The sequence below is a fragment of the Cydia strobilella genome, chromosome 3 (assembly GCF_947568885.1).
Source record: "Cydia strobilella chromosome 3, ilCydStro3.1, whole genome shotgun sequence".
In the NCBI taxonomy this organism is placed as follows: Eukaryota; Metazoa; Arthropoda; class Insecta; order Lepidoptera; family Tortricidae; genus Cydia; species Cydia strobilella.
Window position 1 is genome coordinate 15,027,180 of NC_086043.1, and position 60,948 is coordinate 15,088,127.

Sequence of the window (60,948 nt, forward strand, 5' to 3'; positions counted from 1 at the left end):
GAACCGTGATAGCTAGACAGTTGAAATTTTCACAGCTGATGTATGCATGTTGCCGCTAAAACAACATATACTAAAAAGTACGGAACCCTCGGTGGGCGAGTCCGTCTCGCACTAATTGACATTATCTTTTATTAGGCTTTCCTCTTGGTTATTTCTGTTACGGCGTCCACCTTGTCATAATCTTTACAACTCTCATAATCAGACATTCTTACAAGGTGGCCCGCCCAATTTAGCCGTTGGGACTTGCTAAACCTTTATACTAACTAATGTTCTCATGTTTGAAAAGCTGCTTCCTTAGAGATGGAAAATTACAGGCAACTCCAAAAAATTAATTATCTGCCATTGCTTGCTGTTGAGTTTAATCGTCGTTTAACTTTTGGTAATAAGAATTCAAAGTATTCCAACTATGGTATCTAGACACGCGGCAGCGTGTCCAGCCAAGTTCAAAAAAAAAGGAACTGGCGACGCAGCAACCGTGTGTAATATTACACGAACCATTTCGAGCTACTTTTGACCCCTTCACAACTTGAAACCTGTTTAACCGGCACATATGAAATTTGGCATATTTATTCAAGCCCCTTAGCTTGTCCAGAATACAAAATTTCATCAACGTAGCTCAAACAGTTATTGAAAAATTCACGTTAAAAAACCGGCATTTTTGTGACTGACTTATAGATCAAAAATCTAAAAAAAACCTAACCCACTTCCAGATGACCTAGAAACTTCAAATTTGGCATCAAGGTAGATTATTATGTGTGTATACAGGGAAAAATCTGAAAATTGAAAATTGATCGATAATTCGATGGAAAAGACCATATATTGATAATTTAGGACTTAATCGGTCAAAAACATAACCCACTTCCAGATGACCTAGAAACTTGATATTTGGCAACAAGGTCACGCCTAGTCAGGCGTGTATACAGGGGAAAATCTCAAAATTAAAAATTGATCGATAATTCGATGGAAAAAACCATATATTGATAAAATAAAACTATAAAAACGGATTATATCGCGTATATTGAATTTATAATACATCCCGACGTTTCGAACCTTTTACAGCGTTCGTGGTCAACGGGTGGTTACGTATAAATAGGCAATAACAAACAAATATAGTATAAATATTATATTTGTTTGTTACATTTCTAAAATTTGGTTTGTTGGTAAAAACTAGCCAAGTCAAATCCTTTATAATTTCTGGATTTTCTACACAGCACAGAACTTGGCACCCATATAGATCTCAATTCTTTTATCGCCGGAGTCAACGACACAACTTGGCTCCCATTTCACATTTAAGTTTTTGTTGGGATTAAATATTACAACAGTGTATTAGGTTATATATTTATTAAAACATAACCTATTAACCGTGTTCTCAGGGATTACCTAATACCTAATGATCATTTGATATACCATGGACAATATTGGTGTGCTTATTTTTCTACTAATAATACTAATTCATTGCCGACTGTATTGTATATAATCATATAATCGAGTATTCAGCAGCACTCATTAGCATGTGTAAGCTAACTGGCATTAATGCATGGCTAGCGCGGCGCCGCCAATAAACTACCTTATTTAGCTTCTACCGTCATCATAGCAACTGGCTTATTTTCTACCAACTCATCATTATTCGCAGTAACTACTGTAAACTCAGGTAACTATCTATAGCCCTTAAGTACAACTATGGTCCAGTTTTTAACGTGGATTCTTAACGAGCCTTTGATTTGTACTCGTTACATTTATTTTGGAGCTTATATACACTAATGCTCTAGATTATACAATACTCAACATAATTTAAAAATTACTTATACATATTTAATTGGAACTTGAATTTGGACCATAATTGTAAGTTGTGGACTAAAGTTACCTGATTTTACGGTACGGACAAAGGTACACCACATACTTACCTACTCGGTTAAGGAACAAAAAATTAAACAATACCATCGCTTAGGTATACCTAGGTCTGGTAACAATTTATTTAACGAACCATAATGCATGTACAATAGAGTAGTAATATCCTTTAATGTTCTTTTATATATGTGCCAAGTGACCATCAAGAGGTTTTTGGTTGTCTTTATGAATACTTGACCTTGACCAAATATTTGACTCTTCAAGAGATTGGTGAGGTCGATATTTTAAAATACTTAACTCACCTAATTAAACTTTCTGGCCAAAAACAAAAACACATAGTTTAGTTATACACACTAGCACTACTTTTTTTTAAAGTACAATAAATAATATTTTTATATGGTAAGTGAAGGGACTAGCATTCGAGTAAAAATATTAACTTATCTAAAAAATTATATTGGAAATAGAAAATACGTTAATTTCCCTACTATATAATACTGCACAATGTAAAACTAATAAATGCAAACACAATTGATTGCTAATAAAAACTAATAAAAATGTATAGTAAATTATGATAAATACACTAATTATCTAAATGAGGTACTTAACCCAGCGCAATCGAAAACTAACTTATTCTTACTTGGGCAAGATATCGGGTCTTATCAATGCAAAATAACGGGCAGGCCAATTAGTTATATTATCGGGATCCTTTCAGGCGTGCGAGGCGGTGTCATGATCATGAGTATCATGACTTTAGCGTGTCATTGTTTGTTGGCAGGTCCACGTAGTCCGTCACTTCCCAGTGGTACTCGGGCTCGTCTGGAAGCTGCGGGGGGAAGGCGGAGCGGGTGAGGGGCACGCCGTCCCCGTTCAGGGATAAGTAGCTCTCCAGCGCCGGGTCCTCAGGGGTGCTGCGCGCCCGCGCGTTAAATGCCCCGCCGACGTCTTCGCTTGGAAGCTCCCAAATGTGAAACTGGGCATTCATCTTGAAGTTCTGTTGACATCGAAAGGAATTGTTTGTCATTAGTTGAATCTGAAACAATAGGTGTCTAACAAAATCGTAAACATTTACGTATATGCATACATATGTAATAATATGTATATTGCATAAGTACGAAAGAAAAATGTCGCCCTAATAGGAGTTGTGTGGAAGGGATTGGATCAACTATATCAAAGATGCCAAACACTCGGGAAAGTATGTAGTATATCCTGGCCTATTTGAATCAACAGCACTATTGCGGGTTTAGACCATATCTTAATTTTTAAACAAGCATTTTTCGATAAAAGAACTAATATTATTTCCAAAGTAGAGATTGCTTGCCTCGTATTACCAAACGGCTTAACTCTTATTAGCACACAATCGCTATATTTTCCTGTATTAGTGCAAAGGTAATAAATAAAACATTGCCAAGCCAAGCAATAACCGCGGCATTGATGGCTATTATAAGAGCGTCATTATGAGAAGTTAATCTGAAAATATACATCCATATAATTGAACTGTAATTAAGAGGCCGGTGTCGATTTTAGTCGCAAAAATGTAAAATTGATAGATTTCGTCGGTGAAATTGTACACCTTTTGTTACCTAATTGAAATAACAAGTACTGGTTTCTATTAGCACGTCTTCTTATCTTACCTTTTATCAGATCAATTTTTTGAAAACAGACTCACTAAATTAGTTATGTTTGCTTTTCTGATGGACGTTTAGGTAAACGCGCGTAAAACACTGATTTTGTCGCTCTTATTTGTAAATTTCGTAAAGTTTGGACGGCTAAACATGGTAAATCCTGTACTTGACGTTTATCAGACTACATTTTTATTATTATGACTTTGAAGTAGTGTAAATAAAAGTTAGACGAAATCAATTTTCTCCAGAAATTACTTCAAAACAAGTGACAATTTCTCTGAAAATCGACTTAATTTCAACGTAATTTTGATACTTAAACAATCTACAACATTTGCTGAAACAATTCTTATACATGAATTTGTATAATTTACCACCATAAATTTTTGATGATTTTTTTAAAACTGCCCCTTCTTTTCATATATTACCGGTGACGCACGCTCGCGACCTCATTATTAAAAGGCAAGATGAGAAGACGTGCTAATAGAAACCAATACTTGTTATTAAGATATTACGTAACAAACGACTAAATCTATCAATTTTACATTTTTGCTCCAAAATCGACTACGGCCTCTTAAGGAATCCTTTTAAACTCTTACAACTCTTACAAGATTACTAATAATTGTCACTTTAAGACAGTCCACAGTCCGCATTATCTTACCTATAACAATCTCTACCCTACAAAAACATTAATAAAACCTTTCTAAGCTAAAAAAATACTGATAACAGTGAAAGTGTTATGAGTTTTTTAATCGTAAGTAAGTAAAAAGTAAGTCTAGGCCCTAGACTCTAGGTACAGTCACTCACAAAACTCAAACTTACCGAAAAACTCAGCGGTAATGTGATGGTGTGATCCCTTCCACGCAAGTTTACAAGGCAAGGCAGATCTGGGGGCACGGTAGTTCCCCCGCCAAGACGAGCAAAGCGAAGCGCAAGGGCACTACCTACCTGCTGTCCAAGCGCTTCGTTCGTCGTTTTTTTGAACCCTCATAACTTGGGTTTGGATTATGCCAGATAAACAAAATTCTCGGGATTGTGGATTTCTTAAGCATAAGTTTTTTCAATTACATAGCTCTTATACTTTAGATTTTATTCATTCATATCTTCTAATAAACCCCGATTTCGTCACTCACTCTCTCACTCACTAAACCTTTAGGATACTACCTGAAATCCTAGGAAGCTGAAAATTAGTATGTAAGATAGTCTTAGTACACAAACAACAGAAAAATTCAAAAGCTTGAAATTTTTAGAATTGATTCACTATTCATTTTTTTTAATTAAGAACTATCTTGTAGTAACTAAACGGCCAAGCCACATATTTTGGCTAAGGTGTAGAGTTTGTGAAGTTAGGGCTTGTAGAGTTAGAAACTGGGCTCTTCAAGAGATCTGATAACTTTTTGACAGTGCGAGCCAAACCGTCTTGGCAACATTTTACATGAAAAAGTTTTTGGTGGGATATTATATTACTTTAGATTTCATACAGTAAAGTTTATCAATATACAACCACAATAATTATGTACTAATGGTGTTATTCATAAACTCATTACAAGCCTGAATTAGCTATGAATCCTTTGTCTTTATCTGTCATTTTGAATTATGTATTTGTAAGAAAGGGATAAAACATAATTTAACAAATTCAGTCCGGTAAAGTTTTATGAATAAGGGGGTAAGTAGATACTTTATGTCGAGAATAGTTTGTATCGACTTCTACGATTGCCGCCACATTCACCGGCCGCAGTAATCTGCGACGAGCCTTGATGAAACCACAATAAACATGATCCTGAGATGCCCTTGCACACTTCCGCTTTTAATCGTAACTACTACCTGCAGTCCTACATATGAACCTTTTACACATGCACATATAAATCATGCAACGTTTTTATATTTAAGTAGGTACTTACAAGGAATTAGAGACGAACGAATGATATAAACTGCAATCTTCGTACAAAGTTGTCTTTATTCTCATTGCTGTAGATGTAGATGACTTAGCTAAGCAAACCCATATTTCAATTTTTATGGTTCTCTGACTTCCACATTTTATATACTTATACTCTCTATTACATATTAAGCTAACTGAAAGAGTTTAAAAAATGATCTTGTGTTGTGACGTAAGACGTAAGGTCAATATGCCATATCAACATACCTATGCTACTAAGACATTAGTCACATTAGTCCGTAGCCATGTTTTTAGGGGGCAAAAACATACCAGTGCTAGTGTTTAAATAAATATCGAATCAAGTGTGAAGGGATATCGATAGCAAGCAATTCCTAATAATAAATTTTACTCATACTTGGTATATATTACTATTAACAAAGATAGATATAACTTCGTAATAGATGGATACAGTCTAAGGAAAAAACGTGCCTCGAAAATCAAGAAAATTTGATTCTCGATCAGAGGGCGCTACTAGCTTTGGCCTACTGTCGTATAGATGGCGTTGACGGTTTCGTTTGTTATTTAACAATTTTAACGCATATCAGTGAAAGAACATGGGTCAAAAACATAAAAATAATTAATGCAAATAAAAAAAATTATTTATCCATATTTATATACATTTTATCGTATTTTTATAAATCTTCATTTTTAGTTTTAAAGTGTGTCGACAGATGGCAGTGAATTTACTGGGGTTACAAAATTTACTACGACAGTACCGCTCTATAGGTAGTATAAGTTACTCTATGCTATTAATTAAGAGTGTTAGTTCCTATTTATTACCTATTTGCAATCCTCTTAGATTTATGGGAGTTTTCAGAAAATAGTGTACCTAATTAGTGTGAGTATAGTTAAGAAAAGTTATTCGCTGTCAGTTTTGTGACGAGAATTATCAAGCATGACATCTTTATGGGAATTAACTTTTTGCCTTTTTTAGGGTTCTGTAACTCAAAAGAGAAAAAGGGAACCCTTATAGGATCACTTGGTTGTCTGCCCGTCTGTCCTTCCGTCCGTCATTCCTTCCGTCCGTCAGTCCTTCCGTCCTTCCGTCCGTCCGTCCGTCTGTCTGTTAAGACCCTTAATCTCGGGACCGCGTAAAGGTAGCAAGTTGAAATTAAAACCATATACTCAAGTCTACAGTCCCTTGAAACTGTGAAAAAATCAAACTTCTATAACGTTAAAAAAAGATACGGCTCTCTCAAGGGAATCAAAATTTATAGGGTTGACCTAGAACTATGAAATTTGGCAAATAATATCGTCTTATCCTACAAGTATAGGAAAAAGTCTGAAAGCTATTTTAAGAAATATGTACGGAACCCTCGGTGGGCGAGTCCGACTCGCACTTGTCCGGTTTTTTCACTATATAATATCGCTTATAGTTTATGAACACTATACTTAACCAAGTTTTTATTGAAATTAGATGCTTATTATCGTCACAAAACTGACAGTGATTAGTTAACAACTCACGCTAATTGGGTAAACTATTTTCTGAAAAATCCCTTAAAAATTCTTATTGCAACTGTAAATATCTGACATCTGACATTAACTCTTTTCATTTTGACAACAGGTATAATTAAAATTATATAGAGAGCGTGCACGTACTGTAGACGGCAGCACAGAAGCAAAAGCTCTCTATTCATTGACACGAAGCATTATGTCAAGTTTCCATGTTTAGATTTAAGCCACTAGATGGCATACCCTACTAGGCCAAATAGAGCCAGCGTGACGTGTAGGGAACAGCACCTGCTTAGAAGCGTGAATTGCTTTTGATTCAGGTCAGGTCACGAGATGTGCAGACCCTCCAACACGCACGGTCTCTATAATAATTCAAAATCGAATAATAATTAAGAGCCAACAGGAGTGGTCATTTCTCCATACAAACGTACTCGACTGTTTCCTCCGTGGTTTTTGAAGCTAGAGCAATGATTTTTTCAACACAGATTAATATTGTCAATATCTGTGTCGGTGTGTTTTGCTTTTTTTGATATTTTTGTTTTTTAAGGCGCTAGAGCCCTTCACACATGGCCAAAAATGGCCTCACTGACTATGCCGCAATGAGAGGCGTGGTATTCAAAACTGGTATCAATTAGCCAAAAAATCAAAACAGTCCGACACAGACAATTTCATAATCATTTAGATTTCCAAATTTGGTTACGATTGGTTAAGTTTTGGAGGAGGAAACAGTCGAGTACAAAACCTCGATTTTTGAGATTTTTACGCAGGATTTTTCGCCTAAGCTGCAGTTGTTCTTATCGCACTAATTTTAGGGGCGGGGTCAAGTTTCTAAATATGTACACAGACAGAAAAGTGATGGGCAATAGTCGACATTAAATGTCGATAATCTAGTGATGTGATAAGATCGATAAACCTTTTCAAAGTCGCGATTTGCCTCTTAGTAGGCGAAGTAAGTAAAGTGAGTATGCACTTTGGCCTCAGGGGATATCGTTTAACACTATTTATTATTCCTTGGTTCATACAAAGCTGAGCTGACGCACTAGCTACGAGATTAAGTCCTGGTAACCCGCGAAAAAGGGAGGGGAAAAGTCGGCTTCTGCGGTCCAGTTTGCCTCTATTTCTACATATCTGTTGCTATGAGATCAAATTTGGTATAATTATTGTGTAAATTAGGGACGAATAATTTATTTTAGAAATAATAGTTTCACATTTTCATACACAAATCTGAATATATGAACGAAACATTAGAATCATATATAATTTTTGGTCACTGATTTGCTCTTTAGAAGCAAATTGTGGTGATTTGCACTAAAAATTAATTACACAATTTAGTCCATTTATTCGTTATTTAGAAAAGTATCAGTTCTAAGTACGTATTCATACATTTGATTGTAAAAAGAATTAGTAATACTTTGGTTAAAATATTGTTTTATATTTTATTTTAAATAAAGTATTACTTTTATTAAATCGTTTATGACGTGATCTTATTAAGTATGTATATGAAAAGGGCTCCACGAGGCGAAATACTTTTTAGTCCAATTATTTTCTTTTTTTTTATTTACAACAAAGACGAAAGTTCGAGAAAAATGTGGTTACTTAATAATTGCCTAACTTGTTGAAAAAATAACTTTACATACTATCAACTTATAACCGTAGTATATTCGATGATATGTTTTAAATGCACCATATTTTTTTCTAATTTTTAAAAGAATATTTAATACCTTTAAAATAATGTCTGTCTGTCTGACTGTCTGTCAATCTATCTGTCAGTCTGTCACCAGGCTGTATCTCATGAACCGTGATAGCTAGACAGTTGCAATTTTTACAGATGATGTATTTCTGTTGCCGCTATAACAAGAAATACTAAAAACAGAATAAAATAAATATTTAAGTGGGGCTCCCCAAACAACAAACGTGATTTTTTGCTGTTTTTTGCGTAATGGTACGTTTTTTGAACTTTTTTTATGTGGGAATGCTTCGAATACATTTTTCTAGACATCATTCCGAATCTAATGAGGTATCATACGTATTTTTAGGAGTTAGTATCTCTATTAGTGGCAGCCGTACAAGCCCAATTTCAAAGAAAAACCGCAAATGGATGTACAAGTTAGCCGTTTGGCACACGCATACTGAGGTCAAAATAAAATTTTTGACCCGCAGTTCCTAAAAAAATCCCTTAGGAAGGGTGTGCTACAACATTTTTTTTTTGTATGGAAAAAAACATTTTTTTTTTTCAAAAACCTATCGTGTGTGGTATCATACGAAAGGGCTTTTTGAGGCGATTCTAAAAGTATACCAAATCATTACATTTTAGCCATTTTTTTTTGTAAATTAAAACAAATAGAATTTTCAAAACATACCAAGTTTGGGGTCAAGTTAAAGGGTTAAAGAGGTATTTCCCGTTGGATATATGGATATTACGTATCCTTGTATGATTAATATGTACCGTATCTGCAGTACAGTTCCATAAGTCTCGTAAAATAGGTATTGAAGTAGAACGGCCGGTCCGGGCCGTAGCAACTACGCTCGCATTCCATTGCTAATTGTTCTGTTTATAAGTTATTGATGTACCCGACAAAAAAAAACAAAAAAAAGTGTTTTTTGTTTAATTTAGTTTAATTTGTATACTTTTAGTTTAAGTCATATATGTTAATACCTACAGTATTAAGTTATTTGTTATAGGTTAAGTGTGCGCTCACCGATAAAATGTATTTTGCGTGAAAAAACAATTAATTCTCGTGTAAGTGAATATTATGTATTCTTATGAGAAAATAAAGATCTTTAAACCTAACTGTGTCACTTTGTATTTAAAAAAAAAAACTAAATAAAATTATTTTTAAAATTCCTTTTTTTGGGTTAGATATGAGGAAATCACGTATCATTTTTGGTATATTGTACAAAAAAAATCAGCCATATCGTATCTGGAGGAGCCCAAACTTGGTATATTTTGAAAATTCTTTTTGTTTCAATTTAAGAAAAATGGCTAAAATGTAATGATGTGATATATTTTCAGAATCGCTACAAAAAGCCCTTTCGTATGATAGATAAGAGAAGAATACGATAGGTTTAAAAAAAAAGTTTTTTTATACAAAAAAAAAGATTTTTTATACAAAAAAAAGTTTCAGCACTCCCCTCCCAAGGGATTTTTTTTTAGGAACTGCGGGTCGATAATTTTGTTTTGACCTCTAGTATACGTGTACCAAACGGCTAACCTGTACATCGATTTGCGGTTTTTTAATGCGAACAGCTTACACTATATTTTTAACCACCTTGAACGTTTTGTAGACTAGACTATTGTCCCAAATTGGGGTTTCTTATTCATTCCGACCAGGATTAGGAGCTCTTCAAACATACCTATTTTAATCAAAATCTGACTCATAAATAAAAAACGGACCATTAATAAAACTGTATAATTACATCAACGTAAGAAATATCTCATGTCACATGTTTCTTTGTTATGATAATTTTATCTAACCTGAGGCTTTCTTTTTTTCTAATCAACGAAGCCGGAGAGCGACAAATTTGTTTTTCATCACACTTGCTCGAAAAGATCTTATTTCATGCAGGTGTACTGAAGGGAAAACAAAAGGCCTATATTGTTCCCGCGGGAGTTATAGCTTTCTTTTTTTAATTAGATATGTCACTAATTCATACGAAGTACGAACCAAGTAAGTTATAAGTAAAATACTTTGTTTAAAGTATAAGGGTGTGTAAGGGAGTTTTACTTCTAAAATACTGACAATTATAATTTAGTATTTTTGTTTATAATATTTAATTGGATTAGTTTAATAGCCGTTTAAAATATTTTTACACAAAATTTTCAATCGTGGCTGAATGCCGAAGGTCTATGCCTTAGATGCCTAACCTGTCAAGAAATGACAATATGGCGGACGAATATTTGAAATGTCACCGTATTTTATAATTATTTCCCTGAAAATTTAGTTTTTCATCACAAGTGTAACGAAAACCATTGTGTGTAACTCCGGGGGTAAGAATATTGTAAACTCCTCCTTTACAAAATCTCACTTACCCCCCTCGTTGCACAATGTAGGTACTAATAGCACAGCGTGTCGAAAGTTGATACTTTCCGCACGGAAACGAGAAAAGAAATGATTGTTTTTTTACTCTCCTGTAAAAGTCAAAATGTTATTTGGATTGCAGGTTGTAGAAGGATATTGAATTCAGCTACCTAAAATCAAGAAGTTAAATCACAATAACAGGAAATAAGTAAACGCTCAGTGGTGGTAGCGAGCTAAGCTAACAGAAAAAGTTTGTAAGAACTAGCTATAGCCTATGATATGCCTATATAGCGGGCCGCGACCGCGACGCGACTTGCAGGCATAAGGTCCATGAGCGCAAATGACGTGCGCGTCTGTGTGCGTGCACCACACACACGGGGATATGGCGGCGCCGCCTCCGTCAGCGCGACGGAGATAATCAGTTTGAAATCTCAAAATTGAGAATTCGCTCAGCTCCTGTTGGCTCTTAAGTTCATTTTGTTGTAAAAGCGATAATAAGATTTAAAAATTATACATAAGCGTATTCTGACTTACGTCATAATTTTATCGACATCGATTTATAGTAAGTTTCATTTGTCCTCACACTTTTAAAACGTCAAACCATGGTTTGGACATTACTATAAATCATACAAGTACAATAGTAATAAAAAAGCCATTATGTATAAAGATTATCAGTGTTTATTATTTGCTTGTCTTTAGCCAGTAGATATGATCTCACTGCAACGTAGGAAGCCGCAAGTAGGTACCTTAGAAACACCTCTTAGGATAATATTGTGATTGTTGAATCGGATTATAAATCGCATTATCAAAGTAAACAGCCACGTCCTACATCAGGATAATTGACGGCTGAAAAAATACGGCAAATTTTGAAACGTCCAAGATAAGTCATGACAAATTAGTGCACAATTTTGTAAGCTCACGTCAAATATCATAAAGGATGACGCACGGCAGCCTGACAGACAAACAACGAGGAGACTGATGATGGTGCTCGATGTTGGTTTGGTTTTGTTACTGATAAGCCTCTAACGCCTATATTTTCAACATAATAAAACACAAAAACGTTCATAAACGGAAAGTGGAAAAGAAAATGGGTTCTCCAACAATTATGTCTTTAATTTTGTTTACCCTTTCGACGTATTCATAGATATCAAACCATCCTTAATCTTAGTGAGAACCTCGGGAAAATAAAATTAAAGGGCACACATAGGGCAGCCAAAACTCGCTCAAAACACTATTAACATGAACGTTGCCTAGGCGATACATGCTACCGTATTCTGAAATATAGGTACCTACATGTTAAGAGAAGTTGTTATCATTATCACTGATAGATCTGATGGCTGACCCATTGCTCCTCTTTGTCATGTGTCATGACATTTTTTGTAACATTTAAATGCGTATACTCTTGGCTAGGGAGCGAGATAGATCTTTTACATATTTTAATCTGTTGATTCTTCATACTTTTCCTAATTTTGAACATTAAACTACTACATCTTTACTCTTATTTATAATTCTGTAGCATGGAGGTTTACGAATTCGTCTGTAGCTATATGCATTTTGCTATTGAGAATACAATAAAGCGATCGTAGCCGGTCGTAGAAAACTGCAGAGCTGATAATGCATATAAGTAATTTTTTAATACAGTTGCTCAAAAAGTGCTACTTTTCGTGGCTGTTTAGCGTGCGGAAAGTTGGTTTTGTTGGTTTTTTTCGCGAACTAGTGCTTTTTACTTTTCCAATTTTTTTAAATTTTTACTTGTTCCAATTCATGACTACTTATTGATGAGTGTTAATATTAGTTTCCTTTAAACGTCGTAATCTACATAAAAACCTACTGTTAATGTAAGAATACGAAAAATATGCATATTTCATATTTTATTACTTACCTCTTCATCATTATAAGTATTATAACACGTTTATTTTTTAATTAAAAAACCGTTCTTAATAAGTTGTCTGAATGGAACGGAACGCCTGTCAAAGAAGAGGCGTATTTTCTTACTGCAAGAATGTTTTAAGTTTGCAAAGGCAACATTCGATATTGTTTTTATAAATATACGATACACAATTAATCGTAAATAATGATATTTAGGTAATAATAGTACAATGTTTTAATATTTACAATTGTTTCTGTCTTATAGAACATGCATTTGAAAAAAAAAACTTTCATTGAAGTGGGTTCAATAAAAATTTATTCTAGTCGAATAAAGCTAGAAAAACACCTGTTCATAATGTCAATGTCAATGATGTCACAGGTCACAGAATTAATAATATAAAAGTTTCGAATTCCATTCCTTACTTGTTGCTTTTCTTATTTTTTCGCAACTGTATTAAAAAACGTCGTTCGATACACGTGCGGAAATGTCATTCTTTACTCGTCCCGAGTCTTGCCACTCGCCTACGGCTCGTGGCAAGATATCTCGGTACTCGTGAAGTAATGACATACTTTCCGCACTAGCCTCGAAATGTACTATTACTATCACCTCGCTAACACAATAGTGGTTTTTATCTCGGGCAGTAAATTCTGTTCAATGGCCCGGCTTGATTGAAGAGAGCACGTGAGGTGACGCTGACGCATACGGTGTTTGCCGCAAGTACAACATAATAGTGCGATGACAAAAGACTGTTTCTTTTTTCAAGGTTTCACCAGTATCTGTGTGATGTCGATGTCAGATCATATAGTTACTAATTCGAGGCCTAGTTATACTGGAAGTGAGTTCAAAGTTAGGGCAAACTGTTTAGGGAATTAGGTAACAGCTTAGCAGGTATTCGCTACAAAACTAGAGATTTACTATGACTAACAAGTACTTGAAGCTAAAGATAAATCTTAAAAAGGTTGCATGGTTTTTGGGCTGTTGTTTTATGTAAGTACAAATATTAACTAGAACGTTAATCCTTTGTACAGCAAAGTTTAGAAAAGAAGTGGTAATAGTGGTATAAATACTATATGTATTTTAGTTTCAAGTAAATTAGATAAAGACAAGCAAGTTGATGAATAAGGGAATACCTACCATTGGTGGTAGGCTACCAATCATATCTATAAAAGTTGGCTTTGACCTTCGTTTGATACTATACCTACACTGCGTACGTCATGCTCACGTGGTTTGGGAAGACAGTCATGTTATTTCTATAGAATGTCACAGTCACACTTACACACACAAAGCAGTTTGTATTGTTAATCTTACCTCTGGCAGGCAGTGATGCTGCAGACAGTAATAGTTCTGCGAGCCGTCGTGGTGGCACCACGTGCCGTCGGGGAAGTACGGGTCCAGGCCCTTGTCGTTGAGCTCCACCCGCGGCGCGTAGAAGCCGCCCCCCGCCGCCCGCCGGCAGAACACCGCGCACCCCATCCACATCCGAGCTGCGATTATTTTCGCAGGGCTTGTTAACGTTACCATATTCACATTATAAGTAAATGCCCATTTAGATGGTGCGAATTTCTTCATTATCGTAACACGAGAAAAAAATATAGTATCATATAAACTAAACGTACGATATCCTATATAATCGCCTCGCCTTTGCTGATTGGGTGTCTCCGTGTAAACAAAATTTGTTTCGTGGAATCGTATTTCGAGATTTTGGAGTTTGTTTTTGCCCAATGCCCCAAATTTATACGTTTTTTGGCGCATTTTAAAATGCGAACATTCCTTATTTGTCACGAAAGTTCTTACTCGTATAATCTCTTTTTTTATTTTAAGAAATTGTTTTCTTTTACTTATTAATTTTGTATTTTCACTTCCATCTCCAAGTTGGAGAAGTTGAAGGTTAAGAAGCTGGAGAAGTTGAAGATATTGGACAAATTGAAGTTGAAGAATTTGGAGAAATTAAAGTTGAAGAAATTGTAGAACTTGAAGAAGTTGGAGAACTAGTAGTAGTAGAAGTTAGAGAAGTTAAAGTTCAAGAAATGGAGGAAGTTAAAGTTAAATTAGTTGAGAATTTGAAGTTTGAGAGGTTGATGTTGAAAATTTTGGAGAAATTGAAGTTGGAGAAGTTAAAGTTAAAGTTGTAGAACTTGAAGAAGTTAAAAAAGTTGGAGTAGAAGTTGAAGTTAAACAAGTTAAAGTTGAAAAAAAATAAGAAGTTAAAGTAAAAGAAGTGGAGAAGTTGAAGTTGGAAAGGTTGACGTTGAAGAAGTTGGAGAAGTTGAACTTGAAGAACTTGTAGAAGTTCGAGAAATTGAAGAAGTAGGAGAAGTTGAAGACGTTGAATAAATTGAAGAAGTTGAAGTCGATGAAGTTGGAGAAATAGATTGAAGTTGAATAAGATAAAGAAGTTGAAGAAGTTTAGGACGATAAAGAATCTGGAGAATTTGAAAAAAGTTGGAGTTGAAGAAGTAAGTTGGAGAAATTGAAGGGGCCCACGGACTATCAGTCCGCCGGACGATATCGGCCTGTCAGTTGTTCGGAACTATCAAATTTTTGTTCTAACTAACAGGCCGATGTCGTCCGGCGGACTGATAGTCAGTGGGCCCCTTTAACTTTGTTAGCATTCGACCACCCAATGTACATATGTCCTCTTATATTTAATACAATCAGAGCTGTCATTAATTCTGCGGACAAGCTTGAGGTCATCAGCAAAGAGAAGACAAATGGACGAAACACTAATAACGTCAGGAAGGTCATTTACCATTAAAATGAACTCTTAAGTGACCCAAATTGCTCCCCTGGCTTACCTCGTGAGGCAAGACCTCGTGAAATATGGTTTTGACACGTGACCAGCACAGTCCACATACTGGCGCCTGTTACTCATACAGCTGGCAAAGAAAGTAAGAGTACGTGGTGTAAAACCCGCGTTTGCCAATTTCACGAGTAAGACATCGAGGTCGACGGTATCGAATGCCTTCCGGAAGTCGAACTTTACACCTAAGCTGCACGACACTTGTACCCTTTTTCACTAGGGCCACAGGTTTAAACTTTAACACATACTGTCCAGGCGCAAATTCCGTGCATTCGGAGGTCGAGGAAGTGGGAGGGTGTGCGCCGCGCCCGTACGTCGCATCACACCCCGCACTCGCCCGGAACCAGTGTTGGCAACGATAAGAATGCAAGTTTATCGAGTCTTGTCAATTCAGTCTATTTGCTTGTAGCTTGAATAATAATGTGTGTTGTTAGTTTTTAAGTTATTTTTAATACGTATTCTAGTTTTAATGTATTTGTCTACAGGGCAATAATTGCCTGACAATCAATATATTTCATTTATATTTCACTTCATTATACAATTTATATAGAATTTGGTAGTGTATTTATTTTTATTTTATCAAAAACATACTAAGTAATTAATCTTTATTTTCATAATTATGTACCTATTTAACTTGCGCGCGGCGGCAATACAAGTTGCATATTATCGATATCGTAATATCGACAAAATCACATCACTCGGTCATGACGCTCAACCTTCCTAACATTCCTCATCCGTGTACGGAATTCGAGCGAGGACAGTAGATATACCTAGACTAGAGTTGAATATAGGTTAGAAGGTTTTTCAGTATATAAAGATATAAGTAGGCTAGGTAAGATAGGGTAAGAGAAAGATTGAGACAAGAGAAACACTTGTAGGGAATTAGCATGTGTTCCTCCTGCCCCGAGCAAAATAAACTATCCCTCCAGGCCTCCAGGCCTCCACCCTCTTACCCAACGTGACTTTATTTAAGTGCCATCACACCTAGAAAAGTGAATCTTACTGGGGTCGTGGGGCGCCTGAAGGCCGCCGCCGCGCGCATCCAGGCTGTGCAGCACCGCCGCGTACTCCGCGCACTTGCGGGCAGCCAGCTCGCTTGCCGTCACCCGCGTCTTCTTACCGCACACCTGCACATACCACACAACTAATTACCGAATAGAATATGGCTGTTTAGATAGGTCTTTAGGAATTAGGTATTATTAGCGTAATATATTGGCCAGTGTCTGTATTGGACAAAGATTATATTTTTTTATGGCTGTTGTACAAAATGTAAGTAAATATATCTAATAAAATGTTAGGCACATATAATTAATAGTGGGTTGGCCTTTTCTCGAAAAGTCTTCTAGAAATCGATTTTCGCTCATGTCGTCTCAGATATGGGTATATTTGGTATCAGCGCATTCAGTATGATGTTCTGAACACAAATATATGACATGACAAGCGCGAAAGTGGTGGGGGTAGTTGCAGTGACGTCATAAAGTAGGCAGTATAAACTTTTTTGTTTCTTTCTTTTAAATATACCATGTGGGGTACCAAATGAAAGGGCTTTCTGAGTAGATCACAAATATATAACATTGTAACATTTGCACTACGTGGTCTAACAAATTATTAAAAAACTTTCAAAAATTTCACAATCGAGTTGACTGAACTGCTCTAAATTAAATAGGCTGTTTCGCTACCGTCACATGGGCGTAAGGTGAAAAATTAATTCACTGCTAATTTTTCATCAACTTTTCTGTTATAATAGTTCTTGTAGTAACCAAACGGCCAAGCCAAGTATTTTTAATAACGTGTAGAGTTAGAAGCTTGGCTACGTAAGATCTGATAACTTTTTGACAGTGCGATAGGGAATGCAAAAACCGGACAAAATTCAAAACCGGTTATTAATCGAAAAAAGTTGACACAAAACCGGTTATCGGTTAAAACCGGTTTTACGAAAAACATCGTAAAGCATCATTTCTGAATTTATTTTTCAGCGTTTTAGGGTTCTAACTAGATGCCCTGCTTTACTTTATGGCTCCTCTACACTATCGGCGATGATAGACGATGACTGACGGGCACGATAGTGTAGAGGAGGATTGTAGTATTCAATTTCCATATTTGCACATAATGATATCATAAAATGAATAAAAAAAAATGGTGGTAAGTAAACTGGGTAGTTGACTAGGTAACAGTTTGGTAGTTTTTTTTTTGTGTTGGTTTAGTTATTCATTTCCCTCACTACTTTCACGGTCGTATCATAATCACAAACGAACGATACTGCTGCACATGCGTGAGTCTTACATCACATTAACAAGAAAAGTACGCCAATGGCAATTTATTTAACCCTTAAATGCATATTGTTGCCAAATGTAAATGTATACAAAGCATTGGACAGCTCACAGATTCAACAGAAAAAAAATGGGTTCCAAAAATAAAAAATCATGCATTTAAGGGTTAAGCATTTGCTTGAGGGAAATCTGGCCTGCTCTTAATAATGGCTCCTCTACACGATGGACGATCATGTGGCCCACTAAGATGGGCCAGCGTGTAGAGAGGGTAGTGGTGTCGGATGGCTTATTATAGCCCATCCCGCCGCGCCATAAGCCATCCGAAACCACTACCACCACTAAGTTAGTATCCATCTCAGTCTTTTTAAAATATGGGTAAGGGACAAGTCTGTCGTAAAAAGGAAAACTTTTAGTACTTTGGATAAATACTATGAATTTGACGATATATATCACCAGGTCCAGCGCGGATTAATTGAACGACGGAAGGCTACAAAAGTTATTTGCATTCAATTTTTGGATTTTTTCACTTAACATCAATGCACTGTGTTTACTGAATTTTTTTAACTCTGCACGAGGCGATTGGCATGCTTATAAGTACATCTATGTTATCATTATCCACTATGAACTTAAGTTAACTTGTTATAAATGTGTAACTAATTTAGTTATGCTGGGCATACTCTAACCACCCCAGCTCCTCCACGAAGCCTAGCAAAGTCTTCAGGTTGCTAGTTGCCTCTTTTAGTGGGCATGGATTACCTAGGTATTTGCTCCTATACACTTCTACCTGTTTACAGTCTAGGAGAATATGTTTTGTTGTTGTTAACTAATTTAATTCTCATCGATAAATTACGGTTTCGCTCATTATTCCGTTCTTGAGTGAAAATAAATGCTGTTTGTTTCATCACGGATATTACGTTTACTTTACAAGTATTCTAACTACTGTCAGGATTTATCAGTATACTTCCATAAAAAAATTAAAATATGGTTTTCACATTGAAAAATAATAAATAATACCTATATAACGATTACATTAAATTAAAATGTCTCGGTTAGCCGGTTTGCAAACCCTAGTGCGAGCCTTATGGTTTCGTCTTGGCAACATTTAACATGAAAATGTTTTCGGTGGGATAAGTATTTCCTTGGGTCCATCAATTTCCCGATATCCGTTAAACACGAAATTAAATATCCAAATAATGACTACAACAGGCAGGTACCTATTAGGTACCTTCATGAAGTTTATGAAGTGTAGCAAAATTGGATACAATCAAAAAACGGACTCATCAACTCTGGTCAATATGGGTTCCACCCCTACCATCTGCGTCATTAGTTCTTCACCTTCGAGTTATACAATATACAGATAACGTATCCGAAGCCACCGCAACTGCCGCAGGAGCGTGCAGCCCGAGCGACATGCGGTATCCTGCCACGCGCTCCGCCTGCACCACATGTTTCTCTACTCTATAGGTACTCACCTTAGAGTCGTCACAGATAACGACGTCATACCCGACGCCGTCGCAGCTCCCGGAGGCGCAGCCGCGGCGGCGCTCGCGGAAGCCGCGTGAGCGCAGCGAGCACCCCGAGCGGCACGCGCCTTCCTGCCACGCGCCCCAACCGCCTACGTAACGTGTAAACGTATTTGTAATTACAGAAAAACCTAGATAATTGAAATCGCAAGGGACCGCAATTTTGTGTCAATTAAACAGGTATTCCAATTAATCAAGCATACCAAATATCCAGATTCAAAAAAATATTGTCAATTATTCGTAAAGAGGCTCTCGCTAACAGCTGCAGAGGTTATGTTCTCACAAATTTCTTTTATACAACTGCTGGCTTTCAATGGTTGGTACAACTAGCCATTGAAAGCATCTTCAAAAAAATTAATTTGATTCTTGTTACTTTGAATAGTTTTGTAATAGAGAAAGTTATTTATTGCTACAAAAAAATCCTACTAGCTACATAATTCTAATAACTGCATGAGGTAATAAATACGACCCGTTTATAACAGAGGTAAAAAAAATACTACTAGAACGGAACTTTTAGCATTGTTTCATTTATAGAGGTTTTGGATGCGATGTGTTCAATTACAGAGACAAACTTAAGAAAAAAATCTTAGTTCAGCTAGGATACGGTTTACTTGGAATCTCATGTTTCTAACAAAGTCTCTTACGAGAATCTGATTTCGTACGTTTACGTAGTAATATAAACATTACACACGTTACGCCTTCAAAAACGCACTTGTAGTCGCAGTAGTCGGTCCATTAGCGTTGCTTTCGTTGTAGCGTGGGGTACTGGATGTCACTGTTGGGACTTTCGTTGTGATATCTGCACCGCCTGACGATACACATTCACCTCCCTGACACCACTGGAAGGAAACGGAGCTTATATATCACTTAAGTTAGCTTAAAGGATGACTCACACTAGAACGGTCCGAGTCCGGGCCGAGGCATCCGACACTTCTTCAATTCAGATAGAAAGCATCACGTGATCACGATCACCCGTCATAGAAAACGAAGGCCCTGGACCCTGACCATGTGAAGTCATCCTACGCTTTTTAATGATTAAGTTATGTATGGACCTAATATACGACACTGTCCGCCACCGCAGCACCCCAGATATTACAGATATTCAGCAGTATAGGTTTTTTGAAAGTCCTTGAATATGTGAAATCCGTGCTAAGTAACGCGTGGTTCTTAATCCTTCGAATATGCCTTGTCCCGTATACGTCACAGACAATTTGAACATTAATTTACAACTATAAGGTTACATCAGTAGCAAATTTTTGACACGGGCGTTCGAGGGGTTAAGAAAAACCTTTAGCTGTCAGTGTCACCTATAAGTGATGTAGTTTGTAATTTTCCTTAAATTCCCCAATCGGATTTATACCATGGTAGAGCGTACCATACGATGTCCGCAGGGAGTCCCGGGCAGCGCAGGGCCGGCGTAGTAGAAGCCGGCGCGGTGCGGCGTTCGGCACGCCAGCTGCGCGCACAGCGACGCGGCGGGCGCCGTCGCCGGCGCTGCGTCTGCGTCGCGGAGTAACACCTGGAAATAAAACAATACATTTGTACGGTATCGTAGATGGTAATACGAGAGAAAAACGGAATGTCTCTTTGTTGCGGGCTAATACCACGAACATGGACAGTGTCGCTGCGGCTTTGATGATGCGACGCTTTTATCGTTAATTAATCAAGTACCCGTCTCTTTCGTGCGAATATGCGCAAGTGCCTTGTGTCAACACAATAACACGCCGCAATGGCTGTAGCAAAGAGAAGTAAACGTTAGTATAGTTACAGTTGAACTGTCCAAACCACGGCCATCATACCTCGCACTGCTTCTTCGCGCCCCACACTTGCCCGGGTGCGCCGCCGAAGCGCTCGTGCCGCAGCTCGTCCTCCGCGTCCTCCGCGTCGGGCTCCTGACCGTCCAGCAAACACGTGGCCCACCTGCCCGATCAAACACTTTGTCCACATTAATTCAACTTAAGCCCCATTGCACAGGGTATTTTCTTCACGTTTAACGATAATCTGCAAGCTGAAAATGTAGCTGAACGAGTTTTGCAATGGAATCAACCCTGAAACTTCAAACAAATATTGGTTGTGAATATTTCATACATTTTCGTTGACCGCGTATGTCGATGTTTCATCAGCCAATTTTTTATCGCGATTTCGAAGTTGGTTTCAGTGTAAAACTTGTTTAGTATAACCTACATAATTTGCTTTGAGGAGTATGTATGTTAAACATTAAAATAAATAACCCGTAAGTTCTTGAACACACAAAGATCACTCGTTTAAAAAATGGGGACTTGGGAGCTTTCTCATAAGATTATTGAAAGACAGGAAAATATCAATAATTGCTGACAAACTACAGTCAAACTACTTACGGATAGTTGAGCTTGTGTAGATATGCCTACGTGTTTTTTTTTATATGGAATAAAGTGATACAATAAGTTGTAGTCAGATAATACAATTAACTGGATAATCATCACAAACAGGAGCAGCTATATCAACTAACTTTTGTGCTAACCAAAATTATCTGCGTCATGTTGCCAATACTTTTTGTAAGGCGTTTAAAAAATGAGGATGGAGAACTTCTTTGCATCTGTAAAGTACCTTGACTATTTTATACTACTACCTTGACTATTTTGACGACCGGTCTGGCCTAGTGGGTAGTGACCCTGCCTCACCTGCCTGTGAAGCCGATGGTCCTGGGTTCGAATCCCGGTAAGGGCATCTATTTTTGTGATGAGTACAGATATTTGTTCCTGAGTCATGGGTGTTTTCTATGTATTTAAGTATTTATATATTATACATATATACCGTTGTCTGAGTACCCATAACACAAGCCTCCTTGGGCTTACCGTGGGACTTAGACAATTTGTGTAAGAATTGTCCTGTAATATTTATTTATTTATACGAGTCAAACAGGAGGAGAAGACCAAAATATAATTCGTCATTTATGTCTTAAAATTGAATTTCAACCTATTTCTATTTATACGTGCCTTTTTTGACCCTGGTTGCCTGGTAGACATTGTCATTGGGCCATTGTATTATGAGTAATAAAGTTTGAATAAATAAATATTAAAGAGCCCTACATTTTTCTTTCCAACAATGATAGTGTTGATAAATTGGTAATGAAATCATTTGATTTTTACCAATCGCTTTTCGGTGAAGGAAAACATCGTGAAAAAACCGGACTATTCCCAATAAATCCAAGTTTACTCCTTTGGGATGGAATGTCAAATGAGAGTCGCTTTCCTACTAACGGTGCCAGTCTGGGGATAAATTGCTCTCATGGAGCGTCTCGAAGTAACCCCAGGCTCCCCAAGTCTGTTGTAGCAAAATGCCAGGGCTACGCTAAGAAGATGATGGTTATAGCTTTGATAATGAGAGCCATAGCCTACTGTAGATCGGCGACTACACGCGCGCTGCACGGCGACGACGTGGCCTATTATTGTCATGCGTGCCGCGCGACGACGACATGTCTGTAGACGTCGCGCGCACACGAGTTGCCCGCGCCGTCGTGGCACATACATGTCCAGTATGGAATACGCTAAGATGGTGATGAAGATAATGTTGAGAATGAGAGTCATACTGTAGATCAGCGACCACCCTTGCACTGCACGGGGACCACGTGGCCTCGCCGTGCGTGCCGCGCGACGGCGACATGATGTAGCCGTCGCGCGCGCACGAGTTGCCCGCCCCGTCGTGGTGCATGCCCAGGCTGGAAAACAAAACACCTGTTGTACAAGCAATCGTAAGCTTCTTTCATATATAGGGAATGGAAAGTGCAATTTCACTCAATAGTTCAGGGGCCCACGACTGCTCCGAGCAGTCATTTAAGGCACAGTCTTGGGAGCGAACACATCATGCGTTCTGGTGGGTGTTATTAGTGCGGGCTACATTACACACAATTGACAGTTGACTAAGAGCATTTAATAACCGGAGTCGCCTTTAACCCCTCAGCTGTGGGAGCGCCTCTCAGGCGGTCATAAAAATGAACTGAATGAATGTTAATCTGTGGCTCGACCTGCCAGGTTTGCTTCATTCGCGTTTATACTTAATGTTGTAAAATATCAGTGAAACGTATGTTTATCCCGCTCGAACTTATTTCGTCGTGGAGTGAATGAAGCAAGACAGCTATATAGCAAGCGAACATTTAAATGTTCAACGGTAGAAAGAGTATGGAAAAAGTCGTTAAATTAATCAGCCACTGCTGTACTGACGCGAGTGAGATGATATGTGTCATTACACTGATTACGTTAAAAATGTGAATTTTATGGTGAAACCTTAGTAAACCTGGAGAAATGTTAGTAAACTTTTGTTATTATTTGTGTTTAGAAATAGCCCTCATTATAGATCTGTGATAATTTATAATCAATTACCAAAAAGCGTAACTAATGAACAAAAAACGCAATCATTTATTAACAAACTGAAATCAATTTTAATACGAAAGGCAAGACAGTCGAGGAATTTTTATCAGATAATGCAATAGATTAATTATCAGTCCAAAGAATTAATTATTTTTATTTTTATTTCATGTTATTATTTATTATTGTTGGGCTTTTATGATGAATTAAATATACAATTATAAATGAGTAATTATGCAATATGAATGACATTTAACCAAAGTTTTGTTTATTATCATAATTTATTTAGCAATTTCCTAGTTCAATAATGTATTATTTGTAAATAGTTCAGTACCTAGTATTAAGATTGTTGCAGTGCCCTAACGGGGTATCATGTACCTACTTCAAAATGTTTTGTACCATCCTCTGTAATGAACATGATCGCAATAAAGATATATATGAAATATATATTATGTTTGAGTGTAGTTTTCGACTAATATCGGTGTTAAACCTGTGAAGAAAACAACATGCCAAGTCATTGCCGGAACTTTAACGCTCGATTTCTTGTAATTTTCTTATGTTTTACTATATCTCAAAACAGTCATTATATGTCGTAGATCAAATATGTTTTATTATTTAAAATACAATGAAATCTGATTAAAGTGATAAATAGCTCACAAACTAAATAACGGTCGGCACATGACCTCTCGGCTTCGCCACAGACCGGACGAGAACCTTTTTAAACGATTTTATTCCTTAATATTGTCTTCGGTTACCGCGATAGTTACTCATGAAATAAAACTATGAAAACGGATTATATGTCCCGCCGAGTTTGTTGCCGGTCCCATATTGGGATACCCTCCTACAATTTAGGAGGGAATTAAATCTTCTCGGGTCCGTGGTGTAGGGTTGGAGCCGGCATAGTTTTTTTTTTTTTTTTTATCGCGTATATATATATATCTTTACTTGAAAAATAATTATAGTGTATAACTAGCCTTATGAACCGATTTTGCATGTACAACCAGCCTTAAAGTTTGTAGTCTATGATTGTTCATTATTTTAGTATGTGGGTATTTTTGCATTTTGTAATTTTTCCTCAGTCACCCGTTGACCACGAACGCTGTAAAGAGTTCGAAACGTCGGGATGTATTATAAATTCAATATACGCGATATAATCCGTTTTCATAGTTTTATTTCATGATTTTATTCCTTTTTTAGAGGTACGGAACCCTAAAAATTCATTTATTTATGCATGCAAAATGATTGCCCACGAAATGTTGAAAAATCACAGCAGCCAGCAGCCTTGATCCAAAGAACTTGATAGTTGACGATCATAATATAAATTCGTATAGATTAGCTTAAAATAATTTATAATGTAATTTAATAATTATGAAATAAATAAATCTAAATCTATTAATAAAACAAACTTAAAAACAAAATAACTGCACTTGCTCCTATTAAATAAAAAAACAAACTAAAAACTTAACCCTCTTTAAAACGGAACCCTCATAGGATCACTCGTGCGTCTGTCTGTATGTCTGTTGTCTATCTGTCTGTCTGTCCGTCTGTCACAGCCCATTTTCTCCAAAAACTACTGGACCAATTAAGTTAAAATTTGGTACACATATTTAAGTTTCTGACCCAAAAACGGACATGTAACGTAAAAAAATAATTTTAAATGAGGGAAATGAGAAAATTAAAAAATAAAGTTTTTAAACTATTTATATCGTGTTACATATCAAAATTAAGAGCTCATTTTGAGAATCTCAAATATATTTTTTGTAACGTTAAAATAAATAGTTTAAAGGTTATTTAAAAAATAGCCACAAAATTACTATCCCCCCCCCCTTTTCTCCGAAAGTACTGTCTCTAAAGTTAAAAAAATACACAAAATAGTTCTTTAATTATAGATGACAGACAGGAAAACTTATTAGAAATGTGCAGTCAAGCGTGAGTCGGACTTAATTACTTAGTTTTTTTCACGTTTGACATTTCACTCACGTTTCACATAAAAACATAGGTACATTGTTAAAAAATGTGTAATGTACGAAACCCTTTGAACGCGAGTCGGACTCGCACTTGGCCGGTTTTTAATTTTAAACATCTACCTTGTAACTACTGCACCTGAAATAGTATTACTTTGGCCACAGATAGTTCACAACATACATTTGACGTGCCCCTCCAACGCAAAAATCGGCAGACTGTTTTGTACAGAAAATGACAGACAAAGGCGTCTCCAGTTACTAAATGCTCGAATACAGCTGACTAATGCAACTCAGCAGAGTATTATTAAATTTCCAATATAACTACATTTTAGTGAACGTTTTTACGATAACAGACGACGGTTTAATGCAACTGGTCCTCAGACAGCAATAATTCTGTGCGTACGTAGTAAGTATTAGAGCGTTTTTACATTGTCTGATCCTATATCGGATGTCGGCAGGAAGTAAAATGTAAGATATATGTGTTTCTCTGTATTTATTTATGTATTTAATAAATCATTATTACTAAAAAAACCGGCCAAGTGCGAGTCGGACTCGCGCACCGAGGGTTCCGTACTTTTTAGTATTTGTTGTTATAGCGGCAACAGAAATACATCATCTGTGAAAATTTCAACTGTTTAGCTATCATGGTTCATGAGTTACAGCCTGGTGACAGACAGACAGACGGACAGCGGAGTCTTAGTAATAGGGTCCCGTTTTTACCCTTTGGGTACGGAACCCTAAAAAACGATAAATAATGCAAAAAAGGCGGACTTAATGCCAATGGCACTCTCCTGCAGGTGTTTTTGTCATAGGCGCCTTCCGACATCCGATAACGGAAAGGCAAAAATTTATTAAGTAAATTCAGCCATGTCGGAGCCCCTCGTCAGTATTTGTTTGTGTACGTTTGTGTAGGGTAGGCATAATGCTTGTTGTAGTGTGCGTGACCGCTATAGATGGCGGCCGAGCGCGCCCCCGCGGCCTGACTACGCGGATGTAGGATCCTACATCCGATATCGGATCGAACAATGTATAAACGCTCTTATTATCAGTAGATAATACTGGTAACTGTGGCATGGAATAAGACATGAACATTAATAGGTAAGTATTATCGTGAAAGCAGACTACTTAAATAATGATCCCTTAGGTCCATCTTGTAACTCCTTAAAATACAACTTGTTAGTCGGTTTCCAAAGGTAAAATGTTGTTTTCCATTCGATATAAGAAGTAGCCGCCTATCAGAAGGAACATCCTAATCAAGTATCAAGATGGTCCTTAAGGAAAGCGACAGACTTATGTCCAATCTCATGCGCGAGGATGTAGACCGAGGTGAAGCCGGCGGAGGGGTAGGGCCGGCCCAGCATGTCCGCCGCACCGAACTCGGCCACGACGCAGGCGTGCGCGGGCAGGCACACGCCGCCGACCGGCGCCAGGCCCATCGTGACGCCGTTGCGCCGTCCGCCTTCTTCGGAGAACAGGTCCAAGCTGGAAATTGTTTAGAGCGTGTGTAAGTTTCTTACCTATGTAGCTTTGAGAAATATGGCAAAATCCATCCAATTTAGATTAATTTCAATGTACCTAGTGCCAGTGTTGGCCGAACGTTAATTGCAATTAACCATTAACCAGTACAAATTGAACCGTAAACCGTAGCGGACGGTTACAGTTTACGGTTCAATTTGTACTGGTTAATGGTTAATTGCATTAAAGATTCGGCCAACACTGCCTAGTGCAAAATACATATTGTAGTTGTAAGTAATGGCGCTGTGCGCTCTGTAACTTGTTCAAACGTCAGTCAACAGTCAATAAGGTACCTATAATTAGTATGCTTCTTTGCTCAATTATCATGGTATCCAGTATCAAGTAGATACAGCTAATACACACATGGTCTCTATAGAGTAGATGGACACTAGGGAATGCAAACCGGTTAACCGGTTAACCGAGACGTTTTATGCTCGGTTAAAAACCAGTTTTTGGAGCCAAAAACCGATTAATAACCGAAATGATATTTATCGTATAAAACGACCTAAAACGGTATAAAATAGCATTAAAGTTAAGTTATTTAAAATGTAATCGTTATGTATTATTTATTATTTTTATATTATTATTATTTATTATTAAATACGTCATAACGAAGGTGTATACGAGTTTCCAGCATCTCTCATTCCGAGGTAAAACCATTAATTAGGATTGTTAATTTTTTTTTAATGTTCTATTTCGAAAACCATTTCGAGATATGAGGTTTTTAAACAGTTTCCGACATTTGCTGCGATATAATAATCGAGGATTGAAGATATTTCAACAAATATACTGATGACCTTAGTTTGACCTTCTCGCGAGGCTGAATATAATAATGACATCGTATAATAAAAGTTATCGAACCATAGTAAATAAATCCGTCACTCACGTAATTGTCAAAGAAGTCATTGTCATCAATTGTCATAATTAAAATTTTCAGTTATACCGCTAGTTTCTTACGATTTGATTTATAAATTTTAATACCTAAACAGTAGATTTTGATTGCTTAATATATCAAAAACCTTGTTCCCACTTGTGGGAATGATTCACAAAAATTATAGTCCGCGAAGACCTACACGTTACATATTTTGAGATTATTGATTTAGGGATTCAAATAATACGACGATATTATTTATATTTTATAGAAACGCGTTATACTAACATTAATGACATTAATGACATGACAATTACAATCAATTGACTACGTAGAAGTTAGGATCCTGTAAAAGTGACAATAATAACGCTTTCTCTGCTACTCCTTCTGAAAGATACATAAGACTATCCCGTTCTGACAGTTCCCCCCACCACTCATGCCTTTTCCAGATCTATACTAGATTCATGATTGACAATGCCAACTACATATTTTTTAATGCTTGTTGTTGCTTGTGCTTTATGAACAGCCACGACATGTAATTTACGAGAAATCGTATCTCATATTTTCAATAAATTATAAATATTCAACCGAGCCATGAATTACTAAATCATTCAAATTGGTATCTTAAATGAACCTATATTTTCAGAAAAAAAAAATGGGGGGTTAAAAAAATGAACAATGCTAATTTAACTGGGCCATAAAGTAAACGTAATATCCGCATAGAAACAATAGTTATTTGTTATACAAGGGTGCAAAGTTGTATTTTACCCGCGAGTGTGGAATTGAAACACGAGCAAGCGAAAGGATTCTATAGTTGAACCACGAGCGAAGCGAGTGGTTCTAAAATAGAACCCTGAGCGTAGCAAGTGTTTCAACACACGAGAAGTAAAATACATTTGCACCCGTGTGTAACACAAAACTTTTCCTCTCACTATAGCGAGGAAAGTGCAACATCCACAGGCGTTAGATCATCTTCATCACTGAAATCACTTATTTTGTACGATATTATAACAGAAAACACTGGAAATTCTGATTTTTACGTGAGAAGTTTTTAAGTAAAAATTTTGTTGACAATGTTGACATTTCTGTTCTGACCTGACGTATGAAATGTCAACGATGCGTTTTGAAATTGCATCGACTCAACTTGTGCGTTCAGAATTATATTTAACATCATTATAAAAAATCTAACGTTTCTTATGGAATTTTAAGGTTTATGACTTAAAATTATTAAATAAAGCTAAATTTGGTATTTTTTATTAGATTCTCAAACCATTTATTTAATGATAATTAATATCGAACGAACCATTATTATTAGCGTTTTACGTTTTGTTATCTGTCAAGCTACTTAAACACGCTCCATTCAAGGTCAAATTACTTTCCCCACTAGTGGATAAAATGCGTTTTTCCTCGCTTGTTTTAAAGGATAAAAGACGGCTTTCCGAGCTAGTGAGGGGAAAAGAGCATTTGTTTTCATGCACATATCGCAATTGAATACTTAATTCCTCCTCTACACTATCGTGCCCGCCAGTCATCGTCTATCATCGCCGATAGTGTAGAGGAGCCATAAAGTAAAGCAGAACATCTAGTTAGAACCCTAAAGCGCTGAAAAAATATTCAGAAATCATTTTTTACAATGTTTTTCGTAAAACCGATTTTTAACCGGTTAACCGGTTTTGTGTCATGTTTTTCGGTTAATAACCGGTTTTGAATTTTGTCCGGTTTTTACATTCCCTAATGGACACTGATACCTAAGGGGCAGACCCAGTTGTACCAACCACATTTGATAGACCGATCAACGTCACTCAACAGTCTACTGTGAAACTTTAGGTACATACATAATATACCTATATATACAATTAAATTTAGTGAACGCTTTACCGTCTTATCCCCTTAGGTCAACTTTCATAGTACATTTTGTAGTCACAGTAAATTTGCTGCCACCTAACGACACACGATTAAAACTGAAAATAAAAATATCAAAATAATTATATATACATGGATAATTTTTTTTATTTTTTTTATATGACCCATACCCATACCCATGTTATGTTATTTCACTGATATGTGTTAAAATTGTTAAATAACAAACTAAACCGTCAACGCCATCTAGCCGAGAATAAGCCAAAGGTTGGTATTGGTGGTAGCACTGGTAGCGCCATCTGTGCGAGAATCAAATTTTCTTGATTTCCGAGGCACGTTTTTTCCTTAGACTGTTGGACAAACGGTTTGGTGTTTGGTGACAACTCAACCCTGGCTCCACGTTAGTTGAGAAAGTAGATATGGCCATCTAAACAGAACTTGTAACACAGTTTTACGATATTAAATCATGATTTGATTGTTTTTTTCCGACAGTTGACACAGGCCCATTTTTCCCTTTGATAGGCAATTGATGGATGGAGACATTTACCCTTCAAGACAAAGATGTACGGTTTGACCGTAGTGCTGACAAAACCAACAAATATTGTGAAATATTGCCAAAACGTTTGTTTACCCTGACAGAAGTAAAGCCATGTCCCAATGATCCGGGTCATGGTCATCCTCAACGTTGAGGGTCCGTTGATACGCGCAGAAGGAGTCCAACAGGCGGCCGCGCTCCGCGTGCCGCGACAGCGCCGCTGGTTGCACTCTGAGCAGCGTCAGCCGCACCAGGGACAACTGGATGTGTATACCGAGGGACCAGTGTTGGTAGAGCGCTTGAACCTAAAATGTGGAAGGATTGTGGCGTTGGTTTCAACCCTTAATAACAATAGATAAGTTGATCTTCATGGCGTGGTAACATTGAGTCGTACCGTATTGTCGAATGCAAAGTGTGTATGAGGTTGCCACTTGCCAGGCAAGGCAGGAGGTGTACGTACCATGTGTAATTGTGTATGTGTTAAATGAAGAGGTAGTCCTCGTTGCATGTTGCATACGTTTAGTTTACCGCAGCTTGCAGACCTTCTGGATGCCCATTGAACTCTCATGACTTCTCCTAACATGGTATGGGTGATACAGAAATTGCACCTATATTGAATCGATTATTTATTCGAAATATAAACAAAAACCTTCGCAACGCCTGTATCTCAGACAGATTTTAGGAAACAGGTCGATTTTGATCAAGTAAAAAAATCCATATCCATACTAAGTGTGTCTGTCTGTCTGTCTGTTACCTCTTCACGCTTAAACCGCTGAACCGATTTATTTGAAATTTGGTATAGAGATAGTTTGAGTCCCGGGGAAGGACATAGGGTAGTTTTTATCCCAGAAATCATCATTTAAGGGGGTGAAAAGGGGGGTGAAAGTTTGTATGGGAAAGCGATAAAAAGCAGATTGGATAAAAAATAAGCTACCCAAATTACTCCACGCAGACGAAGTCGCGGGCTAAAGCTAGTACTACCTAATGAGTGTTATGTTCTCTTACGTACTCTATTAGGGTACACTACATAATTCCGAAAAATGTTATGCCGAATTTCAGAATACCGAATTTTATTATTCCGATTTTTAAAAGCTCGACCTATCAAAATTCCGACTGTCGTAATTACGAATGATGAAAATCACGAAGATTTATATTTCCGAAAAGCCGAATTTTGTAAATTCCGAACCACATAATTCCGGTTATAACAATTCCGATGGTGACAAACACCGAATTTAACAATTACGATTTTAAATCACGAATTCCGAATTGCCATTATTCCGAAATTTTAAATTCCGAACCACATAATTCCGATTATAACATTTCCGACAGTGAAAAACGCCGAATTTTACATTTACGATTTTTGAAATCACGAATTCCGAATTGCCATTATTCCGAATTTTTTAATTCCGAATTGACGTTATTCCTTCTACTTCTCTAAAAACAATTCTTTTCAGTGGGGTCGCCGTTCTATCCTAGCCTAACCCACTTTTCTGGCGACAGTTTGTTTTCTTGAGGGTCGCAATTCCAATCTAACGCACTTCTGGCAAGAGTTCGTTTATTTCAAGGTCGCAGTTATAACCTAACCTAACCCACATATGTGGCAACAGTTCGTTTTCTTGGAGGTCGAATTTCCTAATCCAAATTTATTTATGCCGAATTTTTATGCCAAAAATATTTTATACCGAATTTAAGAATGCAGAATTTAACGTGATGCGGCACGACAGGCACCCGTAATAATTACTAAAACGTGAGTCTTCATTTGAATATCACGAATTTCATTTTTCCCACCTTACAAAAGACCGAATTTCTGAATACCGAATTACTCAAACGAAACGTGTCTTCATTTGAATATCACGAATTTCATATTTCCGACCTTACAAAAGACCGAATTTCTGAATTCCGAATTATTTTATTTCCGATCGGACAATGGTTTATCGGAATTTAAGAATTCGGAAAAACATTTTTTCGGAAAAGTGTTAAATCGGAACTTTAAGCTTTCGGTAAAATGACAATCGGATTTTAAATTTTCGGAAATAGCACATTCGTGATTTTCTTCCATCGTGTTTTTAAAAATCGTAATTTTGATATTTCGGACTTATAAAAAATCGGGATTATGAAAATCGTGCTTATGAAATTCGGAAAAACATATTTCGGAATTATTGGGTGTTCCCACTCTATTATTGATACGGTCACATTGAAGCGAATTACCAAACAACCAATCAACGCAAGCATAGGCAGGTCACAATACCTAAGCGATATCTGATCTGATGTCTCTATTGATCCGTGAATGGCGTGAATTGTCCATGAATTGAATAGAAAGAAACAACAGGTAGCGATTTCTATTACATCTCTGAATGCTCGCTGTAAGCCGAGATTACATTGTGCTAATTATATTATTTTATTATGGAAGGCTACGGTCCGAAGTGGGGACTTGGCCTAGTTTAATTTAGTGTTTAAGATTGACGAAGCCTGTAGCTGATTTATTGTTGTAAGCACTTGACGAAGCCTGCGTTGCTGATCATGAACTATGTGTTGTTTATATAAATAAAGATCTGTATATCTGTATTCGGAATAAAACGGATATATATATATTATGGAAGTATCTAAGGTGTAAATGTTAATAATAAATAAGGTATAGGAATTGCTACACTTGATAGACTAGGTTATCTAGGTGGTATTAGAAAAGGTAGTAGGTACCTACATATTAAAATTGGGATGAGCATTAAACTTTAAATGTAGTAGTAGTAAAGTAGTAAATCACTTTATTGTACAAAACAAAAATTGTTAACATGAAATTCATATAAATTTAGGTACAAAGGCGAGCTTATCCCTATAAGGGATTTCTTCCAGCTAACCTTAGAGTAAATGAGTGGAAAATTCGAATTAGATAGATAGACAAATGTCACTCAGAAATAAGGCAGAACCAAACATGTTATTCTAGTCGAACGAGCGAGCGAAGCGAAGTGAAGTTCTTACATTCAACTTGGAACACACCGCCGGCTAGGGGCACGTCCCGGCTTTTCGATGTTTTTAACCGCCTTCAAAAAAAAGGAGGTTCTCAGTTTGACCCGTATGTTTGTATGTATGTATGTTTGTATGTATGTATGTATGTTTGTTTGCGATTATCTCGCGTTTGGCTGAACCGATTTTGATGCGGTTTTCAGAAAAGTTCAGACTGTAACAAACAAAATTATCGAGGTTGACCATCGCCTACACTAGAGTACCTACTAGCCCAAAACTAAATGGGGAACCTAACTGTAAACAAACTAATATTTTAGTCCAAAATCTAAAATAAATCGCTAATAAAAAGTAAAATAAAATAAATAAATAATAAAAGATGATAAAAAATTGAAATAAAAAAACAACTATCACTAAAAAGTAAAAAATAAAATTTTATAAATAAAAAAAATAAAAAAAAAAATTAATAAAAGAAAAACCAAAATAAAAACCAAAAAATAAGTAAAAACTGTAATAATTTAATTTCAAATCTTTTTTAAAAAAAGGGAACCGCCTTCAAAAAACCAACCCACTGAAAAGCACAAAATAATTGGGTAGGTAAAGTTTTTTGAAGATAGGCAAATTATATTTTTATCCGATAATATAACGATCACGGAAATGCCTCTCTTTTATTTTTATTTCGTATTATTTATCAAATATATTTTTTTAAGTGACCGAGATGACGTTTGTGAAATTTAATAGCACATCAGGCACTAATGCCTGTGCACGTGATTTGATGGATGAGATAGAAAAAAAAGACGATGTCAACTGTCAGTGTCACTTAGCTGAAATTGAATTATTACGGGCTTAAAAGGCCCTCCACACTCATGCGCGAATCACGGCGCGAAGCCGCGAACGCGAGTCTGGAGCCTAGTTCGCTAATCATTGACATTGACAACGTGCGCGTCTGAATCAGTGAAAATACAAACAAACAAGGGATTAGCTACTCAATTTAGATATAAAATTATAATTAACTGTATATATTTCTGTTTTGTGTTACTAAAATTGTAAATCTTTATTCAGGAATAAACTGTAATAATTTTATTATTATATCGTATATAATAATAAAATTATTACAGTTTTTACTTATTTTTTGGTTTTTATTTTGTTTTTTCTTTTATTTATTTAAGCTGAACTATCAGAGGATAGTTTGATGGACAATAACTTTAAGTAAATTTGTTCTAATTTAAATGAAATTGGGCAAACGTGTAGATGAAGGCATTATATTTTAGTCATTAAATTATGAGCAGGCTCGATCAAGGGGTTATGAAGCTAGAAGAGCGTAGAAGACCAAAACGCTATTAATTTGTCTTGCTATTCTGGTCATCTTATTTGCAAGAATAGTTATTTGTTATACAAGGGTGCAAAGTTTTATTTTACCCGCGAGTGTGGAATTGAAACACAAGCAAGCGAAAGGATTCTATAGTTGAACCATGAGCGAAGCGAGTGGTTCTAAAATATAATCCTGAGCGTAGCAAGTGTTTCAACACACGAAAAGTAAAATACATTTGCACCCGCGTGTAACACAAAACTTTTCACCTCACTATAGCGAGGAAAGTGCAACATCCACAGGCGTTAGATCATCTTCATCACTGAAATCACTCATTTTTTTACGATATTATAACAGAAAACTCTGAAAATTCTGTATTTTTACGTGAGAAGTTTTTAAGTAAAAATTTTGTTGACAATGTTGACATTTCTGACGTAAGAAATGTCAATGATGCGTTTTGAAATTGCATCGACTCAACTTGTGCGTTCAGAATTATATTTAACATCATTATTAAAAAACAAACGTTTCTTATGGAACTTTAAGGTTTATGACATAAAATCATTAAATGAAGCTAAATTTGGTATTTTTTATTAGATTCTCAAACCATTTGTTTAATGATAATTAATATCAAACGAATCATTATTATGAGCGTTTTACGTTTTGTTATCTGTCAAGCTACTTAAACATGCTCCATCCAAGGTCAAATTACTTTCCCCACTAGTGGATAAAATGCGTTTTTCCCCGCTTGTTTTAAAGGATAAAAGACAACTTTCCGAGCTAGTGAGGGGAAAAGTACTTTTATGGTCGAGTTTCGTGTCGAGTTTGGTATCAAATGAAAGTGCTCGGTTTACACATTTATAATATTTTTAAGTAGTTTTTTTTTAATGTTAGTTTAGTTTTAATATGTAGTTTTAATGTTTTTTTTTATGCTTAGATATGTAATTTGTTATGTATGTGATTTTGAAAGTTTAGAAATGTTCTCAGATATTAAAATAATTGGCAAGATTTATAAAAACGAAAAAAAATAAACAAAAATAGGTATTTGACATTTGAAAAGGAAGATTACGGGTTACCACAGATACAGTTTATTTTAATCTCTAGTCTATAGGGACTCAAATCTATCAGTTAAGGGCTCCACAGACCTTGCAATAAATCGCACGCGGTTTTCGATCCTTTGCCGACTAGGTACCTAGGTGTATTCAATTGATCTAACTTTTTGGCGAACCCGAAGTTCTTAGTTCGGGGCGAACTACTAGTACAGGTAAACGGTACTTACTCCATTTATATACGCCAATAGCATATCCCTCAATTCAGTCTCCTTATAATTAAAGTACGGGTTGAAAGTGTTGTAGGCCGCCTCGTCCAGGAACAGGGCGATCTCAATGGTGTAGCTGGACGGGGGCGGTTTTCGCGGGTAGGGTGCGCGGGGACGGCGTGGGCGCGGGCGCAGCGTGCGGGCGTCGTCGCGCGGCGCGCGCGGCGGCGGCGCGCGGCGGATCACGTGCGCGGCGCGCCCGCCGTCCGCCGCCCGCCCGGCGCCCGTCGGCAGCGGCCGGACCTCGTATGTTGAGTTGTCTACGACGATCAGGCCGTGCTGGAATTGGGGATATATATATTGAAAAAATAATGTTTCAGACTAATTAGCGCACTAAAATTATCAATTACGGTTGTTAGGGTTTCGTAATGCAAAGGTTTACTTGATATACCTATTTATAATTCAAATTGTTGCATTCCATTGGAAAATAAATATTACTGTAATCAGACAGCACAGTGTGGGATTTTCGATCAGTTTTGACCACCTTCGTTTTATATTTTTATTATAAGCATTATTTTATACTACATCCCACTGTAAAACTCCCGTGTGATTATTTTGCTTAGTTTACGTAAACTATTTTTTGTAGATGAGGTCAATGACCTTAAGAAATTATGTTTATTGGTTTATTTCCTAAAGTGTTGTCAATATGGCCCCAAGTTTTATTACCAGGTAATTGTACAAAAAATCCGCATCTTACTGCCATTAGATTAAAAGGTATGATGCTAAAGTTTTTTTATTTTTTTTTATATTATCATATATTTTCCAATATTAGCGTTTAAGGTAATTAATACTTCATCAGAATTTCAATAAAGCTAATCTTGCGGGATTTAGAATTTATAACATTTCTAAGAAATAATACTTCGATATAGTTTTTGACACAGAAAATTTTAAATTTAACTTTTTATTAAGAATCGTCATCATTCATCATCATTATCATTATCATCATCCGAATGAATAAGAATTTCCTCTGTACGGAGAATTATGTCAGCGTTTGGCTCCATTTCTGACGATTCCGACTCCTCCGTTACAATTTATATTCCTCTCGCATCAAGCAAATTCCTCCGGTCGAGGTCCGGAAGGACATCCCCCAGCAGAACGGGTCAGCTCCTGCTGGGGCAAAGAAGCGTCATGGTTCTTTACCGGCACCATTACGCCTCACCCCCGCTCCTCCAGATATCATGTATAAGTATTGGGTTCCAGCATTTGCTTGACGGGTGCGGACCCCTTCCCAATACCACATGATATCCTTCATCAGAGATATATCACAGTGCTGGTATGGCCGTGGGATTTACAGACATTCTAACTATGTAGGTACACAACCGGAGATAAAGGTGACAGCCCTGACCCAAATATTAAAAAATACATATCTCGGCAATCCTGCGTTATTTTCGTTCAATTTTTTTTTCAGTAGGTATTGCCTCTCATAGCATAGAACCGTTTTGTTTAGAAATAAAATGCTAGAATTGTAGTACATCTTTTGTGAAAATTCTACTGTCTAGCTATCACGGTTCATGAGATACAGCCTGGTGACAGACAGACGGACAGCGAAATCATAGTAATAGGGTCCCGTTTTTACCCTTTGGGTACGGAACCCTAAAAAGATGCACGTTGCACGTAAAATGAGAAATTACGTTTCTTAGGTTTCTATGGACATTTCTCGAGTTTTTGATTATCTCAGCTCTACTTTGAGCATTAATTTGATGAGGTTAATGCGATGATTCGATGAATTAAAAAATTAAGATAGTCAAAACCGATCGACAGATGCCAGTGAATAAAAATTGAACATTGTCATTGTTAATAAATTAATAAGCGCTGATGTAATGTAATGGTTGATGCCCCTAAAACAATAAATCATCGATACAATAGTGAATTTTGTAATTGATTGTAGTCAAGTAAGTGGATTATTTAAAGCAATGATTATATTATATTGCATCAATCAATGTTTGAGAATTCAATTTAATTCAGTTATTTATTTATTTCTAATCTGAGAGATCCATACAACATCCAGATCCATATAATTGCGCAATTGATCGTTTCGTGGACCCTTCATTTATTAGTATCAACCTCTTTTTCTCACTATGTTTATTATTATTATTAGCCTCATTTATTCCTTAAGTTAAAATATTAAAACATTAAAACATTAAAAATATACATAACAATTCGTAAATAATTTCACGTGCAAAATAATTTTGAAAAGCAATTTCATAACTCCAGGGAGTGACGAAAGTGCTACTTTCCTTACTGCAGGGAGTGAAACAAAGTAGCTTTTTAATTTAGTCAAGGCCATGAACTGCCACTTCATACTTCTATTACAAATTCTTTTTTTTCGTTTCGCTATATTATTCTGTTTAATTCGAAATACATTTTAACCTTTAATATGTTCTCACTACTGTGGTGAAAAATTATAATATAATTTTGTGCAATATAATCTCAGAGCAAAGTTATTTTACATCTCGTGCTTTAGAGTCCCTCGCTACGCTCAAGATTCTAACTTACTCAATTCTAGAATCTTTCGCTTTTTAGGGACTCAAAATAAACACTCGCAAGTCGCAAGAAAAACTAACTTTCCTCTCTTGTTGCACAAATAACTAATGTAGTAGAGTTAGAGTTAAGAAACTATCTTCGAGTGAAGGCCTCCTCCATATTATTCCATACATCTCTATCGTTAGCTTTGGACATCCAGTCTTTGCCAGCTACTCTATTTATTTCATCTATCCATCTCTACCTTGGTCTTCCTCTTTGTCGTTTATTTTGTGGTCCTGGCCAAATAGTCACTTTGTATGTCCATTTCTGTTTGCTCATGCGTGCTACATGACCACTTGACCAGCCCATCTCCATTTCAGTTTTTAACAATGTTCTAAGGCATCTATTACATTTATTGTTTTTCTGATATCCGCGTGTCGTTTCCTGTCTCTCCTTTTAATATTTAGGATACTCCGTTCCATAGCTCTTTATTGGCATACTTGTAACTTAGTTAGAGTTATAAAGAAGTGTCTATGTTGTGTCTAAGTGTCTGTCTTATCTCACTATGTTTACTAAGTATAATATTGTATTCTCGTACAGAGAAAAAAACAAGGCCGACAACACGGGGGTACTAAGAAATTAAGTAACGCGAGACGTCACGTTACCGCTGTCGCGCACCACACGCTGAACGCGCCGTATTCACCCACATAAAGGGAAGAGATGTACCAATGCACGGTCCTTGCAAGCGGAGAAGGCGGCGACGCCGTCGACACCGGTATGCTGGAAGTGGCACGAGGCACCCACCGCTGACAGAGGTGTGTCGCGTTCGCTCCCCAACCACACGCCGAACGCGCTATACAAATGTAAGAGACGTACCAATGCATGGTCCTTGCAGGTGGAGCAGGCGGCGACGCCGGCATGCTGGAAGTGGCACGAGGCACCCACCGCTGACAGAGGTGTGTCGCGTTCGCTCTCCAACCACACACCGTACGCGATATACTTACTAACTTATACTAACGGGAGAGACGTACCAATGCATGGTCCTTGCAGGCGGAGAAGGCGGCGACGGCGTCGACGCCGGCATGCTGGAAGTGGCAGGAGGCGTCCACCGCCGACAGCGGCGCGTCGCGCCCGCGCTCCGACCAAACGCCGAATGCGCGCGCCACTAGCCGCCGGTTCGGGACCAGGCGTAGAGAGAAACTCCTGTAGAGTTAATCATTCCAATATAACCGTCACTTTTTCCCGAGGTGACAGGTAACGGCTAAAAATAATAGTCTAGTCTAGTAAGTAGGTATATATATTATTATTTATTTGTATTTTCGTTACTAACGGTTAACCTAGAACCTATCACATTCAAGCCACATTCAAATAGGAAAAAAATTATGGGCCCTGGAGGGAAAGTGCCTTAAAAGCTTAAGTTAGCTCATTAAACTTAAAGGAAGCATTTTTTTATAATTTTGCTTGTCTAAAAATTTTCTTGAGTAGTCAATATTCGATTTTATGGATATTTTGTACGAGAGACGAGTGTAAGACCTAATGTTTCTTGGAGAAATGTTATCAATTAACTGTATCGTTCTGTATATATAGAATAAAATAGCTAGTGATTATTTTTTTGATTTTTTTGCGGTTCAATTCTCGGGCGAGACAAGCGAATTTAAAAAAAAACTTTGAATGCAGTTTTGTTGCTTTTTAAAAATAAAAGAATGTTTCGTAAAAAAATGAGCTAACTCAAGGTTTTAAGGCACTTTCCCTCCAGGGCCCATTATTTTTTTCCACACTAAATATAAAATAGGGTCGGCCGTTCATCGTTAGCTACTGGTACTAAATAGCCTGGCGAATATCTAGCGAACGCGATGTTGCAACTAAGGGCAATAATTAGATGCCTAAGGGCCTACTCGCCCCGCTCCCCAGTCGGCAACCCGCGGGCGTTTGATGAAGGAGTGGGAAAAGAATTTAAGTATTTACTAAATAAGCTTTGGAAAACAGGGTTTTCACCACACCAACTTGTAAATGCTCTTTTTATTTTTCAAAAAATGACGAGAAAGTTGCATTTTATCCACAAGAGTGGCAAAGTAAGTTCATTCAAATTGAGTTGTTTCCTTCATGTCGGCTGGTGGAATTGACTTATAAGTGATGATTTTGAATTATAAATATTTAATAGCATTCATTTGGAATTGATTTGTATTTTTTTATTGTTAGTAATTTTATTTCCTCGCGTTGGTGTGGTGAAAAATTTTGTATTTCACTTGGTAGCAAAGTTTGTTTAACCCTCGTGATTTGAAACTCGCAATTCTCAAGATTCCTCTTTTCGAACCACTTACTATGCTCGTGGTTCAATTTTGGAATCCTTCGCTTGATCGGGTATCATTAGCATAACATAAGGAGTTAAACAACAGCTTTGCCCCCTTGCTTGATGCCTTTATGTTATGTATCAAACGAATGTTAATATTTTAGGTAGGTAGTTATATATTATTCGTTGGTATTGTGTATCTAGTGCTAATAGTTTAAAAGCATGATCAACGAAACGGCGTCATGTAGGAGGGTGTCAATCATTTAACCAAGACCTGTTCGTTGTCTAACATTTAGCCTCGGCTATTAAATACAAATAGGTAGGCAAAATGAATTTTGGGGTTGCTACAAAAATGCTACAAACTTAGCAAAACTTATAAACGTAGCAAAGTTATACTGTTACTTTGATATTTATATAGCAATCAACTAACGTCATCTAAGAATATTGTTGTTGCATGGACACAATTTACTAAATTCCATTAAAAATCACACACACACAAAATAAGGTGTACTATTCGGGTAATTCCGAAAGGAAAAACACTAAAACAGTGGCGGGCTCTTATTACAACAGAATATGAGTGATTTTTAAATGATTTTCGGGATTACAAATTTTCCGAAATTACCCGAATACACCTTAATGCATAAACTTTAAGGAAAATCAACATATCTTTAATGCATTTTGTCCGAAAAAAATATAAGTAGGTATTGGACCGATTGAGTTGAAATTATACTTAAAGGCTCAAAGGGCTTAAGGGACAAAATGGCGAAAATGAGTTATGATTGCAGTCATACTCAGTTTTTTTTCTCTATCGAATGGTGTCATCTACGTCGTGATAGCTTGAAAAAATTGTCCGTTAAGCCCCATGAAAAATGCTTGAACACATTTTTCAAACGCATTTTGCCGTATCCACGAATTTAAAAAACGTTTGTGAGACATTTGGGCGTAACTCCCGACTTCGTGTACGATACGCCCTTATGCATCAAAAATTTCATTAAATCTGTACTACTTTTATGTCCGTTACGGCTATTTGCTGAAGATTTTCGTGTGCTAAATATACGTTACGACCACAACTACTTACTAGTGGCTACTTATACAACTGTGAAAGTATTCAATGTATAATTATTATAAGAGATACACCAAGCCAATACTAACGTATAATTTCGAGTTTTAAAGTTGTTGATATCTGTGTTTACATATAAACCTTCCTCTTGAATCACTATCTATTAAAAAAAAAACCGCATCAATATCCGTTGCGTACCTAGTTTTAAAGATCTAAGCATACATAGGGACAGACAGACAGCAGGAAGCGAGTTTGTTTTATACTATGTAGTGATGATAAGAAATTCAAACAGATATCAGAAATTTAAAGAAAAAATACTGAGCAATGAATACATCTCCATAAGTTTATGGAAATACAGTGGCAACTGGATAAGTGGAACCTGGGTTAGTGGAAAGTTCTCGGTTCCAGTCCCTTAGCAACGAATTACCTCTATAAGTGGAATTTTGGGACCTCTATAAGCGGAATCCATTTTTTCGACAATTTATTATTTTTACCTCTGTAACTGGAAGCAGCCGTCTCCGAAACCTCTCTTGAGTGGAATAGCTCGGCGTTATAAAAATTTTATTTTTAATAAACCGTCACAAGGAGGGTAGTTGGTTTCGTTAACATTTGTGGTTCGTGTTTTAACTAGGGTAAGACCTCCAGTGAATGAACACTTAAGTAATTATCCAAATTTAAAAAATCATTTCTAGGCATTCAATAATTGGATTTATTCATTGCAATTTAATCAATCCTCATTTAATAAATAAGAAAGTAATTTCTGCGATTTCTTATTACTTTCATAGTTTTTAAGTTATAACAGAATTTGTCAAAAACTACCCAAAAACCCAATGAATGAACATGAAACCTAGTGAATGAACACCGCAAAACCCAGTGAATGAACATTATTCAGATCATTTTAATCAGCATTAAAAAAACATTTTTACACAAAAACAGTTTCCAGCTCTATTTTAGAAGGTATAGCGAAAGCGTTCATATCTTTTTATCCCCTCCATATTGATTTAAGAAAGGTTAGAATGTAATAAAATGATGGTTATTCACCAATAACACAGAAACCTTTTACATATTAATATAAAAAAGGGAATAAATTTTTAAAACAAGAAACAACGTGTATATTTTGATTAAAAAAAAGTCAAGCTCAGCAAATAATGCCTAAAATAATAAACTTTTCATTGCATTGCTCGTGGTTATAGTGTTCATACATAGAATTAGTAGAAATCTAATAAATGAACTAGCCAAATTTTGTATTGTTCATACATAGGCATGAGAAATCTAGTAAATGAACTATAGAAATTTGGTTTGTTCCAATACTGGCTGAATGAATCAGAATCGTTTTCTATGCAGAATCACAAAAACAAGCTCAATACCATTTCGTTTACATATAAATTTTGAAAAAAATTTAATCTAGACGAAACCAGTAAAAAAATTGTATATGGAAATAGAGTTGTTAAAAAGAAAAAAAATACGACAAGTGGTAGGAATTGCTATATTTCTTATTTTAGAGAAAAAACGTGATTTAGTTCATTCACTGGGGGGTGTTCATTCACTGGAGGGTTTACTCTAAGTTTTTTTTCCATTAAAGTACAATCGGTACATTGATTTATTTAACCAAACCTACTGGTTTCTCTTGCATAAATAATATGAGTGATTTTGTTTAAATATAAGTTACTTCATAACAAAGGATATATAGAATATATAGTAGGGCCGATATGTACAACAGTATAAAGGTCCTGTAAAATAATAATGAAAAAATAAAGGATATATATTATTTTTGTATAGGAGTACTGTGGATTAGTCAGGATTACATACCTATTTTTTTAATACATATCTACATACATATTTAATAAATAATAAAAGATGTTTATTTAAGTCTTGATCTTTTATTTGACCATAAGTATACGTGACCTCTATAAGCGACATTACTAGCATCCACAGCCTCTCTTAACGAGAGCCTCTGTAAGTGAGAAAACGTTTTATTTGAACCTGGTTAAGTAGAAAACTGGATAAATGGAAAACCTGGATAAGCGGAACTAAAAAAGTGTTTCTTAAATGGAAGTTACCAATATTGTAAGGCAGGGGTCGGCAACAGGCGGCCCGCGAACCTCTCACTTGCAGCCCGCGACCCTCCTTGGCTATTTTGTTTGGATATAATTTTGACAAACGACAATACCTGATAAAGTTATAAATATTAACGAAGTGCGGACTTCTCATAATGACGCTCTTATTTTTTATTTTTTATTTTTTAACTAGTATGTGGCCCTTGGCTGCTAAAAGGTTGCCGACCCCTGTTGTAAGGCAATTGTTGGACTTACGCCCAATTCTTAAGTGAAAAAAGATTTATTATTAAAAAAAAATGGTACTGAAAATGTATTTTTTTTTTACATTACTACCTTTTGCTAATAAGGTATACATTGCAGCTGCAGGTCCAATATCCATGTAGGTAAGTAGATACACAACAAAGTACAAAAATCATTTTCTTGTTAACATGTGCGTGATGTGATTCTAAAATCGGTAGGAGACAGTTTACATGGCATATTTTATAAACAATTTTTCTTTAATAAATAATTCAGTTCAGTGAAAATGAGAAAACGTTGTGAATTTTCTCACTTTCAAGTCTGTCTCCCATAAACTCATCGTAAAAGTGCATATAACTTAGGCAAGTAAACATGTTTGGGCTAGACTGTTAAATACCCACGCATAGCTCTTATTTATTTCTAGCAACCCACCGTGGTCCCAGTTAAAACAATTAATGGCAATTATGTTCATAGGTACCTAGAATAGAACAACTCCCCATGACATGATTGGTTCTGCATGCGATGTATGCGGATATTTCGTCCCAAATAGCTCGGTCTGTTTGTTTTATCGTATCGTATGAACGTTGTTAACTGGCGAAATCTACACAATCTCGGTGTTTGCTCAAAACCGCATGCTTAGTTGAGCATCAACGTATTCTTAGCAAGTGCCTAAGTTTCACAAATAGGTACATACACATTATGAATGAATGAAGCAACTTTGTGGCTGGGTGTAACTGTCATACACCGCATATTATATGCCGCTTTGTCGCATGTCTGGGTGTGCCGTTAAGTAATCGTTACGCAGAAAACTATAAAACTACGTAGGTGTGCTTATGTACTAAATATAACAAGAGCGAAATTCTATGGAAAAGAAACCTGAATTTATCCAAACAGTCAAATTAAATGATATTATAGCAATAGTACCTATCGCTGCTCTGGATCTGTGATGAAGTGCGATTGTGCCTATAGCGCCTATTGGTATGTCCCCGAGAATTCATCGTAGGTAAGCATCACTGCTGTCTCTAATACCTATTAGACATAGCTATTATACTATTGCATGTGTCGTAAGTCGTAAGACATATTTTTCAGATTAAATGCAAAAAAACGTTTGTGGCCGCACGGGATACGCACAGCGGCGGGCACGGGATTTTATTTTTTTATTTGGTATCTACTCGTATTGTAATTTATGTGTTCATGACTTTCATGAGTAACTAGTAAGTTAACAAAAGAGGTGTAAAGTAGAAAACCTAAACGATTATAAAAAGTCTGGAACTTTTTTAAAGGTTTTTTTGACACTGAGACGATTATAATCTGAAGGCCATGAAACTGTTACGACCAGCGACCAGCATATTTTAAATGATTTACGAGCGTTCATTTAGTGTAGGTAAGTGTAAGATTTGTAATTAAAAAAGTTAGTTACCTACTTTATGAAAAACTAAAGCTTGTCTGAGAAAAAAATTACGCATGTTAATTTTCACAAAATCTTACACAATAGTTAAAAACCAACTGTTTTATGGTAAAATCTTGTTAGAAATTTAATAAACAACATGTATGGACGCGTGTTTGCAGTTTTTGACTTTATACATCCAGAAATTAGGACTCTTGTCATAATTTTTAAGCTTATTTCCATTTCGGCTTGAAGTTTTCATTTCAACTGATAGTTATGGCGTTAGTTGTATGTTTTAAGAGCTTCTGCAATTCTTTTTCAATGTATTGTAATTCCGAGCAGTTGGGAGGAATAAGGTGTTCTTCCACAAATTCGATATTTAGACCTGTACCAATAACTTCTGAGGTTATAAGAATATTAATGTTGCTTATTTTTTATATATAGTTTCCAGACCATATACTAAACCTAAAAATAATATTTTGTGTCATCCTAGGTATTTGCTTAGGTAGAAATTTAGGTATTTCTTTTTTCAATCAGCATTCTGTAAAAAAAATATTCGAGACGAAATTCTTTGTTTCCCTGTAAAGGCAAAGTGGCTTCCGACGTACACACGCATTTTGTGTCATTTTCATCCACGGGTATAATGGCATTTAATAAATACCTAATATTGATCCTAAAACGCCTAAAAAAATATTAGAGTCGGTAAGTGAAGTGTTGTACTTTACAGAACATTGTTATATGTTATTCAAACAAATCTGTGTCAAATTCATCCACCGCTTTTAATTAAAAAAAATTTTTTTCTAATTAACACCCTGTATCTGCCACAAAAAAAAATTCATATTATTAAGTTTACGTCTACAATATTATAATACCACATTGAGACATCATTCATAATTTGGGTCATTTTGATCCACGGTTTTTTTACTATCTGGCAAAATAAAACTCAATTGAGCAAGAAGGGCGTGCCCGGGGAAGGGTACCTACGCGGGTGGGGTGCTTATTATACTTGCCGCAATATCAGCTGGCGACTGAGATCTTAATACTATCTCCTTTACCCTTGTTAAGACCAACCAAGAGATGGCATTATGAGCTGTCTCGCCACTTAGTTTTGCGATACAGTGTATTTATTTCATTTGGAGGCATAATTACATTGTCTTATCAATCTTACCGTAGTAGGTATATAAATATAATTAAAAATAAACTGTAGGCTGCACTCCTCATACTGACCAACATTTGTGACGTTCCTAATCAAAAGGTACCACTTTCTCTGACATGTTATTTGTATAAAGATATAATCAAATTTCGTCTTTATGGTAAACGACAAAGTGGTACCTACCTTTTGATTGAGAATGTCACATCAGCGACTTAAAAATTACTTTTGTTTCGATTATTAGTAGACTTTTTAAGTTTATTTTAAGACGCAATTTATTGTGATTTTTGTTATGTTTAAGCGTGGCAAGCAACATTAATTACATTGATGATGATGTTCATTAAATACAATATTTTTTCATACTATACTGAACTGTCACCCTATACATGAGAATGAACAGCGCCCTCTTGACAATGATCATATATTACTGGTCAGGCTTTAATATGTGTCATAATTTAGTAAAGTCCCCTTTGTGGATTCTAAGTTTCCGAGTTACAGCAGTTTAGTGAAAGCGTTTTTTTTTTTAAATATAAATTAAGGGTTGAATAAAGAGGAAAGAAAATTTGATTATTTTTGCGCTACGACGCACGGTTTAGGAGATACAGCCCTATAAAGTTTTTTTATTGTTTTTTTCTTTTTTACATTGTGTTTTTTGTATATTACTTTGGGGTTTCATAAAGGGGAACGAAAATTTAATTATTTTTGCGCTACGACGCATGGTTTAGGAGATCAAGCCCTATAAAAAAAAAAAACTTTTTTTTTGCGTTTTTTTTGTATAAATTAATGGTTACATAAAGGGGACCGAAAAGTTGATTATTTTTGCACTATGACGCACGGTTTAGGAGATACAGCCCTATATAGATTTTTTTCTTTTTCTTTTTTACATTTTTAAATCTTAATTAAGGGCTTCTTAAGGGGAACGAAAATTTGATTATTTTTCGCTACCATGCACGGTTTAGGAGATACATCCCTAAAGTTTTTTTTGTTGTTTTTTTTTTCTTTTTTTTGTCATTGCGTTTTTTGTTATTACTTTGGGGTTTCATAAAAGGGAACGAAAATTTTATTATTATTGCGCTACGACGCACGGTTTAGGAGATACAGCCCTAAAATGATTTTTTTCTCTTTTTCTTTTTTGCGTTTTTAAATCTTAATTAGGGGCTTCTTAAAGGGGAACGGATATTGATTATTTTTGCGCTACGATGCACGGTTTAGGAGATACAGCCCTATAAAGTTTTTTTGTTATTATTTTTTTCTTTCTTTTTCTTGTACGAAAATTTTATTATTTTTGCGCTACGACGCATGGTTTAGGAGATACAGCCCTATAAAGATTTTTTTTTTTAAATTTTGCGTTTTTTTAAATATAAATTATGGGTTGCATAAAGGGGAACGAAAATTTTATTGTTTTTGCGGTACCACGCACGGTTTAGGAGATACAGCTCTATAAAGTTTTTTTTCCTGGTTTTTTTTTGTTTTTTTTTTAAGTATTAATTATGGGTTTATTAAAGGGGTTTTTTTAAATTATTTTTGCGCTACGAAGCATGGTTTAAGAGATACAGCCCTATAATGATTTTTTTTTTAATTTTGCGTTTTTTTTAAATATAAATTATGGGTTGCATAAAGGGGAACGAAAATTTTATTATTTTTGCGCTACGACGCATGGTTTAGGAGATACAGCCCTATAAAATTTTTTTTATTGTTTTTTTTCTTTTTTTCTTTTTTACATTGTGTTTTTTGTATATTACTTTGGGGTTTTATAAAGGGGAACGAAAATTTTATTATTTTTGCGCTACGACACATGGTTTAGAAGATACAGCCCTATAAAGATTTTTTTTTTAAATTTTGCGTTTTTTTAAATATAAATTATGGGTTGCATAAAGGGGAACGAAAATTTTATTGTTTTTGCGGTACCACGCACGGTTTAGGAGATACAGCTCTATAAAGTTTTTTTTCCTGGTTTTTTGTTTTTTTTTTAAGTATTAATTACGGGTTTCTTAAAGGGGTTTTTTTAAATTATTTTTGCGCTACGACGCATGGTTTAAGAGATACAGCCCTATAATGTTTTTTTTTTTAAAATTTTGCGTTTTTTTTAAATATAAATTATGGGTTGCATAAAGGGGAACGAAAATTTTATTATTTTTGCGCTACGACGCATGGTTTAGGAGATACAGCCCTATAAAGATTTATTTTCTAAATTTTGCGTATTTTTTAAATATAAATTATGGGTTGCATACAGGGGAACGAAAATTTTTATTGTTTTTGCGGTACCACGCACGGTTTAGGAGATACAGCTCTATAAAGTTTTTTTTTCCTGGTTTCTTTGCTTGCTTGTTGCTTGTTGTTGTGTTGTTTGCGTAACTTCTTTGAATAAGTTGCGTTAATTTGGCGCACAGGCGAAGTAAACATGCGTTGCGTACGGCAAGGTCACGCCGCGGCCCCACCCTGCACGGCCTCCGTTGCCCATTCAGACCGCCCGCTAGCTTCGTTTGAACGCAAATAATATTTTTGTAATATTTGTTTATGCAGTGGATGCAAGTGACACAAATTCATACATCTTATTTATCCCGCATTTCAAATTAATAAGATGTAAACTCTAATATCTTTAATATTCTTTTGTAACGGTGACAGCCTGTTACAACGAAATCATCAAATATCTTATGAAGCTATGCCTTAATAAGACACAAAATCATTTAATGGACCTATTTAAACGATTAAATTCGACCTAAGTAATTTTTTTTAACTCTAATTTTTTTTTGTGTCATTTAGAATATTATGACATAGTATCAGATTGCAGTGGACGTAATTGACACAAACTTTGTTTTCACACTAAAAACACTATCCTAAATGCAACACAGTTACATGTTTTCTCTCGAATATTTTTTTCTCCAAGATAATTCAAAATAAAAAATAATTACCACAAAATAACAAATTACTAGAAAAGCAAATTATATATATGACACAAAACAAAATGTAAGATTTACATCTTAACAAAGTATTCATAAGCGAAAACAGAATTGACTTTAATATTTTTATAACCTAGGGGTCAAAATATAGCCAGCGGTACAGGTCTAATTGTGTTGACTTAGTACCACTTTATCGCTTTTTTGGATGATGGTACGTGGCCTAATCAGGCCAAGACAGAAAAGGCTTGTTGTGGTGATCTATGAATGGTAACAACGGTTTTTTTAAACACTCGGTTTAGTATATGTCGCCAGTTAGTCACGTACACACATCATCGTGTAAAATGTTGGTAGGTTTGTAAGTAGATGTGTGTTATCTAGACTTAGGTACACCTAATCGTCCTAAGCCCTTTTTGGGATACCTAAGTTATGTAGTAGCACTAATGTAAAATTGTACAAAGCCTTTAGAGCTTAAAAACGATTTTCATAGAACAAATTGTTAACGTTAAATACGCTAAATGGCTAAACGTAATACTGCTAGTACTGTTTATTACACCTTTAGGCTTGGCCCAATTTAAGAAAAAAAAACACGTCATATTTCCGTTGCCATTGCAGTTGGCTGCTTGAATTCGGGAGTAATTTATACTTGTACTAATGCATTCTATAACTTAGCTGAAACCGTAAAATGCACTCAGAAGTTTGGGAACCTATATATGTAGGTAAGTAAATGCAATCAGTTTAACCTTGCTACATACGCACCTATAACCTACAAAGATAAATACTCGTATCTCGGTATTTACCTATATTTTACACAATCGTGACATATATTAAGAAAGAAAGAAGAAAGAAGAAGAAAGAAAATAAATTTATTCAGGACGCCTACAGTATTGCTTAAATGTAATACAACACTTTTAATAATAAAAAATTAAGGAACTTGATTTCCTGTACCCGTGTGTTCCGAGTACCGTGTTTAAATAAGATACGAAGGTTGGAAAGCTAATTATTATGTCACTGTTGTATAGAATCCTTTTTCTACGAGTCAACTAAAATAATGATATAAACTAGGAATCTTAATCTAAGCCCCGCTGAATTGAAGTACGGGCCTGTTTGGCCAACGGCTCGTTGATGTCTTCTGTGCTGTTGTTTTGTTTTGTGCCCGCGGCTACACGCGATAAGTCAAATTCACTAAAATTGCACTAAAATTTAGCATAATGAAGTCGTTTACAGTTGAGTTGGGATTGGGAGTTGTATGAGACGCGCGCACGTTTCCCCCGTCGCCGGTCGACCACTGAGCCTCGCGCGGCAGCAGGCAGGGCTTATTACGTAAAAGGCACCTACCTACAACAGATCTACACCCTCGCCCAACTACTAGCCCAAAACCAAGCAAGTCAATACATCTGTAGACGACGTAGACGTACTTACCGACCGAAGGCATCGAAGCTGTACGGAACGGGCACATCGTCGCTACCGCCGCTTGACTGCTGAGCCTCACGCGGTAACAGCGCCGGCAGATACACCACTTGCACATCGGTAGTTTGCTCAGCGCCCTCGCCCAGCCACCAGCTCGGTAGTTGTAGTAGGTCCTGAAATACGCCGGATTTCAGTTTAAAATTAAGGTAATCATGCAGACATGCTCGCGCCCACGAAAATTTACCCCTATGGGCAAAAATGTATACCAACTCTATTGGTGTACAGAAGCCCAATTCTGATTTTAATTTCTTATTTGGTATTGGAACATCATATATAAAATATACACGATACGAACGATCAACGAACTAGAATAACTATAGAAGACTGACTTGAGCTCAAAAATGACCCCACGGGGCCCACGGCTACTGTGCTGAAAACGAATCGACTGTGCTCGGCGGAATTTGACAGCTTTTGTGGCCCATATAAAATTATTAATTCAGAAAGCCACACAAGAAGGCATTCTTGTGCGGTAAAATGGTGCCGCAACAATTCAATAAAACACGTACAAGAAAGAGGATGTCTTTTGGTGGTTAGTCGGCAGGACAGCCGCTATCCGCTATGCTCGCGAGGGCTACAGCACAGCTCACAGAGCCACTATAGTTTACTGACAATTTGGTTTGACCAACTATAATTAATAGAGAACGGATAGCTGTCAGTATCAGTGTGGCTGGGGGCTGGGGTAATTTTTTAAAGGCATTTTTCTATGGAGAGCGATGTCTATTATATATTCCGTCGCTGATATACACCCAGCATGATACTTAAATCTAAAACTAAAAAAAAAATAGTTTGGATTTCATAGCAATATCTTTTTAGTAAAAATCTGGATATTGCTCTGAAATCCTTTATTTTATTACCGGTAGCTTGAAAAGGAACGATGAAACAAAAACGTGGAGAATTGGAGATCTCCAATGGAGGTATGGTACTTCTACAATCTTCTTGTATTATCATCTGAGATAGTGTAAAATTGCCTACTTTTTAACCTTATTCAAAATTGAAATGGTTGTGGTTCTCAATAGATTGTTATGGCTAAATTTACCTAGCTTGAGGCTAATTCGAACTTTAAAAACCCAAGTGTTAGTCGGACTCGCGCACGAAGGGTTCCGTATCATTACGCACAAAACGGCAAAAAAATCACGTTTGTTGTATGGGAGCCCCACTTAAATATTTATTTTATTCCTTTTTAGGGTTAAGATTTTCACACAAAAATAGAAAAAAAACAATAAATTTTGGGGGTTCCCCATACTTAGAACTGAAACTCAAAAATTTTTTTTTATCAAACCCTACGTATGGGGTATCTATGGATAGGCCTTAAAAATGATATTGAGGTTTCTAATATAATGTTTTTCTATACTGAATAATTTGCGCGAGAGACACTTCCAAAGTGGTAAAATGTGTGTCCCCCTGTAACTTCTAAAATAAGAGAATAAAACTAAAAAAAATATATGATGTACATTACCATGCAAACTTCCACCGAAAATTGGTTTGAACGAGTTCTAGTAAGTAGTTTTTTTTAATACGTCATAAATTATAAACCGCAATTTACCTTTCATTCAATCAACTCAAATATTAAAAAAAAAAAAACATTTAATTTCATAAACATATTTAAGTGGGGCTCCATATGGGGGCCATACAACAAACGTGATTTTATGCCGTTTTTTTATGTAATGGTACGGAACCCTTAGTGCGCGAGTCCGACTCGCACTTGGCCGGTTTTTAGTATTTGTTGTTATCCCGTTTTTACCCTTTGGGTACGGAGCCCTAAAATAGACTACCATCTTAAGAGTCCCCGGCAAGCTCGGCCGAATTTCACCTTCCCATACAAACGGAGTTTCGTTCTCATTTTAAAACTACGTGTTGGATTGTAATAAAACTTTGCACATACAATGACATGAGGTATATCTAGGTCTGTAATTAGTTTATATAGCTCTAGTATATAAAACAAACGAAATAAACTAATGAAGCTGAAGCCACATTCATTCAAGGTTATTTTTAAGTTTTTTTTAAAGCGGAACGCAACTGTCATACCACGGTGCCTTGCTGATGATTCTAACACACTTTTTCTGGATTTTAAAAGCTCTGTCAATCCCCACTGAGTTTCCCCATAGTATTAATCCATAATTGAGCACAGATGATACGTAACCATGGTACGCTGTTATTGCCGCATCGACTGATACTGTATCTCGGAACCTTTTTAACGCGAAGACAAAACTTCCAAGTTTATCACAATTGTCACAAACTGTCGATGTGAGCTTTCCGGTTTAAATGCTTGTCGACCGTGATCCCCAGAAAATTAAAATGATTCAAGTCATCCACCTTTTTAGGGTTCCGTACCTCAAAAGGAAAAAACGGAACCCTTATAGGATCACTCGTGCGTCTGTCTGTCTGTCTGTCCGTCTGTCACATGACAAATGAATTTTAAACTCGGGGGCCACTTTTGGGGGTAAATGAGAAAATTAAAAAATAAAGTTTTTGAAACGATATCGTGTCATATCAAATGAAAGAGCTCGTTATGAGAATCTCGAATATATTTTTTTATAAGTTTAGGATAAACAGTTTAGAAGTTATTCAAGAAAACAGGCAAAAAATTACCATTCCCCCCTTTTATCTACTGGGTCTAAAATTTTGAAAAAAATACACAAAATAGGTCTTTACCTATAAATCACAGGAAAACCTACTAGAAATGTGCAGTCAAGCGTGAGTCGGACTTAATTACTTAGTTTTTGATCCTACGGGGTTTTTAAAGACATTTCACTCACGTTTCACATAAAAAATACATTGTTTAAATTGTGTAATGTACGGAACCCTTGGAACGCGAGTCCGACTCGCACTTGGCCGGTTTTTATTATTATAATTGATATTGATAGGTATTTGAATTATATGATGTGAATTGTATTAATCTCGTTTTGACTATGTTTATATGCAAATAATTTTTCCCCTCACTAGCTCGGAAAGTTGTCGTTTATCCTTCAATACAAGCGGGGAAAAACGCGTTTTATCCACTAGTGGGGAAAGTAATTTGACCTTGGATGGAGCGTGTTTAATTAGCTTGACAGATAACAAAACGTATAACGCTCATGATAATGGTTCGTTCGATATTAATTATCATTAAATAAATGGTTTGAGAATCTAATAAAAAAAAACAAATTTAGCTTTATTTAATGATTTTAAGTCATAAACCTTAAAATTCCATAAGAAACGTTTGTTTTTTTATAATGATGTTAAATATAATTCTGAACGCACAAGTTGAGTCGATGCAATTTCAAAACGCATCGTTGACATTTCATACATCAGAAATGTCAACATTGTCAACAATTTTTTTACTTAAAACCTTTTCTCACCGACTCGCGTAAAAATACACAACTTCCAGTTTTCTGTTATAATATTGTAAAGAAATGAGTAATTCCAGTGATGAAGATGATCTAACGCCTGTGGATGTTGCACTTTCCTCGCTATAGTGAGGTGAAAAGTTTTGTGTTACACACGGGCGCAAATGTATTTTACTTCTCGTGTGTTGAAACACTCGCTACGCTCAGGATTCTATTTTAGAACCACTCGCTTCGCTCGTGGTTCACCTATAGATTCCTTTCGCTTGCTCGTGTTTCAATTCTACACTCGCGGGTAAAATACAACTTTGCACCCTTGTATAACAAATAACTATTTGTCCACCCAATGAATTGTTGCGAGTTTATTATGTCAATTTCAAAAGTAGATCTATTATTACGTGATTATATATTACATTTAACCATCATGAGAGTTGTGTCATCGGCGAACAGTGTTGTTTTTTGTATTGTCGCCTTCGACAGGTCGTTAATATAAACGAGAAACAAAAGTGAGCCTAATTAAGATACTTCCTTGAGGGATTCAATTTTGTTTGTTTTAAATTTAGATCTATAAGTTTTCTTTAAGTGTGTTAGATTTATATGTGAGGCCACGAGACTGCTGTTAGCTTTTGTATTATTTCTGCGAAGACTACGCCAATGATCTCGCTGAATCTATAAACGGTACGTGCTTAGCATTGTTAAGAAAAGTCGATATGCATAGGCGACATTACAGAGCTCTTACTTAACAAAATATACAATATCAAGTGTGTACGAACGTCTATACCATTCACGTGTCTACAAGCTGTATGTAGTTTAAAGATTGAATATAACCCACGCACTTTATCTGCGATGATCTAGCTGACTCAATTTTAACCGCAGATTTTATTTAAGTACCTACTATAATTCCGGGTACTTGATCAACAATGCAATCAATGTGGGTATCAGGAACGCTTCAAAGTAGTCAACAAGGCATTGATAAATCGGGGTCGTCGGTGACAAGCTGAAAGCGTCGCGCTCGAGGTGGGCGCCGCCGCCGCCCGGCTCTCGTCCGGCTCTCGCCCGGCCCGCCCTGTTCCCACGCTTCTTCACATCATTTAATTACTAAGTAAGTAATCCTTCGCTAAACGGTCTACGTACTAGCGGCGGCGCCACTAGCTTATTTGCTCCCGTTTCACACACCACAGGCGTGTTTACACAACAAATTACTTTTCAACACGAAACGTAACTTTCTTCTCCTGACAACTTAATATAAAAAGCTAAGGTCTATGATTGATGAGATGATGAACCGCATTTCTTTCTTTAATTTCAATGATAATTTTGAGCTGTTCATTCCGTGTTAATTTAGGAGTCACCGAGTAAAATAGTCGCGGCAAGTCACTCAAACTGATGGAGGTTAGTGAAACCGAAATCGACACCACATGAGTCAGCTAAGTGTAGGTTCGACATTAGCGGATGCGAGCAAAGTAAAGGGGAAAGTAAAACTATTTGTTTTTCTTTTTCTTCGAAACTAGACAATGGAATTCCAGTGAATTATCTGCCTCCACAGCTGCGACGCAATCGCCGAACTTAATAAGCTATTACTTCAATTTCGAAACTCGGTTGTTACGTTCGATTGTGATGGATAATGAAAGTGATGCGCCATAGATCGCGATTACGCGAGATGTGCGCTCGGCTCTACCTTCTTGCCGGCCGGCGGCGGCGCGCGCACCGCGAAAGCTTAACTTCACTCAACACTCCACTTTGATCATGAATCATCGATAGACCCAATTGAATAACTCTACCTACGTTTCCGCTGCGCACCGTACGTGATGCCGCGCCGAATCGGCTGAACTCAATTAAATTATGTAACTCGCTGTTGGACCAATTCTGCGAAAGTGTTTTGTAACATATTTACCCCCTTTCACCCCGCACGAATTACTATTGCGTAACGTTACTTGGGAATGTTATGGTTACGGACGTGCTTAGACACTACTTATTTCATTTAATTTTATTGCTTTTATGTCATTATGTTCCACAGTTCATTGGGATCTACAACAGCAGTCCACTTCTGCTGCCCACGTGAGGAGCTGCTATGTAACGAGGCAATCTAGACACGCGGTAGCGTGTCAAGCCAAGTTCAAAAGAAGAGAACTGGCGACGCAGCGGCCGTGTGTTTTATTACACGGACCAATAGTACATTGTGAATGATACAAGTGTGCTAAGTTGGTCGTTACACACGAGGCAATATTGTGTGTAAGCGAGCGCGCAATAAGAAAGCCGATGTGTGTAATGACCAATGCATACGCGTTTCATACGACGTTTTTCAACACACTTGCGAGAAAAAAAAAGAAACTTTGATATTAATCAAATTTGAATTGTTAAAACAGTTAGTATGCAGTCTTGCATCTGTCATACTGCCGGCCGGCCCGCCCGCGGCAGGCGGTCGAGGGGCGCCGGTGCCCGCCAGTCCGACCAATTAAAGAAGGCTCCGTTTCCATGCATATTATTAGCAATCAGTTACCTTCTTAACTCAGTCGAATAATATTATGAGAAAGCACGAGTGTTATAATATACTGAAAAAGCACGCGTGTAATATCTAGGATTATGAGCCAAAAATCGGTGGAATAAAAACGTCGTTCATCAATCAATCAATATCATTTATTTGCAAGAATACTTAATTTTAGTTACAGGATGTTATTGTAGTATATTGAACAGTATTCTATCGTGATTAAACGATGCGCAAATTCTATAGTACCTACTTAACAAATAATTATCAGTCTAGCACATATGTTAGACTGAAAATAATTCTATTATTGAATATAATTTTAATGCATGCAATAACAATTACAATTACAATAACAATTCGCGAATGAAGTCAAATCGTGAACGTTAATTACATCCCAACCGAATCCATTCGACCCTCTCAGCAAATATCTACCCTATTACCTATTCTTAATACCAAAACCGCATAATCTGACAGATGGATTTACCCGAGTTTGAAGTTAAGCGACTCACTTGGCACTCATATATATGTATGTCGCAATAAGATAGATAAAGCCGTTATATAGTTATAACCCTAGGGATATAATTATATGTCGTAACATACTTACTAGGAATATAACTATCTTACTAGGAATATAACTATAATACGTCTTTAGTTTAGTGATATAGTTATATTACTGGATTAAGTTTAGTGAAATAATTGTTGTTGGGGAAATGTAGTTTATAGTCTAGCATAGACCGTAATTTGGGACTAACCTGATGACGTGTTAGACTTTCTCCAGGGGCCCCTGTTCCTTCGATGATGAATGTAGCAACCTCATAGGCTGGAGTCGACAGACGATCTTCTATTTGTGCTGGACACTTGGTATGGTTTGATTTTGGGTTTTGAGCTCAAGCTTCGGAGCGAGCGATGCGACGGCGGTTTTCATGTTTTGAGATCGTTGTGTAGAGAGAGTATGGCAACACTCGAGTTTCGGTGTTGCGCGCTTTGAATAGCGTTCCGTTTTAGGCTTGTCCCGTTTGGACTATGCTAGTTATTCGATTAAGTATTAACCGATTTAGAAATAAGAACAGAAAAATACGTAGTATTTGTGCGTACATATAAAAGTACCGAACAATTGTAGGTAGAAGTGCACCGTGCGGCGGAGGTATAGTTATATCCCTAGACGATAGATAAAGCCGTTATATAGTTATAACCCTACGGATATATATTTCGTATAACTATTATGTTACGACATATAACTATATCCCTAGGGTTATAACTATATAACGGCTTTATCTATCTTACTGCGACATATAGATCTCAATTATTTTGCCGGCGAAGTCAACGACGCATATTCTTAGGGTCGGTTGCACCAACTGTTAGTCATCGTTAAAGAGTTCGCTAAATTTTATTGCATTGAAAGTTTCATAGTAAACCGCCGCGGCGCGCCGGGTGACGTTGATCAGTCTATCAAGTGTTGACTCTCATTTCACATTTATGTTTTTGATGGGATCATAGCTTTAACAAGAACTCTTGAAAAGGATTTGATATATTTCTGGGAACTTTATTATTTACTTTAGACACGAACAAGTAAGTAAATACAGTAAAGTAAATAAAGCATATGCTTGACAAATCACGGTCACGGATTGCAGTATCATTCAGTTCAACATAACGTTACACTTGACCTTAGGCTCTGCAAAATTTTACGAGGGAAGTAAGTAGGTAAGTACACCGGTATTTACTTGCTTACTTACCGGCATGCGAAGCCCCTGTACACAATGGATAGGTATTGGAAAGCCCCTTAAAACGGATATACCTACGTGTAGCTGTACCTACTCTACATACATAGCGTGACCAGTTTAAAAAAAAAATCGTCTTGTTCTGTCAATCAAAAATTGCGCTCTCTAAAATTGTGTCACATATATTGTAACTAGCCCTAGCACAGGCCCCGGTCTTTTTGGCCTGTTACTGCACACTATGTCTTTAAACACTGGCTTAAATTAAAATGTATAAATTCAATATACGCAATATAATCCGTTTTCATAGTTTTATTTCATGAGTAACTATCGCGGTAACCGAAGACAATATTAAAATGTATAATTAGAAATAGTGAAAAGTTTGTTGTATATATTTAATGAATAAAATATATAAAAAAATGTGGTAACTATGTATGGGATGCATACAGACATTACAGACTAGAGTTACTGCGTTTTAACTTTGAGTAGCAGTGCGAGATACGAGATTTTTTCAAAGTTGTGACGATATAGAAGGTATAATAATGCTTACAAGTTGATCCTTAAATTCGAGAAAATGTGATCTGATCTGATTGTTTAAACTTTTGTCTTCTTACACTATTTATATATATTATGGTCCGTGATTGGTGATTACCTTTTGTATTGTTTTCGAGCTCCCGATATTTCGACGTATATATAAGTCTAGTGAAACATGAGTGAAACTAAGCATGAATCATTCAAAACTGTAAGACTATTACTTGTATGGAATCCTCATACTGTTAGTCTTGTCCCAAGCAAAATAAACTATGTTAGTCTTACCCCACCTTACCTTATTTAAAGTTTTTCTTAAATTTATCCATGATGCCATCATCAGACCCTGCCGCGAGGACAATGGTAGGAATGGGACCAACTGAACAAATTCAAGCAAAAAAATCTAATCGGTCAAAAAAGTAAAGACCCCAGCGACTTGTAGATTCGAAGCTCGGCCGAATTTCACCTTCCCATACAAACGGAGTTTCGTTTTCATTTTAAAACTACGTGTTGGATTGTAATGAAATTTTGCACATACAATGACATGAGGTATTCTAGGTCTGTAATTAGTTTATATAGCTCCAGTTTATAAAACAAACAAAATAGAGCAAAAACAAGTTTTGTATGAAAATTTTAAACTATTTGTGGTATCTGAAGCTACATAAACTAATTACAGACATAGATATACCTTATCCTATTGTAAGTTTTCAGTAAATTTTCAGAGCAAACTAACTACTCGTTTTAAAATGAGAGCATAAACTACGTTTATATGGAGAACCGAGCTTGCCGAGGACCCTTAAGAGCCGTGCTCAACTGCTCACTAGCGCCACTGCCAAATAATTGTGATTACTTAAATTTAGCTATAGATATTAAAAAAGGGGGCCGCTACGTACTGTATTTTTTATTTAAGTACCTTTTGAATACATCAAACTAGTTTTTACGTTGCTGGATTCGTCGATTTATGAACTCAAAACAAAACCTGCCGTTTTGACTTTGGGCGCATAGATTGACGAATCCAGCAACGTAAAAACTATGCTAACGTATTCAAAAGGTACTTACTTAAATACAAAATACAGTACGTAGCGGCCCCCTTTTTAGGGTTCCGTACCCGAAGGGTAAAAACGGGACCCTATTACTAAGACTCCACTATCCGTCTATCCGTCTGTCCGTCTGTATGTCACCACAGATGAGACATTTTCACAGATGATGTATTTCATCCGCTAAAACAACAAATACTAAAAAGTACGGAACCCTCGGTGCGCGAGTCCGACTCGCACTTGACCGGTTTTTTTAAATATCTATCGTTAAATTAAAATAATCACAATTATTTAGCAGTGGCGCTAGTGAGCACGTTGATGGGCTATTAAGAAGTTGGTTAATAAGTTTCTATTTCTATCATAAATAAGTACAAAAAAATAGTCTACGACGTTCCCAAAAGAGCGCATATTACCCCGTTCTTAAACGAAAGAAAGCAGCTCAATATGGACAACAGGAGGAAACTGCACCTAGCCTGTGCGGTTCGGAAAGTATTGGAGTTTCAGAGACCTTGCTACCTGTTTGAAAAACTAAAATGGGTCAATGATACACGCAGCAAATCGCTAAGGAGATGCACGAAACTTGCGATACCTACACACAAGACGGCATTCTTTAAAGGGAGCTTTAAATTTGCTGCTGCAAAGATTTGGAATGACCTGCCGCCACCCATACGAGAACCGATGGGACTATTAAAGTACAGGCGGTTAGTCAAAATGTATTTAGTTGATATGCAGAGCAAATTTTTTTCTCCCTCCTAAAGGCACAAAATTTGGCAAACAATTGGCACTTACGCTTTCGCACGCTTAACTCATACCACTCCGACACACACACACACACACACACACAC

General features: G+C 36.4%; 1 protein-coding gene across 1 annotated transcript; it reads right to left on the minus strand.

Annotated features, from left to right (window-relative positions):
* Positions 1-2,346: 2,346 nt before the first annotated feature.
* On the minus strand, positions 2,347-58,115 carry LOC134756222 (A disintegrin and metalloproteinase with thrombospondin motifs adt-2-like). Its single transcript, XM_063693051.1, has 14 exons — positions 58,108-58,115; positions 50,971-51,204; positions 39,502-39,673; positions 35,969-36,286; positions 30,522-30,730; positions 26,935-27,126; positions 22,906-23,034; positions 21,137-21,257; positions 20,713-20,856; positions 20,050-20,176; positions 19,287-19,429; positions 16,548-16,671; positions 14,053-14,228; positions 2,347-2,839 (listed from the first exon to the last, which is right to left on the minus strand). Exons 1-14 carry the CDS (start codon positions 58,113-58,115, stop codon positions 2,591-2,593), a joined length of 2,346 nt encoding a protein of 781 aa, XP_063549121.1. The 3' UTR covers positions 2,347-2,590.
* Positions 58,116-60,948: the final 2,833 nt, after the last annotated feature.

What these genes read in the sequence shown, in the direction of transcription:
- LOC134756222 (XM_063693051.1), bottom strand. An exon ending in CTCCCTGCGGACATCGTATG is followed by an intron (nt 20,177 to 20,712) that starts GTACGCTCTACC and finishes GTTTCCTTCCAG; the next exon opens with TGGTGTCAGGGAGGTGAATG. An exon ending in TCAGGCGCCCCACGACCCCA is followed by an intron (nt 14,229 to 16,547) that starts GTAAGATTCACT and finishes AAATAATCGCAG; the next exon opens with CTCGGATGTGGATGGGGTGC.